The sequence below is a fragment of the Castor canadensis genome, chromosome 11, assembly GCF_047511655.1.
Source record: "Castor canadensis chromosome 11, mCasCan1.hap1v2, whole genome shotgun sequence".
In the NCBI taxonomy this organism is placed as follows: domain Eukaryota; kingdom Metazoa; phylum Chordata; class Mammalia; order Rodentia; family Castoridae; genus Castor; species Castor canadensis.
In genome coordinates, this window is record NC_133396.1 from 78,376,960 (window position 1) to 78,449,048 (window position 72,089).

At 40.1% G+C, this 72,089-nt stretch overlaps 1 long non-coding RNA gene and 1 pseudogene across 1 annotated transcript in view; one reads left to right on the plus strand and one right to left on the minus strand.

The window, feature by feature from the left end:
- Positions 1 to 18,140: 18,140 nt before the first annotated feature.
- Positions 18,141 to 39,310, minus strand: LOC109694879 (glyceraldehyde-3-phosphate dehydrogenase-like; annotated as a pseudogene).
- Positions 39,311 to 70,781: 31,471 nt separating this feature from the next.
- Positions 70,782 to 72,089, plus strand: part of LOC141413848 (uncharacterized) — a 15,114-nt gene continuing 13,806 nt past the window's right edge. Inside the window, exon 1 of the long non-coding RNA XR_012438791.1 lies at positions 70,782 to 71,012. This is a non-coding gene — a long non-coding RNA (uncharacterized lncRNA). The remainder of the gene's footprint in view (positions 71,013 to 72,089) is intronic.

Here is a 72,089-nt window from a genome sequence, read left to right on the forward strand (position 1 = left end):
CTGTACATCTGATAAAGGGTTGATATGCAGAATATGATACCCAAGAACCTAATAGCAACCCTCCAATACCTGATTTAAAATGGTCCTACACCTAAATAGACATTTCTCAAGAAAAGACATACACATGCCCAACGGGTATATGAAAAAACGCTCAACATCATTATTCATCAGGGAAATGCAAATCAAAATCACAATCAGATGTCACAGCACCCAGTGAGAAGGACTATTATCAAAAAGATTAAAGATGACTAGTGCTGGCGAGGATGTAGAGGGCAACATTTCACGCTGTTGGTGGGAATGAAAATTAATACAGACATTATGGAAAACATTACGAGGTTCTCCAAGAAATTAAAAATAAAGCCAGATGTGGTGGAACACACCTGTAATCCCAACACTCAGGAGGCTGAGGCAGGAGGATCACGAGTTCAAGGACAGATTAGGCTACACAGCCTAGTATCAAAACAAAAGAGAAAGAAAGAGAAGTGGGTGAGAGAGAGAGAGAGAGAGAGAAATTAAAAATGGAACCATATGGTCCAGCTATCCCACTTACTGAGACTATATCCAAATGAAATCAGCATGGCCAAGAGACACCTGCACTTGATTGCATCACAATAGCCCAACCATGGAAGCAACCTAAATGTCCTTCAACAGGTGAAGGATAGAGAATATATGATACATAGACACAATGGAATACTATTCAGCCACAAAAAGAATAGAATCTTGTCATTTGAGACAACATGACTGGAACTAAGCCAGGCACAGACAAGTACCACATGATCTTACTCTCTGTGGCATATTAAAAAGTTGATCTCATAGAAGTTAAGAGTAGAATGGTGGTGAGCAGAAGCCAGGGAGAGTTGGGGGAGAGAGCAGACAGGGAAAGGGTAATCTGTGGGTGCTGAGTTCGAGTTGGACAGGAGCACAAAGTTCTGGTGAGCTCTGGCACAGAAGAGTGACGGTAGATAAAACTAACTCGTGATACATTTCAAAAAGCTACAAGAGAGAATTTTGGCCATAAAGAAATCACAAATGCTTGATGAGACAGATTAGTTTAACTCAATTTAAGCATCACAGAATATCTGCTTGTATGGAAACATTACATAGTATCCCATTAATATGTACAATTTTATGCCTTTGTGTATCAGTTAAAATAAAAATTTAAAAGCAAGTGCTTAAACTCAACATCAGCAACAAAAACAAACAGCTTGATTTAAACGTAGACAAAGGACTTGAACAGACATTTCTTCAAAGAGATAGAAATGCCATAAGCATATAGAAAGATACTCACATCATTCATCATTAGGGAAATGCCAACTGAAGCCACAGTGAAATACTGCCTCACATCCACTAGGATGGCAACCAGCAAAAAAACCCACAAAAAACCCAGAAATCAAGGGAGAAACAGGAACCCTTGTGCACCGTAAGAGGGACGGTAAATGGTAAAACTGCTTTGGAAAACAGTTTCTATCTCTTCAATTCCTCAAGAGGTAGAGAATGAAATCCCTTAGGACCAAAAGTTCCACTTGTGAGTATATATACAAAGGAACTGAAAGAAAGGACACCTGTGCTCGTAGCAGCACGAGACACAGCAGCAAACAGGTGAATGTCATTCGAGCATCCTTCAACAGATTTGCTGTTGATGGTGTAACTACACAATGAATATTATTCAACTTTAAAAGGAAGGAAATTGAGATGAATGCTACAACACGGATGAACCTGGAGAACATGAAGCTGAGTAAATAAGCCAGTCACAAAAGGACAAATAGCGTCTGATCACCCTTCCATAAGTACCTAGCACAGTCACATTCATAAAGACAGAAAACAGCTGGGCACCAGTGGCTAAACCTGTAATCCTAGCTACTCAGGAGGCAGTGATCAGGAGGATCTCGGTTCAAAGCTAGCCTGGGCAAATAGTTCTCGTGACCCTATCTTGAAAATACCCAACACCTAGAGGGCTGGTGGTAGCCTAGCAAGTGCGAAGCCCTGAGTTCAAGCCCCAGTACCATAAAATAAAAGACAGAAAACAGAATGGTGATTGGCAGCTGCTGAGGGGACAAGAGAGTCCTAGAGATGGATGGTAGTGACAATTGCACACAATGTGGAGGTGCACGATGCCACTGAACTGTGCACCTAGTAACAGTAAAGATGTTAAGAAGACATTGTAATTGGCAGTTTCTTGATGGTTAGTGAGGTCATGGATACTTGTAATACGCATTTTGACCTTCCTTACGCCACTCTGCTGTGCCCCAGCTCACCAGAACTTCGTGTTCCTGTCTAACTCGACCTAACTCTAACTCAGCACCTGCTGATTGACTTTCCCTCACCCCATTCTTCCTGGTCTCTGGCCACCATTCTACTCAACTCCTGTGAGATCGGCTTTTTAAGACTCCACCTGTGAGTAAGATCTCATTTCTTCAATTGGAGTTGCCATTTTGTTATTAATTTGCAAAATGCATTTAATTAATAAAGATAAAGATGACATTTTTAAAAAGCAAGTACTTAATTTAGATGCTGTTGTAAGCAGAGAGGTTGCTAAGGGAATGGATTGTTTCTCTTAATTCTAGTAGATTTTTCTACAAGTGAAAAGTTCAGAATAACCTTCATTTAAAATTCAGAAATCCATATCAGCTTCTAGCCTGTGCAAGTCATTTAGCACGATTTTATAAAATACTGGTTGATCTGGAGAGAGTCATACTTTATATCTTTCCTAACAGACTGAGGAGAAGTACTACACTGGGTACACCAGCACAGATCATTTTAAGAGGGCTTGTCTTTTATCTTTTGTCTCACTTTCTGGTTCTGTAGCTAAGGTCCACCTTCACTCTTTTTAAAAATTTTCTCTTTTGCCTTTTTCTCCATGTATGAAACATTTATTTATTTGGTTTCCCAAAGAAAAAAGAAGTTATAAAAGTTATTCTTTCCAAAATGGCTGAAGTATTAAATTTAATAAAGAACATAAGACATTTATAGTGAGGACTGGAAGTTATTGGCAGTACACTAAGAGGGTAAGATAAGGTTAGGAATTGCTGGCAAAGTAGATGTGAGACTCAGGCAAACAGTAGTGATTCCATGTTCCTGAAATAAATTGTAGCCAAACCAGACTCTTGACCAGGTCGTCAGAGCCAAGAGAATAAGCAACGTGTACCAAATGTCCTAAACCTTGTGTGGACCTCTCTTGAGGCCAGGGCTTAGTGCCTTTCTCCAAATGATCTTTAGATTCACAGTGGCAACACATGTGACCTCTGTCAACAAACAGAGCAGTGAGAACAGCACTGGCCTTTGTGTCCACTGGCCCATGTCCTCCAAAAAGTCAGCCTGGAGCTGAAAGCAAACAAGCACTTGGCCAAAACATTAAGTAACAGGCTCTTCGTGACTTTCCATATTTTCCATGCTTTTAAAAGAGCCATCTGCACTTGGTCACCAAACATTATTCATAGTTTTCTAGCAATAAAACATAAATTCTTTAAAATATGGTATGTTCATTTAATGGAGTAGTTACAATCCTTAAAATATGTAATGACTTGGAAAGATTTTTGATATATTGTCAAGTAATAAAAACCTGTTCCATGCCAGTGGAAATTGTCAAATGATGCTTTTAAAAGGGTGAAGTTTTTAAAAGTCTCATGCGGATATAAAATAAACACATGTCAAAAGTTTTACTTAACTCATTAGTTATTAGCTGAGGAAAACAAGCAGATATTACAACCAATTCAAAGAGAAATCAAAGAACCACAAATTTGCATGGAACAAATGGAGGTTGAAATAAGTTTACACATGAACACAAGACTGGGGACAGGGAGGAGTCACCCATCAATGGACAGAGGCATTTGCAAGTCTGGAGGAGAGAGCTGCTTGGCGTTTGCATCGGTTTGTCAGTTATCTACAAAGTTTAGAGTTGAAATAATAGTGTAATCAAAGACGAAGGGCCATCGTCTTACAGCTGTCTTCCTCAGAGTTTTCATTATTGTCTTCCTAAGGACAATTTTAGACATTTTACCTAATCCAAATTCAATATGCAAGTGAGATTTTGTTGGATAGAGTTGAACTTTAGAGAAAGGCACAAACCACTAAAACAACTAAAGAATTTTTCTACCCTCAAGAGCCAATCTTTGCCCTCTCTTGGGCAGTTTGTATGTGCGTCTTAAAGTATGGGTCACCTGGGCTGGAGGTGTGGCTCAGGTGGTAGAGTGCCAGCCCAGCAAGTTCAAGGCCCTGAGTTCAAATCCAAGTAGTGCCTGCTTTTGTAAATACACTTGGACTTGGGCACAGTCAGTCACAGACTGTGCATTGTCTCCTGCTCTGGGGCTACTTTGTGTCTCAACAGAGCTGGGTGGATGTATCTGTTTACAGAAAAGGTTTGTCAACTTCTGGATTATACTAAACTGTTGATAGAAATTATTTCTGGATAATAGGTTAATGAATTATCTTTCTCTAAAACATATTTTATATAAATCTTTTACTTATCAATGCAACAAGTATTTTTCAAATTATTTATTACACGTCAGTTATGTACAAAGCACTTGAGATAGAAGTATACAACATAGTTGCTTGCTTCTAAAAGGCTTCTACTGCCAGGTGGAGGGGCACACTCTGTAATTCCAGCTACTTGAGAGGCAGGGATCAGGAGGACAGTGGTTCTAGGCCAGCCTGGGCAAAAGAGTTTGCAAGACCCCATCTCAACCAATAAAGGCCAGTTATAGTGGCACACACCTGCCACCCCAACAGGCCAGCCTAGCTTCAAATTACTATAAAAACAATCAGAAAAATAGCCAGTAGTTCATGCTGGTGGTTCATGCCTGTAATCCTAGCTACTCAGGAGAAAGTGATCAGAAGGATAGTGGTTTGAAGCTAGCCTGGGGCAAATAGTTCATGAGACCCTATCTTGAAAATACCCACCACAAAAAAGGGCTGATGGAGTGGCTCAAGCAGTAAGAGTGCCTGCCTAGCAAGTGAGAGGCTCTGAGCCTGGGTTCAAACTCCAGTGCAGAAAAAAAAAAAGAAAATCAGAAAAATATGCACTTGTTCTTTGCCCCCAGAGAACACTATACCATCTTTTCATTCAGACTTCATACTCACTGATATTGCAAAATGCCAAGTTACCTTAAAAGCCTCCATGAGGTGATGGCTTCCAGATATGTAACATTTCAGGACGTGACATTGGTTCACATAAATCTCTAATCTTTTTCCTATACAAGTTCCAAGATAGTGTAACTCAACAGAGCAACTCAGGTAGTGCATGTCATTCTGTTCAGTTCATTGTATCCAGTTGCCAGAAACCTACTTTTCTTTTTCCTGGAAGGGTCTCCTTAATACCTGTATGATAGTATCTTTCGGATAGTATCTGAAAGGGTCTTGCACTTTTTCCCTGGGACCAGCCCTGGACCCTTCCACCTTTGCCTCCTAAGTAGGTGGGAATGTAGGCATGCACCACCCCATTGGCAGAAGCCATTTATAATATGGGAATATTGGTCAGGCGCTGATGTCTCACTCCTGTAATCCTAGCTACTTAGGAGGCTGAGATTGAGAGGATCGAGGTTCAAAGGGAAATAGTTCACAAGACCCCATCTCCAAATATAACCAGAGCAAAAAGTGGACTGGAGATGTGACTCAAGTGGTAGAGTGTCTGATTTGCAAGTTCAAAGCCCCGAGTTCACACTCCAGTTTCACCCAAGATAAATGTATATACTCTTTGATATTTAAAACCATCAAGGACCAGACAAATAATTTTTCTCATTGCTTAATTCTAGGAATTTGAGAACAAGGTCCCACCAATCTAAGATATTTACAGAATAAGAATTTTAACTATTTGTTAGATAAGTAGGTAGATAAATAAATGAATCATTTGAAGGATTAAAAAGTTAAATTTTTGGTTCAAAGTACTCTAAGAAATAACAAGACACTCACATTAAATCCAAAGCAACTCAACAAGCCTTCTAGGACCTAACGTATCAGCCTAGTGTATCATGTTATGGTGATACACTAATCACCAATCAATTACAAGGTGTGTCTCTAGTAATCTGTCATTAATAAGAGTTAAAGTACTGAAGCTCCAATTTACTTGATTTTTTTTTCAGAATTAGGACTGATTCAAGGTGATCCCTACAATAAGCATTTTTAGTCACTTGCCTTGTAATACCTGTCCCTGGATGAGCTAGAAAGAAAACATGAAGGTCAAGGACAAAGACATTCCTATAGGAGTCGCCTGACATAGAACATTAGCTGTCATTGCACCATGGTGTAGAAATGAAATTCAACCTTGTAGCCAAATGGAAAGAATCGAGAGGAGAGAGGGAAAGGGATGGGGGCAAGGGGAAGGCAAAGGGGAAGATGGAGGTGTGGAAGGAGGAAAAGAACAGCAAAGACAGTTTGTGGGATGAGGTGAAAGAGGAGTGGCCAAAGGAAAGAAAAAAAGGAAGGGAGGAAGGGAAAGAGGGAGGAGGAGAAAAGAAGGAAGGAAGGAAGGAGGAGGAAGGAGAAGGAAGGAAGGGAGGAAGAAGGAAGAGAGAAGGGAGGAAGGGAGGAAGGAGAAGGGAGGAAGGGAGGAAGGAGAAGGGAGGAAGGGAGGAAGGAGAAGGAAGGAAGGAAGAAAGGAAGGAAGATCACAAAGCAGGAGAGAGAGGCATAAGGGAAACCAAGGGAGCAGATGGAGGGCGGTGCCCACTACTGCTGAGAAGTGTGGTGATAAGGCTGCTATGGGCAGTCCTGTGCCCATAGTCTGAAATTAAAGCTAAAGTGAAGAAAGGGTTAAAGAAAAGGACATGGAAGAGCATCTGTAGCCTCATTTATGAGCTGTGGCCTTGGTAAATGAGAGAAAGGTAATATGGTAGTTAAGTGGACACTGCAGAGAGGCATGCCTTTGTAATGGCTGGAGACAACTGAGTATAGGCACTGGTTCCAAACAAACAAACAAACAAACAAAACCAAACAAAAAGGAGAGGTTGAAAATGCCAGGTAGAGAGGAGCTAACAGTAGAGCTAGGTTCTATTCTCAGAAAGGCAGAGAGGAGAGGATTGTCTTGAAGGTGAAAAGTACACCTCTTTCCCAAAAACTGAAGGGAGGACATGAGACGGTATCCATCTGGAGGTCAGTTTTTTGTGGACGGAAAGCCAAGATCCGCAGTCATAGCCCTGCAGGAGGATACAGTCATCAACAAGGAGGGGGTCCAGGGTGGGACATGATGGGTAACGGAGAAAGTTGGGGGGGAGGAAGAACAGAAGCAAATGAGATTATTGAAGAAGGAAGGTCAGAAATAAAAGAAAAAAGGACCATAGGCATAGTCTTAGGGAATGTATATATTTTCCAGAAGAAAGGAAAGAGGAAACGGCAAAGATATCCGAAGGAATGATCAGAGCAGAGGGAAGGAAACAGAGTAGTCATGGAAAGCACCAGGAGGAAGACTTCGGAGAAAGACTAAATGGAAGCAAGATAGAGCTGGTCAGCAGAAACGAAAACCACAGAGAGCGTTCGATGATCAAGATGGGGAAATCTACTCTGGTTAGCAGCAAGGAAGTCATTAATAATAGGTTTCCGTGATGCTAGACTGTGCCTGATTTCATGGAGTTAAGACAGTTGTGGGAATTCTTCACCTTTTTAAGAACTTTAGCTTATGAAGACAGCCTTATGAAACTCACCAAACACTGTTTGAAAAAAGGAAGGAAGAAGAAGGGGGGATAAAGGGGAATGATGGAGGGGGTGAATTCAACTGTGATATATTGTAAGAACTTCTGTAAATGTCACAATGCACCCCCAGCACAGTAATAGTAATAAAAAAAAGAAAGAGGGAGGAAGTGGGGTAGCTCATTCAAGGTACACTGTGCATATACGGAATTCTCACGATGAAATCTCCTAACATTGTTAATGTGTGATAAGTCAAAAACAAAGCATTAAAAAAAAATTTTAGAAACAAACAAAATGTGAGAGACATAAAGAGGTGGTAGGGTTGGGTATTTTTTGCAGGAGGGAAAACTGAACATGTGCAAGTACGTTTATGTGTCTTTATGTGTGCATGTATGTGTATGCATGTGTGTATGCGTGTGTGTGTGTGTGTGTGTGTGAGTGTGTGCTGGTATCTCCATAACTCAACAATTCAGCCACGTGACAGGATTACTCCATGAATTAAATGAAAGCACGTTATGAACATAAAGGTTCCACACTAATATTAAGTATTATTAATTTCATTAGAAGGAAATTCTCATTTATTGAGTGTATAAAACATTATTATGTCTGCTGCCATTTAAAATTCCAGGTATTGTTTTATGTGAAGGCAGTTATAAATCAGTAAACTTTATCTTCAGATTCTGTCCTCAGAGCCACAAAAATTCTTGACAGTTCTGAGAGATGAAATCCCCAGACAAATTGAAACCAGCAGTTTTCATCTCAGAACTCAAACAGAGAAAAAAAGAAAATTATGGTAAGCTCATCTTTTGGTGCTTACACATCTGCACCACACTACTGACCTTAGGGATTTCTTTGCTTTTTCTTTCTGACTTTGGGATTGGCTGAAAGTTAATGAAACACATGTTTCAGCTGGGCAAGACCCAGGTAAGTCTTAGGTCAAGTTTTTAAACTCAAGCCTTTTATCACACTCTGACAGCAGGAAAACCAGCTTCCGGAAAATGCCATTATTGGGGGAAAAAAGTGTGTTTTCCTTTGGCTCTTTGGCTTGAGATTTTCTTTACATTTTAAAATCCACTAAGGAGCCAGGTGTGGTGATTCACCTCTATAATCCCAGCATTAGGGAGGCAGAGGCAGGAAGATCAGGAGGAGGAAGCCAGCCTGAGTTACATAAGGAGACCTTGTCTCAAAACAAACAAAAAACAATAGCAACAACAGACCATTAAATACCTAAAAAAAATTGTAACTAATAGCTACTAAAGTGATTAAATTGTGAATTGGCCAAAACAAAGAAAATCCGTAAGGCTAGGAGTGTAGCACATTGGTATGGGACTTGCCTGGAATACACAAGGTCCTGCATTTGATCCCCAGAGCTACAAAATAAATATATAAATAACCCCATTAATTAGTAGGCTTGCATTATGTTCTAAAATTTTTCATAAGAGTAGATTCTCAAATTATCAACTCTCGACATTAAATCACTGGGCCTTTGGGGAGAGGTTTTTTTTGCCTTTTCTTTTTTGGTGCTGGGATCCAACCCAGGGCCTCATGCATGCTAGGCAAGCGCTGTACCACCGAGCTACATCCCAGCCCTCACTGGGCCTTTGGAACAGGACAGGTTTGCGACTGTTTTCTAGATTTGAGGACCAGCAATTCAGCCTAGCTGAATGTCAGTTTCTTCATATAAAGCAGAGATGATAAGAATTATCTCAGAGACGACATTTGCACCTTTTTGGGGCACGGTAAGCTTCAGACATATGATCCTTGAGTTCATGAAGCTGTTTAGGAGGTAATTTCACTAAAATACCATTTCCACCTCCTAAGCATGAAAAACTGGCACTTAAAGACTGGCCAAGGATTTGAAACAGAATCTGTGGAAAGTGTGGAGTAAGAATCCAGGCCAAAAAATGGGGAGATGAGAGACAACAGATGTTTTTAACTCCAGTACTGGGATTTGAACTCAGGACCTCATGTTTGCTAAGCAGGTGCTCTACCACTTGAGCCACACCTCCCAGTCCAAGAGGCAACAGATTCTTAAGGTAGGTCCCTTTGGGAGAAGGTGAGAACAGGATGGCAGTTGGATTATTTGAATAGTATTTTAATTCATCTGTCATCGTCCTCAAAATGAATTGTGTTTTGTAAATTTTGAAAGCCTTTTTACATACACATTTTAATTAAATTCAAGTCCGAATCTATTTATTCCTTCTCATACAAATGAATAAAATGTTGTTAAAGCTGCATTTTAGTAAACGTAAGTAAAGGTGACTTTATTTGGGCCTCTATTAGTTTAAACATGGCAGCTTTAAATTGTATGCCTCATATAAAACTATCAAATGTCATATTTGGCTATTACAGATTTTACCACATCTAGTGAATTTCCTGGACTGTCACCAAAAAAAAAAAAAAAAAAAAATCCAGTTTAAGTGAAAAGAATTTAGTAAGGAACAAAGACAAGCCTTTCTGCCAGCCTTATGTAAGAGTCATACTCGAAGCAAATCTTCAAGCCACTCCTGTCATAGTCTGCTAAAGACATGAACCTAGCAGCCAACTGCCAGGAGAGGAATGAGTCACGGGCAAGTGTTATCCTCAAGGTAGACGCATGTCAAGAGGCAAGGACACATACTCCCGAAATAGTCTGAGCCTGCCACCCAGCACCCAAAATAATTGCTCAAGAAATAACTCTTTGTAAAGGGACAAATTACCTCGTCAGCATGAAATGACACTGTCATGAGATTGTCGGATAATGATTTTTTAAACAATTTCCTAGTAATCATTCTGACATGAAAATTATAGATTAAAATTATATCACCTAAAAGGAGTCAAGAATTGTTTTCTGAAATCTTTTCTCAGTTCCAACCTAGGTTTGAAATAACTCCCACAGAGGGACTGTGGTAGGAGCCAGTCAAGAGAATCCAAGCTTAGGCTGGCAGAGTGGCTCCAGTGGTAGACAGCCTACCAGCAGGCCAAAGAGAGAGAGAAAGGGAGAGAGAAAGAGATAGAGAGAGAGAGAGCCAGGAGAAGTCCCACAGTCCAGAGCCCTTGCACACGCCTGCTGGAGACATGTGTCTTACTGCAGGGCACATGAAAACTACACTGAACATTGCCAGATGTATTGGTTTCTTTGAGCTGCATTAACAAATTCCTACAAACTGGGTGACTTAAAACAGCATAAATTTATCATTCCAAAGTTCTGGAAGCTGAAAATCCAAAATCAAGGTGTTCAGATGGCTGTTTCCTTCTGGAGATTCTGAGAGATCTGTTCTGTGTCTCTCTTGTAGCTTCTGGCAGTTGTTGCTGGTTCTTAACTTTCTTTGGTTTCTGGGTACATCACTCCAATCTCTGTCTCTGTTGTCGCATGGTATTCTCTCTCTCTCTCCCCTCCCTCTTTTTACATGGACACCAGTGTGACCTCATCTTAACTTGATTTACATCTGAATAACACTATTTCTAACTATTATTTTCTCATATACCAGGGATAAAGGGATAAGGATTTGACTCTACATTGAGTGGGGTTCAATTCAACTCCCACACCTCGTTCCCTCAGATGTGCTAAAGCCTTTCATTACCAGTTTAATCTGGCACCTTGTGACACTGTGTGAAAACATACAATCTTTTTTTTTTTCATATGTGCATACAATGTTTGGGTCATTTCTCCCCCATTCCCCCACCCCCCCTCTTTACCCTCTAACTCCCTCCCTCTCCCCCCCCACCCGATACAGCAGAAACTATTTTGCCCTTATCTCTAATTTTGTTGAAGAGAGAGTATAAGCAATAATAGGAAAGAACAAGGGTTTTTGCTGGTTGAGATAAGGATAGCTATACTGGGCATTGACTCGAATTAATTTCCTGTGCGTGTGTGTTACCTTCTAGGTTAATTTTTTGATCTAACCTTTTCTCTAGTTTCTGGTCTCCTTCTCCTATTGGCCTCAGTTGCTTTTAAGTATCTGCTTTAGTTTCCCTGCATTGAAGGCAACAAATGCCATCTAGTTTCTTAGGTGTTTTACCTATCCTCACCTCTCCCTTGTGTGCTCTTGCTTTTATCATGTGCTCAAAGTCCAATCCCCTTGTGTTTGCCCTTGATCTAATGTCTGGAAAACATACAATCTTAAAGCTGAAAGCAGCCTTAGAAATCACAAACCTAACTGTCTTACTTCATAGGGGATTAACATCTCTCCAAAGCAGCAACATGCAATCGACCCCAAGGTGCAGTTAGTTGTGAGGGATGAGGCAAGTAAACTAATGACATGTGGTGTGAAGGTAAATGGCTGCAATTGGAGGACATCATGTTGAGTGAAGTCAGCCAGGATTAGAAACACAAAAGCCGCATGTTTCCTCTCATACATGGAAGACAGATCAAAGATAAACATATGCACAAAAACATGAATGATCATATACAAACTCAGATGTAAACATGTTTGTGACAGTGGAACTACTCCATAGAACTGGGAAAAAGAGGGAAAGGAAAAGAAAATGATAGAGCATCAGTAATATTGTATAACAAAAGATGTGAAGGTGGAGGATATAAGGATGTGTATTGAAAGCTGTTGAAAAATGGGGGGTGGGAGGTAAAGGGGTAAGGGAGAGTAATGGAAGGGGTTGAAGGGACCAAAGTAAAGCTCACCCACAGTGGGCGTACATTGAGACACCCCTTTGGACATCAACTTAAATATCAATAATGAAAACCAGGACTGTAAAATAGGTACAGTGTGTATGGGGGGGGGGGTAACTAGTAGGAGGGAGGAGGGGAAGGAAGGAGATTAAGATGTTGGTATGTGGTAGATGGACGTCATATACCTGTATGAAACAAAACTAAGAAACCTCTTGCAATTGCTTTAAGTGGAGTGGGGAAGTGGCTGAGGGGGAAAGACAGGGGCAATGTAACTAATGTACAATGTAAGTCTCATTGTAATTGTCACTACGAATCCCCCCATAATGAATATATCCTAACAAAAATAAATAAATAAAGTAGCAAGGAGTCAGGATGATTCACGTTCCTTGTACACAAGATGGATTGAAGGCTATGACCAGAATCACCTCACTCAAACTCACTTGCATTTCTCACAAAGAAGAGAAGGAGGAAGAAATACAGCTAGAGGTGCTGAATTGTCCCTAACCCACAATGCACCTCACCTCTGCTGCAAGGAGGTGTGCAAAGCATAACAGGGTCATCCAGCTGTGTGTGCCTATTAGGAAACCTTCGTTTTGAAGGTAGGCAAAGATGGCGTGACTCCCCCAGGCACTTCCAGGTCCTAGACAGGCACAGACTTGTAGGACAGGGATAACTTTTGCTCCCACCTCTTTCACTGTCACTATTTATTGTTTTGCCTTTTCTAGATGTAGCGATCCTTGAGCCTGATCTAAACAATGGAGAAATGGGGGAATCAAAAAAAAAAAAAAAAGGATTTGGAAGAATGTGCAAATGTCCCAGAAAAGCACGACTTCAAGCTGGATGACCTAGCCAGGGGATCAAAGAAGAAGAGTCAGATGCAAAGGAAAATTATCCCATGCTCCACAGAGGACCTCACACAGACATGAAATGATTGTCCTCATCCTGCACCCTGCAGCAGGAGGGGAAAAGAGATTGTAAAGAGACAGAAAGGACAAGAAATACAAACGTAATTGGGCTTGGTGGCTCACATCTGTCTGTAATCCTAGCTACTCAAGAGGCAGAGATCAGAAGGATGAAGGTTTGAGGTCAGCCTCAGCAGAAAGGTAAGCAACTCCATCTCTACCAATAAAATCCGGGGGTGGTGGTACACACCTGTAATCGCAGTTAAACTGGAAGTTTAAATAAAAGGATCAAGGGCCAGGCTGGCCAGGGAATAAACATGAGACCCTAGTCAATAAATACCTAAAGCAAAAGGGGCTGGGGTGTGGCTCAAGTGGTAGACATCCGCTTGGCAAGCACAAAGCCCTCAGTCAAACCCCAGTACCATCCCCTCCAAAAACAGAGGGAGATACAAACATGTACCAGATGCCTATCTTACCCAGGGAACATGCTAGACTTGGAAAAGACATCACATTTCACAGATGGAAATTGAGAATCAAGTGTCTGAATAATTTCCCTATCATCACCTTGCTAGCCCCTGATGGAGCTACAATGAAACCCAGGACTCTGACCCAAGACAGTTCTCACCAAAAAAGAGAAGCAAGAAGAAAGGAAGTAAAAACCTTGTTTTGGGTTGTTTCTTAGAAACAGAAAAAGCCACACACTTTCAGATATAAAGTCTTCTTAAAGAAACCTCCCTCCCTCATTCATTGCCCTTCTCACTCTTACCTGCTCTGTACTTGGCATTAGGAATTACAGCTATTTCCTATTCACCTCCCTCCACCCCAGAACTCATGCCAAGGCTTCTTGCTCATAACTTCCCTAAGCCTCAGTTTCCCCATCTGTAGACCAGGAAGGACATATCTGGCCCACTCTACAGATCCTGACAAGTCTAAACCCATCTTATCCTTGGCATCCAGTACCAGTGCTTACTCCTCCAGGAAGTCTTTGGAGTTCCCCAGTTGGAGACAAACTCTTGTTCTTTCTTTCACATTGGCAGGTGGCCATCCAACTGTGTTATCTAATATAAAAATTCTTAAAGGGAATAAAAAATAGAAAAGAGGGAAAATATGCCTTTGGTCTGTTTTTGATTATTTGTATAAATTGATCATAGAAGAAGAATAAGGAAATGAAGAAAACACTATGAATTAGTTTAATGAGGGTGGGGGAAGGGACTGAAAAGCTATGTAGGCTTCACTGAAATTCAAGACCCAATATTTTGAAGTTGCAGAACATAACCAGATACATTCTTCATTTTTTTTGCATTTAATTTCATCCCTTTTAAGATCAAGGCAACAGAGCTTTTTTTTTTTTCTTCCATTTTTCTTTTATTATTCATATGTGCATACAAGGCTTGGTTCATTTCTCCCCCCTGCCCCCACCCCCCTCCCTTACCACCCACTCCGCCCCCTCCCTCTCCCCCTCCCCAATACCCAGCAGAAACTATTTTGCCCTTATTTCTAATTTTGTTGTAGAGAGAGTATAAGCAATAATAGGAAGGAACAAGGGGTTTTGCTGGTTGAGATAAGGATAGCTATACAGGGCATTGACTCACATTGATTTCCTGTGCGTGGGTGTTACCTTCTAGGTTAATTCTTTTTTATCTCACCTTTTCTCTAGTACCTGTTCCCCTTTTCCTATTGGCCTCAGTTGCTTTAAGGTATCTGCTTTAGTTTCTCTGCGTTAAGGGCAACAAATGCTAGCTAGTTTTTTAGGTGTCTTACCTATCCTCACCCCTCCCTTGTGTGCTCTCGCTTTTATCATGTGCTCATAGTCCAATCCCCTTGTTGTGTTTGCCCTTGATCTAATGTCCACATATGAGGGAGAACATACGATTTTTGGTCTTTTGAGCCAGGCTAACCTCACTCAGAATGATGTTCTCCAATTCCATCCATTTACCAGCGAATGATAACATTTCGTTCTTCTTCATGGCTGCATAAAATTCCATTGTGTATAGATACCACATTTTCTTAATCCATTCGTCAGTGGTGGGGCATCTTGGCTGTTTCCATAAGTTGGCTATTGTGAATAGTGCCGCAATAAACATGGATGTGCAGGTGCCTCTGGAGTGACAGTCTTTTGGGTATATCCCCAAGAGTGGTATTGCTGGATCAAATGGTAGATCGATGTCCAGCTTTTTAAGTAGCCTCCAAATTTTTTTCCAGAGTGGTTGTACTAGTCTACATTCCCACCAACAGTGTAAGAGGGTTTCTTTTTCCCCGCATCCTCGCCAACACCGCAACAGAGCTTTTGATACCAGCCGGGGGGAGGGAGTAGAGTGTGTGCTTTCAGGAAGCCATGATTGCGATGTTGCATTTTCTGCACAGCACTAGTGTGCAGTGAGTGCTTGTCCCCCTTCAAACTGCAAATGCTATTGTCCCCAGATGACAGGAGATATCGTGAAGTCAATGTATACAAAGCAGCTGCCATGTATGCACAACTGTGCACAGGAAAGAGAAACAATCTTATCTGTTATACTAGTGAACGTCATCTGACCCGAGACAGATCGCTTTATAGGTACAGTCTAAGTTTATTGGGTATGATGAAATCCTTCTAAATAGGTTGGTTTGCCAGTTATTATACTTAACCATAAAAACCTTATTAGAGCGAAAGTCTTTTCAGAATTAGTTTTCCTCAGTGGAGTGGCTTGTCGAGCATATTCTGGACTATTTTCTTATGTCATATATATCTATATATATCTATATTTCTTTTTTTTTTTTTTGAGGAAGGGTCTCGCTATTTAGCCCAGGTTGATCTTGAATTTGAGATCTTCCTGCTTCAGCTACCTGAACTCTGGGATTATAGCCACGTGCCACAGCACCCAGCTTCATGTCATATATCTTAATGGATGATTAAAGCTGATGACTCATCTTGTTTATTCTTGAAAGGTCTAAGACTGTAAATCTAACAGAGTAGTCTCATGACTGTAGACATGGCAGCAATAAACCCATCTATAACAGGTGACTAATACTTTCCTGGTCCTGAATACCAATGTCACAGCTGTTCCTTGCCTTGTTCTGTCATGATTTGTATATTTATGACCTAAATTCATACAAAGTGGCCAATTGTCTTTTTCTTTTCAGCTGATCCCCAACTCAAAGGCTACGTCCATACTACAGTTGCCTCCACCTTTGTGTCTAAGCTTGAATTTCAGACTTTTATTTTAAGCTACCTGGTAGACATTTTTACATGAAGGTTCCCCAGGGGCTTTGCAAACCAAATAGGAGGGTGATTAGGGGCAGTGCCCAGGTAGAGCCAGGTCCAAGTCCAAGGTCTGCCTCTGCTGGCTGTGAGACTGGTTTCTGACTCCTCCCCAAGCTTCAGTTTCGCATCTATTGAAGGGAACTAATATGATATCTGCTTCTTAAAGTTGTTCACAGAGTGCCTGGCACATGGTGGGAGCTCCCTAAACAGTAAACAATATAAAGTGTGACAGTGAACTTGCTATCTCCACCTGCAAGCAGGTGCCTCTGTCCTGTCCCTCACCCCACACTCCGTCCTTTCCATCCTCATTGCACCGTGAGATGGGTGTCATCTCTGTTCTTCTACTTTCCCATGCTTTTATCATATAGCAAAAGAACAATTATATGAAATTATAAGTATATATATTTTTCCGAGGCAAATTCTGGCAAATTGAATGGGGTAACAGAAGAAAAAACTATTTTTAATAGAAGCTGCTAAAGTAGGACTGGAAGTGTGGTTCAAGTGATAGAGTGGCCTGCTTTGCACGTGTGAAACCCTGAGTTCAAACCCTCGTCCCGTCCACCCCAAAAAAGTCATTGAAATAGAAAACAAGATGCACGGTCTAAATGCTTCATTGCTGAATTTGAAGGCTCAATAGTCACGAAATGATCACTGAAGATGTTAGTTCATTTTACTTAAAAGAAAATTTATCTTGACTTTGCCTAATACCTTGAGAAATGTTCTCTTTAACAGCTTAGATATGGCCAGTGCTGAATTGCAAAATACGTCACATGGCCTTGAAGGGGGTTCTTGGGTAAAGAAGTCTGGTAAATATAGTGCTGGAAAATAACAAAAGATAAAGAACAACCTCCACCTTCACCCTGCCCACGCCCTGCCCGCCAAGGAGGCATTGCTGCAAAGATAACTAACCCAGAGGGCAGTGCCCCAGACCCGCCTCTGCAGGCTGCGTGACCTTGAGCAAGTTGCTTTAACTCTCTGTGCCTTGGTTTCCTCATCTATAAAACATGAATAATAATGTAATTAGGGTGTGTTAAAGATAAAATTAATAGCTATAAAGCACTTGATAAATATTGGCTATTATTTTTATATAATTTGAGGATTAAGTGAAACATTTGTAATCTGTGAAAGCTATAAAAATTGAGATTGTTACATCAGTAATAAAGAGGACAAAATGTCTATCATAGAGACAAATGATAGATTCTTAAGTCAGATTATTTTGTATTTGACAAGGATTTATAGGGCTCTTTTGACATATTTGCTTGAATTTAAACTCAGCTATAAAAGACAAACACTACTGTTTGAAATTCATGTGGCAGCATTTAAAAAATGGTTTAAAATCATTTAATATCTTATATTGACTAAAGTATATGTGCAGACACATTATTTTGGAATCTTGCAGTCCTTCTAAATGTTTTTTAAATATTTAAGTAAAAAGTCACATTAGACTGATAACAATAGCCTAGGGTTTGCATTCCAGCACTGCAGTCACAGGCCGAATGTCTGTAGGAAAGTCATCGTGCTTCTTGAAGTCTCAGCCTCCTGAGACATGAAAGGCTGGAGCAGATAACCTGCAGGAATGCACCCCGCTGTAAAATTCCATGAGCTGGACGTTAGGATGAACCTTATCTGTATTTGCTTCTGGACAGATTTTAATGGCTTGATTGAAGTCATACATTTAGAACTTCAAACATACAGAAAGTGCCATTCCCCTGGCTCCCAACCTGAGGACTTTCAGCTCAGTGACTCTCCAACCTTTCAAATCAAGATGCTGGTGACTTGCTGAGACCACAGGAGCCACTGGAGGAAACCAGGACACCCAGAAGCTAGAAATGAATCTTGCTGCAATAAAATTCCACAGTAGTGAAGAAGTTAAGCGTTTTCTCTCGTGTTTAGCGTGTAAGAGTTTGATTTTCTTGCTTGGAACCTCAGAAAGATGAGGCCTGGAGAAGCAAAGAGAATTCTTGAAATTGTTTCATGCTAAGGTTAAGTAAGAATATGAGTACCCTAGAGTCACCATCAAGGAAAATAACTAGATTGTCATCATTTCTGGACTCAGTGACCTTTGAGGATGTGGCTGTGAAATTGCCCATGGCAGAATGAGGTTTGCTGGATCCTTCCCAGAAGAATCTCTTCAGAGATGTGATGTGGGAAACCTTCAAGAACCTGTGTTTTAGAGGAATAAAATGGAAACACTAGAACAGAAAAAATTCTGGAGAGAAATCTCAGAATCAAGATGGCTGCACTGATCACTCTGGTAACAAATATCATTTTAAAAAAAAGGCTGCACTTCACACTGGAGTCCCAGCAATCATGAGGAAGAGGAAGTAAGATCACAAGTTCCAGGTTAGCCTGGGCTACACTGCAAATTCAAGACCAGCTTTGACTAAACAGCAAGAACTTGCCTTAAAAAAAGTTATTTAAAAAAAAATGAAAGAAAATTGAACAATGTCACCTGTAATTCTAGCAGTTGTTACTGTCAATATAATAAAATCCTCCAAAACAAAACAAGCAAACAATCAAGATATTGTAGAATTCCTCTACTGTGTAAGAATAATGAAAATAAAGATTTTTTTGTGTGTGTGTGGTACAGACTGGTATTTGAACTCAAGGCTTACAGTAGGTAGGCAGATACTCTACCACTTGAGCCATGCCTCCAGCCTAAAAGTAAAGACAACTAAAGAAAAATAAACTCCGCAATTCTTAGCAAGTTGACAATCACCCAAAACACTTGGGTTTTAATCTTCCTCAAGCAGAAGGATATCTCTACTAGTTTGGTGCAAGCAGAGATCAGAAATATTTCCAGAGGGAGATAAGGCCACTCACCCTATTCATATCACCTAAAACAAACAAGTGAGTCCTGCTTCTGCCCTCCCTGCATTGCTCTCCATACTGCTCAATCTTGAGAAAATGGCAATGACCATGCACCACACCAGTGAACTTAACACCGCCTGACAAAGCAAGAGGACAGATTGGCATACAAGGTAAATGGACTGACTGCAGTTTAGAGTCAACCATTTTCTTAGTGGCTATATTACTATCAGACAAGGATTATTGCCAGAGATGAATGTAATTCACCTTAAAGGTATTTCATTAAAACAATAAAAAGAAAGGCTGGACTCAGGGCTTAAGCCTGTAATCCTAGCTACGCAGTTTGAGGCCTGGGCAAAATGTTCATGAGACTTTATTTCAACCTGTGGCTGGGTGTGGTGCAGTGTGCCTGTCACCCCAGCTGCACAGGGAAGCACAAATAGGAGGATCATGATTCAGGTTGGCCCCGGGTATGAAGAGAGGCCCTGTCTCAAGAAAACAACCAATGCAAAAGGGCTGGTGGACTGGATCAAGTGGTAGAGCACCTGCCTAGCAAGTGCGAGGCTCTGAGTTCAAACCCCAGTGCTGCAGAAAAACCCACCAAAACCAACATGGCAGCTAGAGGTCTATTAATTTGGAAAACTAGGAATGGAAAGGGAACATCTTTAATATGATAAAAGACTTTTGTGAAAAGAACAATGACAAAAGCAGTACTAACATTATATTTAGTAGAGGAAGACTATGACATTTCTTCGAAGATCGGGAACAAAGTAAGAATGGCTTTTATTTAACTTTGAACAAGAAGTCTTCATTAGTGCAATATAAGATGGGAAAAAAGACATAAAAATTAGAAAAGTTTAATTGTTTTCATTTGTAAATAACATTATTTGATACATAGAAAATCCTAAGGAATCTATGAAGAGGCTAATATCACTAATAAATAATTTTGCAGGGTTTCCAACTAAAAAGTCCATATAACAAAATCAATTACATTTCTATATTCTAGCAGAAAGCAATTTAAACATAAAAAATTTTAAATAACATTTATAATATCATAAAGACTGTAAAAATTTTTAAATAAGTTTAACAAATATGTTAAAGACATCTACAGTGACAACTTTAAATAAAGACTGTAAAAATTTTTAAATAAGTTTAACAAATATGTTTAAGACATCTACAGTGACAACTTTAAAATATTGCTGGGTGTTTTCCCTCATAGGTAGAAGCTAGACCTATAAGTTAAATGTATATGATCATATATATACATATATATGCACATATATATAGTGAGAGAGAACAAAATTATATTAGTGAGTCAGTCTGAGGGGACTATGGGGAAGAAAATGTTAGAGAGTGAAAAATAATAAAACATCCCACTGTATATGAATATAATACAATGCACTGTGCTGTAAATGATTGAATTTTAGGGAGCATGGTGATAGAGAATGAGTAAATAATGCAGGGGAAGGGGATTGGTTTGATTAAAGTACCTTGTATACAGGCCTGAAACCAAGGCGAAACCCTCTTGGACTATCCATATACACTTAATACCAAAATAATGAAGGGCAGGAGGGTAAAGCAGGTCTTTTCCAGGAGTGAGTACCAGAGGGAAGGGGATGGGCATAAGGGAAAGGGGAGTGAGGGTGAGTGTGGTGGGTGTATTCTGTATTCATATGCAAAAATAGAAGAATGAAACCTGCTGAAATTGTTCTAAGTGCAGGGGGGGGGAGGGGGGGCGGGGGGAGAACAATAGAAGGGTGAATCTAACTAAGATATACTGTAAGAACTTATGTAAATGTCACAGTGTATCCCTCTGAACAGCTATTATATGCTAATAAAATAAATTTTAAAATATTGCTGAGAGAATGGAAAGGAGTAATAAATGGAAAGATGCAATGTTTCATGTGAGACTTAAGTTTCAGTCTATTTTAATTACCAACTATAACATGGCAATTTTCCCCTAAATCTATGTACTTAGTGAAATCATATTCAAAACCCTACCAACATTTCTACAAATAGGAATTAACAATCTGTTCTAAAAACATATGAAAATGAAAATAGCCAAAATAATCTTTAAAAAGCACACAATTAAAATTGTACTACCTGATTTCAAAGCAGTAAACAACAGTAATTAAGATAATATAATATTAGTGTACAAATAGTCAAACAAATCAGTAGAATTGCATAGAGACTCTAAAACTAGATCCTTATTTAATGAAAAACTGATTATTGACAAAGGTGTAAGGTAACTGAATGGGGTAAGTGTCTGTTCAGCAAATAGTACTAGAAAAACTGAATATCCATATGGGAAAAAAAAAAGCCCAAACATTTTTTGCTCACACCATACAAAATTGAGATTGATAATAAAAGCTAAAACTACAAAGTCTCTAGAAGAAAATTTAAGAGACTATCTCTCTACGATCTTAGGGTAAGTGAAGATTTTGTAGGCAAGAGAAAAACGTTTCCAACCATGATGAATGTTATCATCTCGACTTCATTAAAATTAAAAATTATTATTCATAAAACCACATCAATGCAATAAATAAATAATTTACAAACTGAGAAAATATCTGTGACACATATGTCTGATAAAGGGCTTGTGTTCAGAATACAGTAGTTCTCCCCACTTGTCCATATGAAATATGTTCCAAGACCCCCACTGGATGGCTGAAACATTGCATAGGACCAAATCCTATCCAGTATACTCTGTTTTTGTCTGTGTATACATACCTATTATACAGTTTAATTTATAAATTAAGCACAGTAAGATATTAACAGTAATAATAAAAAAGAACAATTGGAACAGTGTACTGTAATAAAAGTGCCAGCATCACTACCCTTGTGCTTTGGGTCATCAAGTGAAATAAGGGTTACTTGAACAGGTGCACAGTGATGTCACGCAGTGGATCTGATAACCAGGATGGCTGCCAAGGGGCCACACATCTAGCATGGGTGAGCTGGACAAAGGGCTGATTAGCACCCAAGACAGAAGGATTAGAATGGCACAAGATTTCAGGATGATACTCAGAACAGCACACAATTTAAAATGTATGGATTACTTATTTCTGAAATTTTCCATTTAATATTTTTGGTCTGAGGTTCACCATTGGTAACTGAAATCATGAAAAATAAAACCAAAGACAAGGGTGGACTACTATAATAAGGAACTATGTGAAAAGATAACTCAGTTTTTTAAGTGGAAAAAAAAAAACCTTGAAAATATACTGAGAAAAAATAAGACACACAAGTCAACCAAATGACCAAAAAGCACATGAAAAGCTGCTCACATCATTAGTCATTAGGAAAATGCAAATAGAGCACATTGAGGTGTTACTATCTACGGTATAAATATATACTATATTGTCACTGGGAGAAAAAATGCAGCTCAAAATGGAAAACCATTGTTTAGTTCTTTATAAATTATAAATACACCTATTCCATGAACCAGTAATTCTACTCCTTGGAATTTACCTAGGACAAATGAATATTCATAGCAGCTTTATTCATAATAAGCCAAAACTGGAAACAACCAAAGGAGAGTGGTTTGACAAATTGTGACATAATCTACAGTAAGATACTGTAGAGCAATCAGAAAGAATGAACATAGAAAGATGCTACAACATGAAGAAAGATGCCATAACAACATGAAGAAATCCAAAACACTTTGTTGAGAAAAAAGAATCCAGACATAAGAGAGTATTAAATTTACACAAATTTCAAGAGTCAGATAACCTATAAAAGAAATCTGTGCCCTGGTTGACAGGTAGGGAGATGATTAATTGCAGACACATAGGAAACTTTATAGGTTGATGGAAGGTTTCTACATTTTTATTGGGTTTCTCACAGAGGTTACATACATTTGCAAAGCCCATCAAACTGTACAATTAAGATCTGTGCACTTTATGCATTAATAAATAAGAACCTAGGACTAGAGGCGTGGCTCAAGTGGTAGGGCGCCTGACTAGCAAGTGTGAGGCCCTGAGTTCAAACCCCAGTACCACCAAAAAAAAAAAAATCTAGTATTTTTAATATCTTAAGTGAAATATAAAGCAGCATGTCCTGCCCTTAAGAAAAAACATACATGAAAATAGCTAAATTGATTCATGAGCGTCAGGATGATTTTTGCTTAGGATATGTGTTTGGGAGTTCCTCTAAATAAGAAGAACTTTTAGTATGCTGAAAATATGATTGGATTACAAATACACACTTAAAAGAGTTTTAAAGAACCATCTTCTGCATAAAGCACCAAGACGAAAATTGAGAAATATCTCAGCCATCTTGGTTCTGAAGAATGTCAAGCATCTCTTAGTCCCAGAAGAAGTAGATGACTTGAAGTCATTTTCCAAGGAAGCAGTCTTCATAATGGATAAGCAGGCACAACTGCTGAGCTGCCTATGTGAGTTTCTGATCACACAGGGGGAAATGTGTTGCAGTAGGTTCTTAAGAGCTGCAAGGAAAAGCTCTTGCATTTACAAGCCAACCTGGAACCATGTGACATTTCCCTGAACTGGCAAGCATCTTCAATTTTATCTTCACATAGCTACTGCTACCTTTCTAAAAACTTCTTTTGAACATAAAAAATTTGCCATTTCACACAAAGAAAAACACAAAATCTATCTCACACATACAAAAAAAAAGTGGGTGTTTTTTTTTTCATTATTGAGGACTGGCAAAATTAAATTTACATAAGTTTATATGAGCCTGATGTATTATCTTATTAACAAACCATTGTAAATATGATCTAGCAGAATACATACAGTATAGCCAAGCTACTTCTAATTACCTGCTTTCTCTCTCTCTTTTCTTCCAGGTTCTTTTCTTCTAATTAAAAATTGTTAGTTGCTTTCTTAATGACTTTATTACAAACTGTTTAAAATCTAATTGTACCATTATTTCTTAGAAAAAAGAAAACAGAAGATCAAAAAGGCATAGAGAGCACTGTTACTTGGTTGGAATAACACATTTTTCTCCCCAGTGACAAACACCAATCCTGCACAAAGCAGTGGGCTAAGTGGCATTTCCACTGATTCAGTGGAATTCATCCTGGTCATTGACACTGCCTCTGCTGCCGTGGCCCCCTGTCAGAGCTATGGCCAGGATTGAGGGAGAAGGAGGAGGAAATCCATAGAGCTGTGAACCTGCTGATAGTGCTGGCCTGGGGACGGTCAAGCAAAAAGCCATGCAGAGCTACCTCCACTCACTTGTTCCTAGATCATAGTGGGTGGGGGAGAGAGGAGGCAGATCAATCTCATTGAAGTGGGATACTCCACCGAAAATTGACTGTTAAGAGGTAGATTTGGTGTGCCTGGTCCATCTTGAGCTATATAGTTTATTTACTGAAGAACCTGGGTGCTTGGTAGAAATTTTCATGATTAAAAGCAATGTCCCCTATTTAACCTAAACTCTAGGTCAAATTTTAGGACACTAGGTAATTCCTAGCACATAGTAGGCTATTGATATAAATTTGCTGAGTGATTAGATTACTAAGAAAATCTAATACCTATGCATAAAGTTAAGCATAATTCATCAGTGTCATTTAATCAAACATGTTTACATAAATAAGACCATTAGCTACCACTTGTGGAGTACCTGCTACACAGATGATAGAATGCTGATAATATTTTGAACATACATGACTAGTATACTTACCTTGCTACTCCTTACCCAGTAAAATCAAGAACATTTAACACTTTGGGAGATGGATAAAGGTCAAAGAAGATATTGTTCAGTCTTAACTTGCATATATTTGTTAGTTCCATTTCAGTTTTTTGGTTTTGGTTGGTTGGTTGATTGGTTGGTTGGTTTTTTAAAGCAGGGTCTTGCTATGTAGCCCAGGTTGGTCTTGAGCTCACGATTCTCCTGATCACACCTCCCAAGTGCTGGAATTACCATACCTGGTCAATTTTCAGTTTTGATAACATTTTGTTGAGAGGGAATGGAATTTTTCAGACTGAAAATACTTAGAAATATTTGAAATACTTAGAATTGGAGTGTCGAAGATGAACCATGGAAATAAGTTTGAGAAAATGCAGCATATAACTCCCAGTTCAAGAAAAATATAAAAAAACTTTCTGTTTTTGTGAACAATAATGGAATACATCAAATCTGTATAAGTACAAGACTCAACAAAACACACTGAAAACTGTTCAACAACATAGGAGGGAAAAGGACCAGGAAGAGTAGTGGAGGGGGGCTAGACTGACTTGAGCACAATATATTTACAAGTAAAATACCAAGGCAAAATTCAAACTAAACAACAGACACTTAAACAACGAAGGACAGGAATGTTGAAACAGGTCATGTTAAGGGGAGGGCACTGGTGGGAGGGGGAGGGTAAATGAAGAAAGGAAAGAAGGAGAATATCGTTGAGGTACTTTCTATACAAGTATGAATATGGAACTTTGAAACCTGCTGAAGTCACCATAAGGAGGAGACTTGGTGAGGAGGGAGAATAATGGAGAGGATGAACCAACTCAGGCTATAATATATGAATAATATACGTATATGACATCTCACAATGAAAGCCCTTGTATAACTATCATAAACTAACAAAAATGGTCTTTTTTAATAAATGAAGGTCAAGAAGGTAAAACAGGTCCTGTCCGGGGGTGGGTACCAGTGGGAGGGGCGAGGGCATAAGGAAAGGTGAAGGGAGACAATTATGGCAGAAGTATTTTGTATTCATGTATGAAAATAGAACGATGAAACCTGTTGAAATTGTTCTAAGATGGGGGAAGGGGGATAAAGGAGAAAGATGGAAGGGGTGAATCTAACTAAGATATATTGTAAGCACTTTTGTAAATGTCACAATGTGTCCTTCCTGTACAACTATTATATGCTAATAAAAAGTCTGTGGGTCACTGAGAAAGACAAGGAAAGAGAATCAGATAAGAAAAAGAAGCTTAGGCTCAGGCATCAGCTGTCATCTTAGGATCAGAACCCTGGCTGGGGATACACATGGGGAGATCTGGTGTAATCTATGTGCAGAGGGTCTTATTCCTTATTCTTCAAGAGAATAACCTAAAATATCAGACTCCCTAAAGAACACTAGTATTTGACATGCCATTTTCAGCATGGTGCAGGATTAGTAGCATAGAAATGACCAAGGGTGGTCACACCACAAGACTGAAATCTTGAGCATCCCAGGAAGATGGGCCTTTCAGAAGGAAAGGCCACAATGATTAGGGACTTTATGTTTAGTCCATGGCAGAATCTAAAGTCTTCAGGGAAGATACCAGTTTGATCCGCAAAACAAGGCAGAACTACTCCAAAAAGGGGAAAGATTTACACGATCTGAAGAGAAAGCAGAGTATAGAAATAACCATACTTCGCTGGCAGAGAGGCTCAAGTAGTGGAGCACCTGCCTATCAAGTGAAAAGCCCTGAGTTCAAACTCCACTACCACTACCAACAAAACAAAAACATAAGCTAGCAAAATTCAAACGGCCACCAGCAAGATACCCAGGGACAAGTTCTAACCAACCACTCTAAGCAGACACCCAAGGAGACAGAAGACAGTGCACGGCCCAAGTCCCATCCTGTCACCAAAGTGCTCTAAACTTCTCCCTGCACCCCATTCATATTAGTGAAGGAAATGGTGGGGATGGGACCCCATGAAAGAGAGCAAGCAGCTTCAAAAGAAGTTAGCATTTTAATCTAATTGAATGTATATCTTCAAAAGCTAAATGGTTTTCTACTTGCATTCTTAGTCCTTTTCCCACAACCCCCACTGCACCACCATTAGCAAAAAGAAGACTTTAGAAACTAAATTCGAAGGTTAGTTAAGTTCTTTGTGTGTCTGAGTTAAATTAAAATAATAGTAAGTAGTAATTACTTTTCATGCCATTATTTTGTGCCAGGTACTATTCTAAGATCATTACGGTTATTACTTATATATTAGTCATAACTATTCTACGAAATAGGAACTATTCTTACACCCATTTTATAAAAGAGGAATTGAAACTAACAAACAAACAAAATCACACAACTAGCAAATGATAGAATCTGGACACACAGTAGGCAACCCAGCACCAGAACCAGTATTCTTAACTCTGAGTGAATTTGACTTTGCCAAATAGCAAACAGTATAGTTGGGACTTAACCACACTCATGCATGTAGCTGAGATCAGGAGCTCTTTTTGTGACTTTTCACCTGACCCTTGTTTTCCTTTTCCCTTTCCTCTTCCTCTAATAACAGAACAATTTTTCCTTTGGTACTGGTACCTTTCCATAAAGGACTGTCAGTCAAGGATCCTCACCAAAGCCAATCAGTGAACCCCTGGTCATGGAAGCAGTAATTAGTTCCAGGGGCCACAAGAAGGACCCAATCAGAGTCCCTTTTAGAGATAGAAACATACCCCAAGAGACAATCTCTTCTACTGGAGCTGCAGACGTTGTGGTGGACAGTAGTCACTCATGTCAGGAACCTAGCATACCTTCTTATGTGGAGGCAGAGCAGGAGTTCCATTAGAGAAGCCAAATGTACTAGATCCTCACCTTTTCAACCTCCCTTGCAGCTATGGAACAAGCATAAAACTCAAGCCAAGACAATCAGACACACAGACTCCAGGTTTTGATTAGAAGTTAATGACCCTTAATATCTTCCAGACTCATCTGTGTTGTGCAAATGACAGATTGTCCTTGTTTTCTAAGGCTACTCAGATAGTACCCCTCTGGAGATCTATCCACCACATTTTTTTTTTTCATTCATTTCTTGATGGGCACTTAGGTTGCTTCTATATCTGTGCTATTCTGATTGGCACCTACCATGACTGTGAGTGCAGATGTCTCTTTGACACACTGATTTCATTTCCTTTGGCTATATACCCAGTAGTAGGACAGCTGGGTCGTAAGGTAGTTCTAGTTTTAGTTTTTTGAAGAATCTTCCTGTGGTTTTCCATAATGGCTGTATTAATTCATATTCCCATTAACAATATAAACATACATGAAAACACATTGTATCCCATAAATCTATATATTACTCATCCATTAAAAATAAAACCATTCTTCTAGAAAGAGCACCAGAGAAAGCTGAAAAAAAGAAAAAAACAGGTTAATTACTCAAAGAAGGGAAGATTGCAAAAAATCTATTTCTGGAGAGGGTGATTCATGGCAGCATCTATATCCAGTTTTCAGAAAGAATAGAGCTCTTTGTACAGTGTTTGGTGTCCACTGTCCAGTGTTGTTACCACCAGGGTGAGATACAGCGGCCACTTCACTTGCGTGGGTTGCCACATTCAGCGAGCCATACCTGCAGGAAGACTGTCTTGTGGCTCCATACCCTCCAGGGCTTGTCCTCCAGCCCTCCCAGAGATCCTGTGAGCTACCTGAAAAATCTTTAATTATTCTCTTCAACTTAAAATATCTATTTAGTTTCTTGTGTTTGAAACTAAGAACATGCTTTAATTTTCTAATGCTGCTATAACAATAAACTAGCTCAAATATTGTGGCATAAAATAACACAAGTATTCTCTTACAGTTCTGGGAATGAAAGTCCTGAAGTCAAGGTGTCAGCACAGGGCTGCAATTGTTTTTGGAAGCTCTGGAGGAGAAAATGTTTCCTTGTCTTTTTCTGGTTTTACAGGCTCTTTTCCTCCATCTTGAAACCAGTAATGTAATCACAGTAATAGCAATACCTTTCTTTCTCAGCTGGGCCACCCCACACAGGGCCCTCCTGCTGTCTCCTATCCTCCCCGTGGATCCTCCACTGAAAGCCTGCATGTCTGTTAATTCCCAAGCATCCCTTCCTGTGAAAACACACTGTGTTTGGGCAAACTCTCTTAGGGTTCTGGTTAAGGCTCTCTTTAAGAAATTTTTGTTGTTGTTGTTTGAGAATGGGTCTTGCTGTGTTGCTGGGGTGGAGTTGGGGATAACGCCAGCATCATTTTCTCTCTCTGACCATTCTTCCTTTGTCACATCTTCCTCTGACTCTTTTCTTCTACCTTCCTCTTCCTCTTCCACTGTTAAAGACTCTTGGGATTACTTGAGTCCACCTGGATATTCCAAGATAATCTACCGATTTTAAGATAAACTAATTAGCAACCTTAATTTCAGCTACAATTCTAACTCTTCTTTGCTATGCAATCTAACACATTCAGAGATTATGGCAATTCATATGTGGACGTCTGTGGCAGCATCATTCTGCCTACCCCAGAATCCACATGATGCAGATGCCTGTATCAGGTATGCATGTGTGTGAGCAACAGATACTTAAGGAAACAGGGCAACCTGGAAACCAGCATCTAGCCCCATTGTGGCTGAATGGACTAAAAGCCCAGTTGGTGTTCATGGAGGAAATTCCTGTGGTCACCTAAATGAAAAGTTCCTTGGAGCAAGACTATGGAAGACCTAACATCCTATAACTGTATAAAAGGAGTGAAGTAATACAAGGACAGTGAAAATGGGGGTGATTATTGTTAATGGAACTTGACAACCCAAAGGAAGAGAAGGGAATGCTCAAAGCCCATGATTCTTTGCTAGAAACACAAGCCATCAGTCAGGGTCTTTCTATAGAACTGTTTTATCTCCTAAAAACCTATGATAGCCCAAACTAAGCCCACAGACTGTCGACATTGCCAGTTTACAATGTGAGTTAAATTTAAAGGCTAGCAAAATCTCTTAGATAAGACGAACGACACTGATACTAAAACACTAGGACCCCCAAGATTTGGAATAAGGACATGTGGGAGGATTCAGATGACTTTGACTGTATTAAGATCTGTCATCACTGAGTCAAAGGCTAGTAGAAGCCTCCAGTCCTCTCTTTAATAAAACTGTGCCCACCATAGTTAGAGGTCTTCTAAGACCTCACCTAACTATTTTCTGCAAGCCAGAGATTGCTGCTAGAAATAGGATCCCCTGACTTCATTGAAATTATCAGCATTTTGGGATCACAGAGTCTGAATTTTAGCATTTAAGGATCAAATACAAGGTGGACAGCTGCAAAATAACATCACTAGCAGAATCATCTGGCTTTCCAAGATTATTAGTAATGGCTAATTAACCATGAGGTCCCTCAGGTCTAAACAGTGATAGCCCAGTACGGTCCTCCTGTTTGATTTTTGTAATTTAAAAACTCTAGATGTAGGAAGCAAAGGGTAGATTGGAGACACTATGGTAGGAAGCCACTCTCCTCATTCAGTCCTCTGATCTGAGTCACTTTTTTTCATAGGCCTGGAAGGGAAAAGCCTGCAATAACATGAAAGCTGGCTTTCCCAATAGAAACCATGGGATTGGAACCATGGTCATTTGTCAATAACTATGCATTAGAGAAAGGAAAATACAATATCCCATCATTTGAGCCTTTATTGGCAATAATTCTAAACTACTAATTCCTGGAGACCACCTTCTAAAGATTATAGTATCAGATAAATTCACCTACTCATATGCTGAGGGTCATCCTAAACCTATCACGTGTTTATATCACCAGGACTGAGTGTATAGTTGGACTATAGTGTATAGTGTATCTGGGATTTGGCAGAATCTCACATCAGCTCCCTCAACAGTGGAGAATTATGATAGAAATGGACAAGTAAAATTGCTTGGACTCCCTCTGCTAAGACAAACACTCGTGCCATCAAAGACCTGGAGGATGCAGAGGTGGTGCATCTTTCATCCCTACCCTCCTAACTCTTTGATCAGTGTAGCAGGTAGGTGAGTCTTCCAGAACAGAAGTGGATTATCATAAGCCTGTTCAGATAGCCTCTCCAGCTGTATCTGCTATTCTAGATGTAGCCATTTCATTTGAGCAAACCAATGTGGTCCTTAGTAGCTGACAGATAGCTATTAACCAAGGAAAAAAAGTTTTTAATGTTCACTACCATGACACCAAAATTCCTGCTTCCTCCCAGCAAAGATAATATGTCTTCATCAGCTTTCTCAGATGTGTTAACTTCCTGGATCTGTGCTAAAATTGAGTCCATGGACCCCTTGATAACATACTGTATGGTGTCATTATATTGCACTGATCCAAACATGACAAAAAGAATACTATTATAGATGTCTTGGTAAGACGATGTATGTAAGAAGAGGAAAAAAATTCCAAATTATTATCAGGATACGTAATTTCAGAAGGTCTAGTAGTCTGGACAATTTGAGGTAGCACCTCCAAAATGGAGTTAAAATTGCTATCCTAACACTTCCTTTAACTGGAAAAGAAGCCAAAATCTTTATGTATCTCTTTGTATTTGGTAGGCAACATTTCTATACATGTGCTCACTTCTCTGGCCATTTATGGGATGACCTAAAAGACTGCCAGCTTTGAGTAGAGCACCCACTAACCAAGAGGACTTTCTATCTGGTATGAGCCATAGCTCAAGCAGCTCTGTTAATTGGCCTATATGACGCATTGGAACAAATAGCACTTAAAATGTCAAATGAAGCAAATACAGATGCTAAATACAGTCATGGCAAGTCACAATCAAGAGTCATGTGGCGGTCCCTACGGTTTTGGGTACAAGCCATGACCTTTTCAGCAAGTCATTATTCTCCTCATGAGAAACACCTTTCTCCGGGACTTTGACAGAGACTAATGGTCAGATCATGGGACACCAGCTGACCATAGTGACTGGGTTATCTCGCCTGCCACACCATTAATTAATTGAGTGCGCTCTGATGTGTATTAGTTTCTAAGGGAAGTGTTTTTCTACAGGCCAAAGTATACACATATTCTGAAAGCATAAGTCTCATGAGTAAGTGGATCTTAGTTCCACCTGCCCTACTTCTGACCTAATACCATGCTTCCTTGGGCCAAATTTATGACTTCAGGATGGTGGCCTGTGAATAACTGATACAAAGGAATAGCTTGAACCAGGCTTAGAGAAAGCGCTGCAGGGTACTCTAGCACCAGCTGAAAGGTTTGCTAATGTTCCAGAGTCCCTTAGGAGCCCTGGTGTGACAAACAAAGCAGGGAACCATTCATTATAACTAGAACTTGAGATCTCTGTCCAATTTGCTTGTAAACAGTGATGGCTAAGAGATTAAATCCATACAGATTCTATATGTGGAGTGCCATGATCAGATGTTTGAATATTTGGAAGGAATGAGACTAAAAGATTGAGGTGAGGTTTGGAAATAGGGTACAACTCTATGAGTGGGACCAGACTGTGAGAACAACCATGGGCTACATGAAAGCTCACCAAAAGTCCCCACTAAGGAAGTGGACAAGATGACAGGCCACCTTCTCCCACTGTCTCCCCAGTGTTTGCTGAGTAAGTGCATGAGCAACGAAGCAATGTTGGCAGAAGTGAAAGCTGTACATGGACTCAACTTGAACTTACACTAACCAAGGTCACCTGGCAACTGACTGAACCAGTACCTGATCGGTGAAGCAGAAAACAGCTCTCAGCACCTTCCTTCCTAGAGTACCTCCCAGATACCAGGGAGCAGGTTAATTCCACAGATACCTTCCCTCACAGAGAAGGCAGTGACATGGCCATTGGAATGCATTCTGATCTTTATTCTCTTGCCTACCTCTCCTGCATCTACAATCAAATAGGCTAGCCTAATGTTTTGGTCACTATCTCTAAGCCCTCACAACGTTGCTTCTACGTTGTGACTTCTTCAGGAAGTCACTATACAGTAAAATCACGTGCATGCTGATGTACATCACTGTCTTACTGTTTACCTTATCCCCGGAAAGATGTGGTCTTATTCTGAGTACTCAGTTATGGTGTCAGCGACACATTGCAAATTTGGGATTCAGTCTAAGAGGACTTCCAAATATGATGAAACAATGATAGCATTTCTCCTGCAGCTAGAACACATGAGCCCAGGACCTGAGCTGTGAAATAAAGATACTTCATGAGATTATACTCATGACCCTTTGCAACACTTTGCCTTTCCACCTCCACAGCTGTGGGCTCCTCTGTTTTCGTGATCTTACTCCCTCTATCCAACAGTGAAATGCTTCCTTCAGGGTGGAAGCTGACACTGACGCTTCTGGCTGCTCAAGGGATGGATCAACACCACCAACAACCACAAAGAATGTAATTGTGTGGCTTAGTCAGATTAATCCTAAATAGAGCTGCTGCCACAGAGAGAAAACCAGGAAATTGCCAATGGTGCTACCTAATATTGTGTGGCCAGCCATCTTGGATGTTGATGTAGATACCAGAATGTCTGAGATGGCAGGATAACTGCTCATGGAGAGGAGGATCACTTCATTAGGTTAGGCAGAAATGGCTACTTTCACATACACATGGACACTATATTAGAAAGAAAAAAAAGGTGGGATGTGGTGATGCTGGGCAGCCACAAAGGAGGCCTGTAGTGGACATTTGCTATTCTCTTTGGCTGCCGGGGATCTGGACTCCTTTATGTTTTCACTATCTCTTAGCTTAAGGATGAGGTCACCTCCTGTTATAGGTCATTTCTTCCCCAAAGCAGGTACCAAGAAATTCTGGAAGTCATATTTTCTGAAGACAAATACTTTTCTGTCTTCTTAGAAGTCACATGACCCTGACTATGATGATCAGACATGTTCACTGCAGAGAGAAGACTCCTAAAATATTCCCTCCCTCCCTCCCTCCTTCCCTCCCCTCTTCCCTCTCTCTTTCTTTTTGAGATAGTGTCTCCCTATGTAGCCCAGGTTGACTTTGAATTTTCTAAATCTTCCTGCCTTAGTTTCCTGAGTACTGGGATTACTCTACACCTCCTATTTTTTTTTTATTTTAGGGAAAAAATATATATATAACATGAAGTTTATAGTTTTAACCATTTTTATAGTTAAAATAAGTAAAGTCTTTATTGTTAATAATTAGCTTGATAGAATGAATTCTTTTTGTTGTAGTGTTGTTGATTGCTTTGTTTCCTTTTTTTTAGGTGAAGTCTCACTACACTGCCCAGACTTGTCTTGAACTCCCGAACTCAAGCAATCCTGCCTTGGGCTCTGGAGTAGCCAGAACTAGAGGTACTTGCCACAATGCCTGCCTAATAAATTCTCTCTCTTTCTCTCTCTCTCTCTCTCTCTCTCTCTCTCTCAAACTGAAGACTGCAGACTTTGGAAGCAATTGATGTAGAGAAGCAGGGACAACAGAGTTCATCCTATCAAGGGTGATGGCAGATGGCAATAACAATATGACATTCATTTCCAGAGGCACAAGTGGCCACATTCCTAATGGCACTCTAGTGTCCAGTGTAGGTGGCATTTGGGCTCAGAGATATTGGGTGTCATTTCTGTCTGACTCCACAGTAATCTTAGAAGTTATGAGCTGTCCAATTATCTTTTAGTACTTTCCTGTTCTGCTTAATAATAGTAACCAAGAATCTTAACCAGTCCAAGTACTAAGACCATGTGCTGGGAGCCATATTTCTTCTTGTATGGAGACAACTTGCCTGTGAGTGGAGTCATCAAAGAGGAGAATGACTGGAAGTTGTGGAGAACAAAAAAAGCCAGGGTGCTTGAATCCCTGGATCCAACTATGTCTCAACTCTGGATTTTTCAGGAAAGGGTCAATAAAGTCTCTTTAGATTTCACTGGCTAACTTGATTTCCTGAAACATACCTCTAACAAGCACTCTTTTATCCAGTAATGGAACAGGATTATCTACTCAGTGAATTTATGGAAGAGAGGTATGACGAAGATGCTGCTGTCTCCTACATGTCACAAGGACCTCACTGAAGTCTTCCTCTCTCCCAGGAACCATGAGCAATAGCACTTAGCAGGTGCTAACATTTGTGCAACTAATCTTTACCTGACTTATCATCATAATTATTTCTTTAGGGTACATTTTTACTACATACAAATACTGGCTGAAAGAGAAGGCAGATCTTAAAGGCTTAATATTTTACTTCCAAATTGACCAAATAGAATCAATTTATAACCTCACTGGCCAGTAGGCTTTTTACAAAGGGATGCCTCTTTCTCCGTATCGCTGGCAAAATTGGATATTCCATTGAAAAATATTTGTTAGTTTTATAGATTTTAAGAGACTATCGTTATTATATAATTTCTTCTTTGGGGGGGTTGATTTTTTGAGACAGGGTCTTACCTGAACTTAAGAGTTCAGGTGATCCTTGAACTCTTTATTCTCCTGCTTTAGCTTCTCCCAAGTGCTGGAATTACAGGCCTGTACCACCACACTTGGCTCAGTTGTTATTTAATTTCTTTGATTATTATTAAGGTTGATCACTTTTGTGTTTTTGTTTTTATGTGTAATCCTTGAGCAATTATTTATTACTCAAATTTTAAGTGATTTTTCTATTAATCAAATAGACTATGGTAACGTTCAGTCCTTTCAACATTTATGCAACATTCAGTGCAACATCCAGCTTAGAGGGATATCTGGGGGTTTTTTAACCATCACTTTTCTACTGTCATGTTTAAATCAGCTCGAAGCCAGAGGGTTGCTTTACTACTCCAAAGCATGGACAGTATATTCAAAGGATCTAGCAGGCTGGTAGAATCAAATGAGCAAAGAGACAAGGAAGAGAACTATAATTAAACACGGTTTTCACAGGTCAAAAGTGTAAGCTCATTAATGTTTTACTGAGCAGATGGCACTAATGAGTAGCCAAAGACACATGATCATCATTACTGTTCCCTTTGTTATTCCTTTGGTCCAAATGGCTCGTGGATATGAGACCCTTACCCAGATGAGGAGATCCAATAATTAACATGGTGCCTGGTCTCTTTTCCTTCTAAATCACTCAATGAGGCCAATAAAGGAAAATGCATAAGGTTAGAGAATAAGAAACATTTCTACCTTATAGAAGAGATAGTTTACTTCAGCATTATTTATAATTTTGAAAGTATTAGAAAATTCTAATAATTTAGTAAATGGCTTACTAAATTATAGTATTAATTACAAGAATAAGCTGCTATTACAATAAGATTTTTTCAAAAAAATTGTTAACTTCATGAAAAAATGTTCATGGCATGGTGTTAATTTTTTTAAAATGGCCATTATGTATAGATTAGAATCTCAATTATGTAAAATATGCATGATCATAAAAATATGTATAGATTAAGGACTAATATAAAGTACAATAAAATATTAACTTCATCTCCATATAGTATAATAATCAGTATTTGATTTTTTTTCCTTCTTCTTACTCTTTTTTTTCTTTTTTGAACTCAGGGCTTTGTGCTTACAAAGCAGACACTCTTCCACTTGAGCCACACCTCTAGCCCTTCTTGCTCTGTAATGACCACATACTACTTTTCCAACCAAATAGAAAACATTGCCTACTTTTTAAAAGAGAGAGATACATACCAAACTCATAGCAGTGGGGTGGTGAGACTGGAAACTTGCTTTGTCTCTGCTGTCAGCATTCTTTAAAACAACAATATATTCTCTATTCTTATACAATGAAGATAATTTATTTCTTAACAAGAGGGCAAATAAGGGAGAATGGGAGAATGATGGAATATATTTGAATTTTAAAAATTTATTCCTTTGACTTTTATATTCAAGTGCAAGTCTCCATTCTATTTTATATAGTGAAAGGCATTCATCTTGATAGGAGAGAAAAGGCCTGGATTCACTATGTGGCCTTATGCCAATTGCTTCACCTCTCTGTGTTGCCAAATTGTCATATGTTAAAAATTAAATTGATACTTTCTTTCCCATCAGCATAAAACAATTTATTAAAAAATACTTGTGAACCATAAAATACTCTTCCAAAGCAAGATAACATTGGGCAATAACAAAAATATACTGCACAGAACAGAAAGGAAAAGTTTCAAGAGTTATTTAACTCTTTTGTGTTCCCAAAAAGGAGACATTTTAAAAGTGAGGAGATAGAATGCAGAAATAGAATGAAGCCAGGTGCAGTGATTCAGGCTTGTAATCCCAGCTATTCAGAAGGCAAAGATCAGGAGGACTGAGGTTATAGGCCAGCCAGGCAAAAAGTTAGCATAACTCCATCTCATCAAATCAACTGGGGTGGTGGCACACACCTGTGATCCCAGCTACATGGGAGGCATATATAGAATTGTGGTCTGAGTCCAGCCCTTGGGAAAAACTTGAAACCCTATCCAAAAAATAGTTAATGCCAAAAAGGGAAGGGGAGTGGTTCAAGTGGTAAAGTACCTGTCCAGCAAGCATGAGGCACTGAGTTCAAACTCCAGTACCACACACACACACACACACAAAGTAGAATGAGGGAAACATTGAATTGGAAAGTAGTAAACTCCCCTCTCAAAAAAATGGGGGATGGGGAGCAAACATTTCCTGTCTAACACATGACCTGGCATTCTGATTTCACCTCTAGATATGACCTCGTCTGGGTCACAAGTCGTATATGATTTACAGCCTGCATGTTCTGTCCAGTCCATAAGCAGGAGTGGGGACCACTCACTGTCACTGGCATGGAGCACTAAGGACAATGAGACTTGGGTCAGTATTTGACAGCTCCCTTCAGCTGCCAGGGAAGCAGTGCACTCTGGGAATGAATAGGAAGTGCCCCAGTGGAGAAGTCTCAATGGCTTTGGACCAGTGTTTCACATTAGGGTTTCCACACCTACCTCTCTTCCCAGCTAGGTGCACACAGTGACTCCCCAACTCAACCACTGCCTCACTCTCAGCCCCTCTCCTTCACTTCTATTACCTGATGGACATCATGAGGCAGATTTGCTGCTGATATCTTGTTAAGCTTAAAAGTCAAACATCACCTTGCCCTAAAATGAGCTCTCTCTGTAGTCTTCCTCAGCCCTACAAACAAAGCCATTTCTCACCTGGTCTCAGACTGCAGAGTTGTCTCTTTGCTGTACCTCAGACACTCCTCCTCATCCAGCTGTGAAGGTGGGCAGACGCCAAAGCACTTTAGAACCATGTCACTAGGAGACACTAATAACCTCTGCTGCGTTGGGTCAGTGCAGAAGCTGTAGATGAAAAACCTTCCACAGAGCTGCTGTACCTGCCCCACACCCTTCTCCTCAGCAAGCATCCTCCAGGGTCCAGCCCAACCATGCCTCTTCAGAGATGCCTTCCTGGTGTCCTACTAGAAGGCATCGCATCTTGCCTGTGGATAACTATCCTGTTCGCTCTGTATTCTTACCATCTGGCACCACCTCTTCTCTTAATTGAAGTGTGAGGTCTTGAGGGTCAGGGCCCCTTCTCAGACATGGAGGGAGGGTAGTAGGTGCAGTGGAATTTACTGATGATACAAGAAAAGGCAGGGCTCCCTAAGCCCCACTCCTTCAGGAGGTCTGGGAAGGAAACTGTAAGGAGTGGAAATGCTCAGTGTGGTAGGCAACTGAGCAGGGGTGAGGACTACCTAGTCGCTGAGGGCCTCTCTCTTCCTCTGGCGTTCTTGCTGGGGCAGGTGGTCCAGGGGACTCTTACTCCTTGGAGGCCATGTGGACCAGAATGTCTACCAACCTGTTGTTGCAGACAAATTTATTGTCATCCCAGGACATGAGCTTGACAAAATGGTCACTGAGGACAATGCCAGCCCCAGCACTGAAAGTGGAAGGAGGAGTGTCACTATCAAAGTCACAGAGAACAACCTGGTCCTAGGGAGAGCCCAGGATGCCCTAGGGGGCCCTCCAGTGCCCACTTCGCCACCTTCCTGACATCATTACATTTGGCAGCTCTCTCCAGAAGGCAGGTTGGATCCATGGCCAGCACAACAGGCTCAGGCACATGGAGGGCCATGGAGGTGAATTTCCCATTTGCCTCAGGGATGAGCTGGCACACAGCACTGCCAGTGGCAGGAGATGAAGGGATTATGTTCTCAGAAGCCCATGGCCACAACACTACAACTTCCCACAAAGGCCATCCTAGTCTTCTACATGGTGGTGGTGGCACAGACTGTGGTCATGAGTCCCTCCATGATGCCAAAGTTGTCATGGATGACCTTGGCCAGGGAGGCTCAGCAGTTGGTGGTACAGAGGCATTGCTGATGATCCCCAGGGAGTTGTACTTCTCTGGTTCACACTCAGCACAAACATGGGGGCATCAGCAAAAGGGGCAGAGATGATGACCTTTCTGGCTCCACCCATCAATGAATCCCAGTCTTTTATGTGGCAGCGAAGACACCAATGAAGTCCACATGTATTCAGTCCCAGCATCACGCCATTTTTTTCCTAGCAGTACTGGGATTTGAACTGAGAGCTTCATGCTTGCTGAGGGCATTTGAGCACTCCACCAGCCCTTTTTTTGTGATGTTTTTTTTTGTGATAGGGTCTTGCAAACTATTTGCCAAGGCTGGCTTCAAAATGCAATCCTCCCTATCTCAGCCTCCTGAGTAGCTAGGATTACAAGTGTGAGCCACCGATCTTGATGGTGGCAAGGTCACAATCCTGAAGACAGAGATGGGTTTTCCAGTGATGACAAGCTTCCCATTCTCAGCCTTGACTGTGCCTTTGAACTTGTCCTGGTGGAATCATACTGGAACATGTAGACCATGCAGTTCAGAACAACAAAAGGGGCACTGACGGCAACAATATCCACTTGACCAGAGTTGAAAGCTGCCTTGGTGACCAGGTGCCCAATATGGCCAAATCTGTTTATCTTCACCACTGAATCTCAAGAATGCAACTGGAACTGCCTAAGAAGGTGCAAATAGGGAGCTTCTGTCTGTCAGAAGGCCAAATAGGTCAAATAGGGACCTATTTGTCTGTCAAATAGGGAGGAGCAGAGAGTTTCCGACATTTTTTATCTCCCCCAGTTCTAGTACAATACTTGAAGCTAAATATCTTCCCTCTGTTGGCAAGAAAGCTGAAGCATAACTGAATTAGATGATGTATTCAGTGAAAGCACTTCTGTGACAAAATACAAATGAGGTCTAGGCTTTTGAGAGCAGTCATCCTTAAAGTGGCTATAGAAATATCCAATATGGGGCCAGGTATGGTGGTACACATCTATAATCCCAGATACTCAGGCAGTGGAGATAGGAGTATTGTAGTTCAAGACCATCCAGAGAAAAGTGTGAGACCCTATCTGAAAAACAAACTAGAAGCAAAAACAACTTGGAGGCATGGTTCAAGTGGTAGAGCACTTACTTAGCAAGCATGAGGCCCAGAGTTCAACCCCCAGCACTGCCAAAGAAATATCCAATACATTAGTCATATACTCTAATACTGTCTCATCAAAACCCCTCAGAAGGAAAGATTCTGGGGGCTGGAGGAGTGGCTCAAGCAGTAAGAGTGTCTGCCCAGCAAGCATGAGGCCCTGAGTTCAAAAAAAAAGAGAAAGGAAATATTCTTTTCAATCATTATGTCTGAACAAATAGTTTCCAAGATGAAAATATCTGAATTCATTTTCTGTAGACAACTTGGCTGAACTTTGGTGTTCTTGAGCATATTTTTAATTTACGTATATTTTCATTTTGGAAATATTGTCTTGATTTTTTTTCTTAAAGAACAAATGCAGATACACTGATTGAAAGAAAGAAATTTATCTTTTAGACAACCAATATACCCACAAAGTACTGTGTCACTTAACTCCTCTATTTCTTTGCAATAGTTCTTCAGAAAGCATTTTGGTAAATCAGGAAGAGAACTCACCTGGGAAGGATCTGGCCACTGAATATGCAAATTCTCATCTTTCTGTTGGGCACTCATCACTACCAAATGCTTTTATTCTTCAAGCATTTGTGTTTTGCTTTTTCCATGTCTGTGAGTATATATATCATCCATGGAGAGAAGCTGGGAGTGTGTATAGCTTCTGAAAGACATGTGTTAGAATAGTTATGGCAACTTTATTCAAAAAATGGCCTAAAACATGGATAATTTAGACTACAGTGGTATAAGCTATATAATGGAATATTATATAGTGATTTAAAAAAGAGAGAGCTTCTGTCTCACTCAACAGTATGATGGACCTCACAGATACAAATGTGAAAACCTGAATGGCTTAATTGCATATCTATGAAGTTCAAAACAGATAAAAATTAATCTACGTTGATAGAAGTCAGAATAATGTTTACATTTGGGGAGGTGTTGACTGTGAGGTGGCATTAGAACATCTTCTGGGGTGCTGGAAAAATTCCTTGTTTTCTGGCTAGGTGAAGGTTAAATGAGTGCTTATAAATGTAAGAATCACTGAGCCATTTACATTTCTGATCAGTGGCTGTTGTATGTGTAAATTATTTCTCATCAAGATTTATATAAGAGGCCAGCTGAGGTGGTGCATGTCTGTAATCCCAGATACTCAGGAGGCAGAGATTGGGAGGATTGCAGTTCAACAATTTAGAAAGATCTGCATCTCACCCAACAAACCAGGACTGGTTATATGTGTCTGTAATCCAGCTATGTGGGAGGTGTAGGCAGGAGGACCACTATCTGAGGCTAGCCTCAAGCAAAAACCTATCTGTAAAAATAACTGAGGCAAAAAAGGGTTGGGGGTATGGCTCAAGCGGTAGAATGCCAGCCTAGTAAACATAAGGCTCTGAGTTCAAACCCCAGCACTGCCAAAAATAATTATATAGTATATGTATATATGAAAAATGAAGACAAGAACTTAGGTTCAAATAAGCAATTGTATAGCTAGAGCAGAATCCAAACTGCCACACAAGTGAAAACACTAATGGGCAGTTGTCCCCACACACAATGTGGGTAGACGCAGGTTTAAAAGCTAATTCGCTCTTAGTGCTCATGACAGCGATGGCAAGAATGAACAGCCCTACTAGACTTCTCAGCAGCGTCTGCACCATGCTCAGGGCGTTGTAGACATTTCCTTCTGCACAGCTTTCACGTCACAAATTGGGTGTGAACACCTGAGGGAAGTCTGAAAGAGAAAACAGATTTCTCTTACGTATAGTCTAAAGCTGAAGTGGAAATGAAGATGCAAGTAGGTTGATTTTATTCTAACATGAGAACCTTCTAAATTGAACCTTCCACCAAATTGCCCTGGGAGGTAATGAGTTGATCCAATAATGGGACCAGACATCTCTTCACACGTAGGAAGGTGCCTGCTTCAGCCAGTAGATTAAGCAAGGTGTCCTCCCAAGATCCTTTAGCCTATGACTTTGTTGTCTGCCCACTCAAAAGTACTTTATATATCAGGAGAATTTGGCAGGAATAAAGGAAATCCATAAACTACTCTTGCAAAAGTCACTGATTCTACCTTTCAGCACACACAAGGGACTTCTCAGTGACAACTCAATCTCCATTCTCCACACTCAGTACTTACAAGAGTTCCCCAGCTGCTAGAACCACATTTCTGATGGTGACAAAACAGAAAGGAGTGACTTTTCTGATTCCCCATAATTTAAACTATAGCTATCTTTCAATAAATTGTTTTCCTTTTCAATTTTTTCCTCCATCAATATGCCACAGTGTGGGTGACACCAGTAAAAGGCACAAAATCAGTTTTATTGCCTAGAATGCACTCAGAGTCACTGCAGAAATTTAGACGTCACTGGTAACATATGAGCCTCTGTTTTCTCACACCTTCATTACCACTGGGTTTTGTCATTATAGTTTTTTGTTACTGTGCTGGGTGGAGGAACATTGTGGCATTTACAAAAATTCTTACAATGTATCAAATATATTACACTTGAATTCACCCCCCCCTTGTCATTACAGTTAAGTTTTTGCTAATTTAATTAATAGCAGAGCTCAGAGTTGTTTCGAGTAATATTTCTTTAATTAGTAATGAGGTTAGACACTTGCAGAATTGAAAGACTAGGAAAAGAGCCTAAACAATCCCAAGTAAGCCCTTACTATTTGGTCTGCATTTGTCTGAGCCAAACTGTGTACTGCCCTGATGGAGACTTCTTCTGTCCTCACAAGTCAAGTGGTTCCACACAACCGCAGTCATGCAACCAATAGCATCTTTTTCAGTATTAGATTATATGTCACTCTGGTATTAATCTTCTCTCACCTTGTTTCAGAAAGTGTTTGGGTATCCACGGTTATAGGAATGACAAAGTTTATATATAGACCCTCAGTGACCAGCACTCCTCTGGAGAGTGCACAGAACACTGGTGTGCCAATGTGTGCCAGTGAGACTTGCCACAATCCAAACTGTTCACAGGGCTCACCTCCACCTCTTAGTATTTAGGCTGGTTTTTGTTTGTTTGTTTTACCAATCTGTATTTTTTAAAAATTTTTTTAGTTTGCAACATGGAATAACTGTAGAAATAAATATTATCATGATGGAAATAATGACAGTGGGAGAAATATGAATACAGAGAAAGAAAAAAGTTTCTCTCTGTGAAGTATATTCCCTTTATTCTTTTGTTGTTTTTTGGTGGTACTAGAGTTTGAACTCAGGGCTTTGTGCTTGCTAGGTGGGTACCCTATCACTTGAGCTGTGCCTCCAGCCCTTTTGGCTCTGATTATTTTGGAGATGGTCTTGCTTTATGCCCAGGCCAGCCTGCAGTGCAATCCTCCAATTTAAGCTTCCTGGAATCGCTGGGATGACAGGCACATGCCACTAGCTATTGTTGAGACAGGATCTCATCAACTCCCTGCACAGGTTGACTTTGAACCCTGATCCTCCCAATCTCAGCCTTCAAAGTGGTTAGGATTACAGGTGTGAGCCACCAACACCTAGCTTCCCTTTGTTCTTCATTAACACACACACACACGCACACACACACACACACACACACACACACACGGAGAGAGAGAGACCCAAAATGGACTCCATTAATGTAAAAACTGTTACAATCCATACACAAGGTGAGGCAAAAAGCACAAACAGGAATTCCACAAGCAGTTGTGTCACTGTAAAGGCACTTCCTCCTCTAAGTCAGGAGAGAGGAGGAAAGGGGGAGCATGTGTGTGTGTAGGGCCCACTTTAAAGGCAATGAAGATTGGATTTTATGCAAATCTTTTTCTGTTTGAGTCCTGAGAGGTCCTGAACACCTGGTTCTTTGTTCATTACCAGGAATACCACTGTGTCACCCAACAAAAGGCAGGTGGAGAATCCACAGGCACTTTGACCTCATTATGGGCTGCTCAATGGTCCTTCTGTGTTTACATTCTCATATGTAAGTAAACTTCAAGGGAAGTTGTAGTTGGAAAAAACTGATTCACAGATGGACAGCAGGTTACCATCCCTAATGTCTGACAAGTCCCGCCCCACCTCCTTCATCCTTCCTTACGCTCCTGCAATTCCTCAAGCTCCAGGATGCTACAGGGAGAGGCAATTTCAGGGAGCCTTTGTTCTTTTGTTCTACAATAGCAGAAATGTCACTTTAGGGACATAATTGTTAGGGTGTACCTCTAGAGTTAAAATTACTTTTAACAGTAATTACTGTAGTAAAAAAAATGACACTTCAATCGAAAGTTCAAAATGTACATTTAAAAATATTCTGAGTGCTTTGCATAAAACTATTTAACATTGGATGTAGCACAAGTTATTCTCCAAAGAAAACATTAGATACATATATATATATATATATATACATATATATATTAAATATACATATATATACATATATAAAATCAGAGAGGGAGAGCCAGATACCTTAGAAAATTATGCATACAGGCTATAAATTATGAAATCAAAATACTAACTTACTGAAAAACTTCAAAATAATTCTAATTAAAGAAGGTTCAGAGATGACTTTAAAAAATAAGTTGAATGTTCAAAATCTATTGAAGTTATAAAGCTTATCGCCTAATGGCTCTAGAATATGACTTAAGAACCACAGGCAGGTCCCAGGGATCAAGGTGGAAAGGATGAAAGGAAGGGACATGCTGACCTGTGTCTGGAAGCTCAGGTGGTGAGGTCTTGTATAAAGAGAGGGGGTTCGACAGAGAAAGATGGACTAGACAGCCAGAGGAGATAGTGTGTGGTAGAGACATAGCCTCAGCTGAGCATAGTAGTGTTAGGGATGTGACAAAGACATAGTGAGTGCAGCAGAGTGCAAGGGTAAAAATGCAGACACCCAACTGCCAGGTGTTTAGGCAGCTCCAAGTAAAAACCACCGAGCTTGCAGTCCACACCTAAATGACTTTGATTCTCTGGAGACCTCAGAAGCAAAGGGAGAAAGACACAAGTCAGCATACCAGTCCTGTCCAGCACTGGAGTGTGAAGATGGGCTGCAACAGGAAGGAAGAGCTCAGATTTGCATAGTTGTAGGGCTTACCGGACTGAACCCTGGCCTCCTTCAGCCAAGGGAGAGGAACAAAATCAGGGGCTGCTTAATCACTAAATGACTCCAAAAAAGGAAGATAAAAATGATTGCATGTAATCTGGTTGTTGTTATTTTTTTTTTTTTTGACGCGGGGTGGGGTGGTTGGCAGCACTGGAGTTTGAACAAAGGGCCTCATGCTTGCTAGGGAGGTGCTCTACCACTTGAGCCATTCCACTAGCCTGGATTACATGCAACCTGCACTCTGAAATCTCCTCTTGTTAATAAAGGAGGTTTTGTGGTAAAATTCTCTGACAAAGATGAGCTGCGTGTCTTTCCCCTGCACTGCATGAGGACACAGAAGCCCTGACTAGGAGGAAAGCAGGTGCTGACCTGCAGAATAGGGGAGAGCAGCCCAGAAGTGAAGCCAGTCTGGTCTAAGTCCAAGTCCAAGTCCAAGGGGTGGACTTCAAGTCCCCTTGGACGCCTCTCAAGGGGTGGGGGGAGTTGCCCTACAGAAGCAGTTTTGGGCATCCTTTAATGAGACTTCTCAGGTCACCTTCTGATATGTGCCAGTCCCTGAAACCAGCAGACATGTTTTTTGTCACATTTTCAAGGTTTTCAAACATACTTTTAAATATGGCTTCTCTTTAGACAAAACTACAAAGAAGCCCTTTATGTTATACATTTCCTTTGATTCTGACTGCATTAGCAAGCTAGCAAGGAATGCAGCCAGTGGAAACCCTTCCTATAGGGCAGTCTGCTCTTTTCATGTCTCTGTGTGTCACTCTGTTTGCTGCACCCTCATTTGGGACTCAAATCCTGCACCAGGTACATGACCAGAAATAGAAAGGGAAATTCACTTCCTCCTTGGTCTCAATATGGCCAGGCCCCAGTAGCGTCAACGGAAGCTTATAAAAAACACTAATCAGACCTTGTAAACACTCCTGTGTAAAACGTGTCTCTTATCACTCTTTTAATAAAATCTAAACTCCTTGTCATGACCTCCAAAGACATGAATGATCCACCCAGCTTCCAACCTCCTCTCTCTCCCTCTTCATCCAAGCAAGGCCTGTAATATTCTGTTATCCACAAGGATGGCTAACAACCACCAATCTGTGCATATTTCTTTTAATTTACTAGTTTCTTAAAAGTCTGTCTGTTCCATAAGATCTAACACAGCCCTTAATCACTGCCTAATAGACATAATCAATAAATACAGACAGGTAGTTATTTTGACAAGCCTAAATTAAAAATTCCTCTTCTAGTCTTATGCCATCATATGCACTGCTGTCTCTTAATATCCATGCATTGATCACTCTTAACCCCTAATGACTACAGGGAAGGAATTGTCAGAGCGAAGGAGCTAGACAGTAGACATAAACATTTTATAAACATCACTGAGCAATATCTCTGTCCTTGAAAATGAGGTATATCTCACGGCAGGATATTAGCATATTATTTGAACATAGCATAGCCTTTGTCCTGCCAAAAGGCCTCCTGTCTGTAGGGGTGGTTTTTGCTTTGAATTGCAGTATCTGCATTCAGGGCCCAGCTCACAATGGGTCTTCAAACAGGCTGGCTTCCCACCTTACCAAGCCAACACTTCGCTGTTTCAGCATTCCAGGTGAGAGTGTGGAAAACACAAAGTCCAAAGTTTTCAAATCATAATCTCAGCAGGGACACAGCAAGCTTTAAATGCATCATGAGAGAGTTCAAGCTTTAAAATATGTGATCACTGAAGGAAATGCAGTCAGCATACCAAAGAGAAACCTGCATTTTCGTGCTTATTGTGGCACTAGTCACAGTAACTAAGATACAGAATTGGCCTAGATATCTACCTACCAACAGATGAATGGATAAAGAAAGTGCAGTAGATATACTGTGTAAGTTACTTTATTTTTGGTCACTATGCCCAAATTCTTGAGAACAACAATTTAAAGCAGGAAAAGTTATTTGGGCTCATGGTTTCAGCCCATCACAGCAAGTAGAGCAGAGTAGCTCACCTCATGGCAGCTTCTCTGAGAATACCCATGCTAGCTGGCTTTCACTTTTTTCTCCTCTTATTCCATTGGGTGCCCAGCCTATGAGATGGTGCTGCCTACATTCAAAGAGGGTCTTTCAGCTTTTAGTTAATTCTCTCTGGAAGTGCCTCCGCAGAACACCTGTGCTTTACTAGTCTAGACATCTCTCAGTCCTGTCAAGTTGATGATCAATGGTAGAGCCTTTGTCTAGCAAGTGCAAGGTCCTAGATTTAATCCCAGTACTGAAAAAGACAAAAAGATTAACCTATCATGTGTTATAGAATATTAGTCAGCAATGAAGAATGAAATCTTATCATTTGTAGCAACATAGCTGGAAGTGGAAGACACTATGTCAATTAAAATAAATCAGACACAGGAAAGACAAATCTACACATTCTCTCTCATATTGGAAGTCAAAAGAAAAGTTGATCTGAATATAGAATAGTGATTACTAAAGGCTGAGAAGAGTTGTGAGTATGAGGGAGGATAAGGAAAACTGGATAACAGGCACCAAAACACAGCTAAATATAAGGAGCAGGTTCAAGTATTGCACAGCACAGAAAAGTGACTATAGTCCACAATAACTTTTTGTATATTTCAGGAAGAGCTAGACCATTAGAGCTCAAAGCTGACAGGCTCCAAGCAGAAGGAGAGGGAAATTCTAATTACCTTGATTAGATTAGTTCACAATGTATACATTGCTGAAATATCACACTGTATCCCCCACAAACATGTACAATTATTATATGTTAATACAAAAAAATTATGGTTGTTGATCAGAGACCTACCACTGATCTAAGGATGCCTGCCTTTCTCTTGGTGGCCTCACCTTTTGAAACATGGCTGTCAGTCCTCATCGTCTCTTTGTGACTCGCTAAGAGTAGTGGATACCTTGCTTGCCAGATGGTAAGGAGAGGTAGCAGTTGGACCTGCTACCTTCAGTGCCCAGACACATGTCACGGTCCCTTGAGGGATGGACCTATTTTTCAGGGCCTCTTTTGTCTCTGGGTCATTTCGTCTGAAACCACAAGTGTGTAGAAGAATAGTCATGCCATTGCCTAACCACAATGATATGTTCTGAGAACTGTGTCACTTGCCAATTTTGTCATCATATCATACAGTAGACTTATACAAACCTAATTGGTACAGAGTGGGATACACCCTGTCTATATTATACATCAGTGTATATATACACAATATATTCCATTGTTGACAGAAACATAATTATATATATATTATATGTCAGTATATATATATATAGTCTGCTGTTGACAGAAACATCCCTACGCAGTACATAACTATAATGACAGAACAACATTGTTCAATGCACCTGCTGAACCCTTCATCTTTATTTTAATCCCAGTCACCCACCAACCACCATGCTGCTGGCAGCAAGCTAAAGAAAGCCACTGAATACTCACCAATCACTTTTGACCTGCTGACTTTGATTCCCTGTATTCATTTTTCCACCTCTCTCACTCTTTTGCCCCTTTGACTGTTCCATTCCTTTTCCCTGTTGACCCAAGACCTCATCTTGGTCTTCTCTAAAACATAGTTATGCTCATCCTCTATCCCTTCCCCTCCTGACTTGAGGGGACCAGCTATCCCACTCCCAGCCCACCCCACTGAGGTCTCCAGCTCATCTAAACAGTGCTCCTTGACGAGAAGTTCAGGTAGCAGGACTTCAACAAAAGGGGTAACTAACTTGCTGACTCCGACAGCCCTGAGTCTCCAGTCCTTCCTCACTCGCTCTCATTTTCTAGTCCATGTCTCTGTCTTTTGTACCTGACGACAACATCTCAATGTCAAAATTCTTTTTCCTCTAAAAGCAGATTTCTTCTGTATGTGATTTTTCTTTCTGTTCTTAGAACCATCATTCTTCTAGCCCCTCACAGAATGCAGCTCTCACTTGCACTTGTTTATCTACTCAAACGCTTCACCCATGCTATTCCTTTACCTAGAATATTCTTACCCTCCTTCAGAGTTGGTTTACTCCAACCCATCCCTCAAGTCCAGACATTAGCATTCCCCAAATCCCTTCCCAATTGCTGACTAAGCCAAGTTTCCATTCTCTTTATAACCCTCATTACCATTAAATCCTAAATATTTAGTTGTGCGATTATATAAGTGTTGACAAACCTACATCACCCAGAGCTGTAGCCACTGGCCTTGAGAACTTAACCTGTGGTTGAGCCAATTCGAGATTTGTTATAAGTGTAAAATACACACTAAAGCTGGGGAAGTGGCTCAAGTGGTAAGAGTACATTCCTAGCAAGCATGAGGCCCCGAGTTCAAACCCCCGTACTGTCAAAAAAAAAAACACACATCAAAATTTGATGACAGTACAGTAAAAAGAATTTAAAACGTCTTAATAATTTTGGTATTGATTATGTTGACATAATATTCTAGCTGAATGGAGCCAAATGAAATAGGTTATTAAAATTAATTTTATCTGCTTCTTTTTAGGTTTTTTTTTTTTTTTAGATAGATAGCTACTAGAAAAATTTAAGTTACAATATGGGCTCACATTCTTTTTTGTTTTTGTTGTTTTGAGACAGAGTCTTGCTATGTAACTCAAGCTGGCCTCAAACTCCCCATCCTCCTGTCTCAGCCTCCGATTTCAGGTTTGAGCTACCATGCCCTGCCCCCATTCTATTTCTGTTGGACAGCTTTGCTGTAGACCTTATGTTCCATAGGTCAAGGCCATTTTGCCCATGACTCTATTCCTGGCTACATAAGCACAAAGCCTACCACACAGTAAATGGATTAGTGAATATATTTTGAAAAAATACATTTTCTGGATAATTGGGATTTAAATCTAGGATTCCCATTTTTAGAAAAAAGAGGAAGTAAAGATAAATAGCTATAGCAAAGGAGGTTTAGAAACTCAGCACCCAGCACTCTTTGCTCCCTGTCTGCCATGAGCATCAGTGCTTTCCTTAGCCTTCAGGATTTCCTTGTGATTGAGATCTCAACTGTCAGGCTGGCACTAGTGTCATCTGATAGCATGTCCATCTAAAATACCCAACGACTAGATTTAGCTTTCAAATTATAGAAAGACTACTGAAGGAGAAAATAATAAAAGACTCTATATAGCAAGAAAGGATTTAAAGGCTATTTATTTGCTATAAGATACTTCCACACAGGTAATCTCATGGGAAATATCTCATTTACTTATCTCAATCCTTGGTATCAGAAACTTTTTGACTTAACCTGAATTCACCATGTGGCAAAAGACTTTAACACAAACGTGGAAAAGCTAGAGTGTCTCAAAAGTCTGGTAATGTCCTGAAAGACCATTTTACTTCCACATTGATTGGCCTAGGGCCAGATCACTCACATTCATGAGCACCTTTGTGAAGTGACTCAGCCATTCCAAGTTTCTGTATTGCATGACACCAAGTTCCTCCAAGGTTCACATTAATAGCACATTGCCTGAATAAGGATGAGGTCAAGCTGTCCTGTGATCCCTAGAGACTAATCTGGCAAGAGAAGTGCTGAAGTTGTTCAGCCAGAGGTATCAGGTGACAGCTGGAAGGGGCAGCTGAGAGAGAGCTGGAGTGCCTTGAAGGCAATCCAGCCCCAAGACTCAACACAAGACACCATTTTGCCAGGCAGCAAGTACTCATTACTTGCCAATCACACTTGCCTTCCCCAATAACAATAAGAATGAATAATTCCACTTTAATAAACTTTACACAGGCCAAGATGTCACAGCTCTCTTTCTTTCTTTCCTTGTGCTTCAAAATTCAGAGTTGAGAGATGACCAGATGGCACAGCCTCAGAAGTGTCACAGTCAGCCTTAAGCTTTCTCCAGAACACAAAAATAGTACTGGACTGGAAATGAGAAGTTGGGATTCCTATCTCTTCTCTCAGTTATTAATTTCAGAATCATTGAGATGACATGGTTAGGCCCATTGTTGTCTTGGGACCCTGCTCAGCAGTAACAAGCACATGACTCAGAGGACTCAGCTCCCCTGGGATCAAGGCTCCTTCCATTCCAGAGAGTCAGAAACCTACAAAACCATACCTTACCAACCCTAATCTATCTCTCCCCACCTCCCCAACAGGGACAGACACACTTTTAGATAAACAGAGAGGAAGGAAAAGAACTCAAATAAATTTTTCTTAAAAGAAAAGACACATGAGTCAATGGTCCTGACTGGAATAGTTTGAAAAATAAAACAGATAAAGAAGGATTGGATTGTAATCAATAAAATAAAATATGATGAATCCATACTAAAATAAATAAATGAATAAATTAAAGAGAAGATAAAACCCTTCCTTGCAGAAGAATTACAACTAATGAAAATAGAAGAAACAAGGAAAAGCCACCATTAAAACATAATGATAATAATTACATCAGGCAAGATACACAGATGGATTCTAAAACAATGGGCACAAGTTGGAGGAGAAAGAGGATATTTTCAAGATCTCAAAAACAGCTCTCCCAAGAAGTCTGTACATTTCAAAGGGGAAAATAATAGCTTTACAGCATAGAAACCCAGCTGATACTACCTTAACCTATCAAGATATCATAGCTAACACCACCAGAAAGAAGACAAATTGATGTCGGGAATCTGAGATTAGATGCTGAGAAGGGAACTGATATTATTTCTACTATATTTGTGTGAAAAATATGTATCCTTGACCTACTCATAAGAAAAATCAAAGAATCCAAATAGAGGCACATTCTATGAAATATATGGTGAGCACTCTGTGGAAGTGTCAAGGCCAGGAAAGACAGGAGAGACTGAGGACCTGTAGCTCCGAAGAGACTAAGTAGACACCACAACTAAGTAAAATGTGGCCTCCCAAATTGAATCAAGGAGCAGAAACTGAACAGTAGTGGGAAACTGGTGAAATCCAAACAGAGTGAATAGTTTGGTAAATAACATTGCACTCAGTTGAGTTTTTAGTTCTGGCAGGTGTGTTATGGTTATTCGGGATATTAGCACGTGGGGAAATGCAATAATGAGTATACAGGAATTCTATGGAATTGTAACTTCTATGTAAATCAAAAATCATTTCAGGTTTAAACATTTAAGAATGGAAATTAAAAGTCTAAAAGAAGGTTGAATTCTAAACCCAAATGTGAGCCAAGATACTAAAAATATAAAAGATCAACATATTCAACTACATGAAATTTCAAAACTTCAAATATGTAATCATAAAGGCAATAAAACCAAAAGCTTAATATCCTTATATAATATAAAGATATTATTTATATAAATTAATATAAGTTGCTAATTACTCCACAAAACACAACAAAAATCAAGTAAGGCCCAAAAAGTATGGAACTAACACATTCTTTTTTGAGGTGTACACTGGGAATTGAAGTCAGGGCCTTGCTCTTGCTAGGCAAGCTCTCTACCACTTGAACCACTCCCCCACTCTTTTGCTTTTAGCTCTTTCTTTCTTTTCTTTTTTCTTCTTTCCTTCCTTACTCCCTCCCTCCCTCCCTCCTTTCTTTCTTCCTTCCTTCTTTCTTTCTTTTTTTTTTCCAGATAGAGTCTCATGCTTTTGCCTGAGTCAGCCTCTGACCTTGATCCTCCTACCTCTATTTCCAGAGTACCGGGGATTATAGATGTGCACCACCATTCCTGGTCAATAGAAATTCTCAATAATAAAGAAAAACAACTAAAACAGTAAGGTGGTATCATTTTCACCTAACAATTTTTTAAATGGCAGCAAAAATAATACCAAGCAATGATAGGCACCCAGAAAAAAACTTGTGTTCTTAAATTTCAGAGTCAATACTGCGTATTCGACCAAGCGTTTGACTTGTATAAGTGCCAATCTGCAAGGAGATGGAGCTAGAATGTAAATCAATGTGCCACTTCCTTCACTGAGAAAGTCTTGCATGAGCAAAATGTCAAAACTAGACAACACATTCAGTAACAGAACTGGTTTACAGAAAACAAATAACACAGCTGTATGCCCTTATAAGGTAGGGAGTCCAGTGGAGAGTTTGGGGCTAAACAAAGATTGGAACTAACATATTTTAACAGAATCATTCTGACTTCTGCATTGAAAAACACTGACAATGGACCATAGTCAGGGACAGGAGAGATTTTTTGAAGAAGTTGGATTCTAGACATATTTTTAAGCTACAGTCAATAGAATTTCCTGACTGATTCAGTGGGTGAGAGAATAAGAAAAACCAAGGAGGACAAGAAGGTTTTTGGCCATTACAAGTGGCAGGATGGATAGGGTTGCCATTATTTGAAATGGTAAGGCCTGGAGCAGGTTTGGGGTACAGATTGGAGGCTGGTTCCAAATACACTAAATCTGAAAGATTCAAGTACATAGCTGGACTTTCAGGAACTCAGCCTAACACCTTTCTTTCTCCCCTCTCCTCTAGCCCTTTGCATTGGACAGGTAATTTGCCAAGGGTTTTTTTATAATAATTTATGCCATGGAAAAAATTCAAAACTGTTCTTGGGCAGAAATTACTCCAAGTCACTTTACATTGGTTGTTCTTTTCAATCCTAACAGTATGGCCAAAGGTGGCTTTTATCCCCATTGTTCTAAGTTAAGGAAGTCAAGACTTAGGGAAGCCAAGTAACTTGCTCAAGGTCACATAGCCAGGAAGTGGTAGAATGATGATTTAGAAACAACTTCAGCCAGGCATGGTAGTACACCCCTATAATCCCAGCAGTTCAGAGGATGAGTTAGGAGAATCATGAGTGTGAGGCCAACCTGGGCTACATAGTAAGATCCTGTCTCAAAAACCAGCAACAAAAAAATTATTAATTTTTTTGTAATGGCTTTTGGAAGTTTTCACCTTTTTCCTTCAAAAGAGCTCAGTAAGAAGGAATCAGTTTCCAGTTCAGGAAAGGGATTAGGTGCTTCAAAATTCCTATGAGTAGCCAACAGTTCCCTTTATTCACTCCAGATCCAATCCAAGGGCTTTTAAGATGAATGTAAAAAATCCAATGCTATTATCACAAGTAAACACACGTGCTCACTAATCTCATGATAAAGGCAAAGGCTCACAAACGAAGACAGCACACATTTGAATAAAAATCACAAAATTCCCTTGGGCACATTCACTAATTCCATTGTTCTCTTATTCTCTCCTTTGCCCCCTCCCCTTACCCCCACCCGACAAGCATTCCCTAATGACAGTTTGACTGTTCTTCCCACCAGAATGGCTTTCAAGTCTAGGAAAGTATCAGAAGGTCTCTGCTGAGCTGTCAGCTGGGGAAGTGTCACAGGCCACTGAACTCTAAAATGAGCTGTCTCTGTAACAAAAAGTCCTTTCCCTTTGGAACAGCTTCAAGGGATGGCACACTGGGTGGAATAAGAGTCCCCATGGCTCCTCCTGTATTCTGATTTGATTAAACTGGGAATTGTTCTGTGCTCAGGCTGTTGAGAACACCAGGTGGTGGATCCTAGAGACAAAAGATTAGATAGATCTTTTGTTAGGAACAGTCATCTCCATTGTATGACTTACAATATTTGAGCGTGCATGCTAGGAGCTTCCCAGACAGCCTTACCCACAAGAGAGAGACAATCAATAAAGCCTATTCCTAACTCTCTCATGGCCAGCAGTTGCTGCTGGTGGTTAAACAGTCTAGCTACTGGCTAAAAATGAAGGAAATAAAAAATAAGCATTTATAATAAGTGAACCAAAGCAAGGAAGAAAAGAAGAAAAGCACAGAAGATGTAACAACCATTGATCTGCATAGACCCTGAATGTCACAAAAATTAAATGATTTATTCTCTTGACTATAAGCTCATTAAGGGCTGACAGCATGACTTGGTCAAGTTGTTTCCACAGTCCTTCACAAGTCCATCGTTTGCTTAAGAGGTCTAACAATAAATGTGACAATGATAGTGATTATAGTACTTCTTTGTGATTATATTAGCTTTTATTGCCACATAACCACTTATCTGTATTAACTCATACTTCTGTAGTTCAGAAATACAGGCAGGCCTGACTGGGTTCTTTCCTTTAATGGGGCTCCTGTGATTAGATAGGACCCACCTAGACAATTCCCCTACTGTAAGGTCAACTCCCTAAGTAGTATAATCGTGGGAGTGATACCTCATCCTACACAGCTTCTAGGGATTGGAGCAGTACATCTTTGGGGGTAATTTGATGGCTCCAAGCATTTTTACATTTAATAATTTATCAATCCTTACAATAACATTAAGAACCTATATTTAAAGTAGGTTCTGTGATCTCTATTTTATCCATGAAGCATGAGAATATTCATCCTACCTGTAAAGTAGAAAGAATGAAATTCACCTCACAGATTTTGGGGAAGAATTAGACAATATACTGAATTGTAGAATGCAATATAATCTCACATGCTGTAATTAGTAACCAACCAACTGATGGGAGGAAGGGAGAGGACTCACACAGCCACCTTACAAAGAGGTTACTTATGCCATTGCTTAGAAAGACAGAGATCAAGAAGCTATGTAGCATTTGTTAGGACTCTGCTGAGCAAGCATTTTGCAAAAGAAATACACATAAGGAGTAAAACGAAACGGTACAGCAGACCCTTAGTTTCCATGGGTATCTGGTTCTAAGCAGAAGCCATGGAGAAAAAGCCCCCGTGCTCAGGGTGCATAGAGTTCAGCACTGCATCACGGATGCTTGGTCCATTTTTCCCATAATGCCATCCAACTTCCACTAAAGTCAGCTCACTTTCCAACAAACCTCAAATTTTCACTTTATTGTTTCAATTAAGCACATTCACTTTTATTTTGGCTTTTGGGCACCATTTGATTTGGGGGGGACAGATTGTCACAAAAGTAAGGGCAGGGAAACCGCAGATCACGCAACAACTTAAACACAACTGATGATGCTGACAGCCAGCATCCACTGAGCTCCGGAATGTGCACACAGACATTTAGAATCTTTGTTTTTGAAATCTGAATATTTTTCAAAATGTGGTAGGTCTAAAACAGCATGTAGTAAATCCACAAATAAAGGGGGTTTCAATAGTATCAATATCACTTTCGAGGGGGAAATGGCAGCAAAGAAAAACCATTTGGGTATTCCTACTCTCGGTACAATGCTTTAAGCCAAACTAACATACAACCATACTGCACGTTAATTGCCAGGGAAAAGACAGCCAGCTGCGTGGGAAAAAGAAGAGATTGAGTTCTTGAATAAATACCGAGACTTATTGTGTCAAATTAGGTGGAATGCCAAAACGTTCATCTTCTCCAACCTCTGTAGCTTAACTGTCAGATGTGAGCCTCAAGTCACATGGTACAGGTTATCCTTAAAACAAACGTGTAATCAAAAGTTAAGAGAAAAGAAAATGTTTCTCCAGTCCGAATCTCTCATGATGCCTTGACTTTGGCCTTGTGAGAGCCTGAGCGGAGACCCCGGTCAAGCCTGCTCAGGTTTCTGAATTCCAGAACTGTGAGGGAACGCATGGGTGTTGTGCTAAGCCAGTGAAACTTGGGGTAATTTGTTACAGAGTTTGTCTCACACATTTTTTCCCCCACACGGTAATCAAAAGGTCACCTCTAGAGTACATTCACATAAAAGTAATGACTGTAATCTACCAGCTTCTGGGACACTGACTACAACAACCAGAAAATCCTGGAAAACCCAACATGTCTTAAAGGTTGGTAATGGGAGTTCTCCAGCAACTCCCTCACCAATGACATGAACGTGATATAATAACTGCCTTACAGCTCAGCTGATCAGACATGCAGAGATTTGAGTCCATGGATCGTTTGATTATATAATACAATCACTTAACCCGTAATCACAGAATAATCTGGACAAAGCAGGGGGGCTGCTCCAGTAGCCATGTTCCATAGAGCTTCAGGAGAAGTGGAGCCTACGTTTGTGCACACGCATGTAGCACACACAAGATCACCTCAGGAATAGAGAGGGTGCCTGGACACCTTATAATACAGTGAGACCAAATGTCATTGATGTGAACAAAGTTGAATGATGTTAGCATCACATTCAGAGTCCCTCGGAATGTTTAGGTCAAATTATCTAATCAGCATCCTTAATTCATTTAGTTGTTTTTACACAGCATTTTAGACAGCCATAATTGCTACAAAAGTTAAAGCAGCTTCAAAGAAAAGCTAAACTGGAGTGGTTAAAAAAGAGAGGGATTAAGGGAACTATCAAAAGCTGAGTCATGGATTGGATTATTTAAGGGTATGGAGTGCTGACATGCAGAAAGGCTTGAGGCTAGCTAGGAGGAAGAGAAGCCGATGGAGCAAAAAGTGTGCACCCTGGAATATTCTGGGTTCAGATGGCCCTGAGTTGAGAGTCTGTCCTCACAGCTCAAAAGCAGCGCAGCCTGAGGGCAAATCTTTCCCTCCCTGAGATTTGGTTTCCTCCCCTGTAACACGATGCTACCAAAAAATGAGTGTGTAGTGAGATTTCCTATGAGAGTGTTCTTGGAAGGCCTCACACGAGGCCAGGCACACAGAGGGTGCTCACATAGCTAAGGAAGTTCTTTTCATCACCCTCACTTACTGAGAATCCATCGTTCACTTTTCTGTGCTCACCGCCTTCAACAGCAATGAGGAATTCAACCCTCCAAACAGTCAGAATGGTATATTGAGATTATTCATTGGAAGAGAAAAAAAGCTACTTCCCTGTACTTTCAAGTGCTATGACAATGGCAATAAAAGTTGGTTTAAAGCCCAGCTTCACCATTTACTAGCTGGGTAACCTTGGACAAATTACTGAACCTCTTTGTGCCTTTTGTGCCTTCTCTGTGCTCCCACTGTGTGTAAGAAACAGAAAGTGAAGCATATGTCAAGGGAACCCAGAGCGGGGACAGACTAGCAAATGATCCACTCCTGCAGTGCTCTCCCAACTGGTTTCCTGCCCGCAGACTCACTGCACTTGTCCTCCACTGCCTCCAGGCGCACTTCTAAACCACACATCTGATTCTTTTCTTCCTCCTCCAAAATCCTCCAAATATGTGCCATGTCCTAGGAAATGAGTGAAAATCTTCAGCATGGGCTATCCACCCTTCACACACAACCTCCTTGGAAAAAGCACATCTTTTCCCCTCCAGGAGGTGAAGCACTATGTGACATTCTGGAAGGGATGCTCACTGCATCCACAAATTCCTTTGACTCACAGATTGTGAAGTCTCTGAATCGGTCTCCCAGCCTCAATTTAGAGAGGGCTTGATATAAGAACTCAAAAGATTCAACTGGAGGGTTCACTAAGCAGGGAAAAAGGAAGAAGGCAATGAATTAGATCATAAAATACACATTTGTGAAAGGTCTTCTCAACAGTTCCTACATAAGTACTTATAAATCCTCTTGCAAACACTTATTATAGATTAAGGAATGCATTTTTTAATACATAAATATTTTAACTCTCTTCTTTTTAAGTTTAGGCCTTTAAAAAGCTGACATCAAGGAGGTATACATAATACAGGAATGTTTGGTTACAACAACTACCCCTTGTCAATGTGGGAATATGCTCAAGACCCTTCATGGATATCTGAGACTCTAGATAGTGTCAAATCAGCTGGATGAGTGCCTCAGTGGTAGAGTGTGGCATGTGTGAAGCCCTAAGTTCAAACCCCAGTGCTGCAAAAAAAAAGGAATAGTGTCAAACCCTATATATGTACTGATGTACTGCGACTATGATAGTCACAATAACAGATTAGCAATAATTTACTATAGATCTTAGCAACCTCAGCATACAGTTTCTTTTCTTTCCATGCTAAGTTAAGAACTTTGACCCTTTACAGTTTATTTGGCCTGCCTGAATTGTCAGCATCACTACTCTTGCACTTCAGGATGCTTGTGTAAAATAAGGATTACCTAAACACAAATGCTGCAATCCTGCAGCAGTCAATATGGTAACCAAGAAAGCACTAAGTGACTAGCAAGTGGGTAGTATATACAGTGTGAATACGCTGGACAAAGGGACAATTCATGTCTTGGGCATGACAGAGCGGTCTGGCCTGAGATCTTATTGTGCTACTCAGAATGTTACACAATTTAAACTTACGAACTGTTTATTTTCTGGAATTTCCCACTTGCTATTTCTAGATCAGTCTTGAACTGAAACTATAGAAAACAAAACTTCAGATAAGGGTTCTGTATCTTATTTAGAAAGCCTGTATTTTCCCTGATTAAGTCAATCAGGAAAAATTTCCTCACTAAAAATGTACTGTTTTTTCCCTATACAGTCATAAGAAATGTATACCTTATTGATGAGATGAAAAGAAGACTAGCCTGCTATTAAACTTCTTTGTTAACAATAAAAACTTGGCTGAAAAAGAAAAAACAAAAACCTTGCTTAGCATAATGTAAATAGGGTTTAGGATGGAAACTGAATGACCCAGTCTAGGAATTATCATTGATATTTAACAGATTAAAATATTTCATCAAAACTAATTATTTGTATTATTTAATAGGAACTTCACTGAGCAAAAAGAATTGCTGCAGGTTGTTCTAAGTTACCAACTCCCTGAAACTTTAGATGCTGCTAATTCCATTTTACAGACTATTAACTATGCTGTAATATTGTGAGGACTCTATTTAGTGCAGTATTGAGACCACAGACACTTTTCACTAACACTAAGCATTTCCCTTCAACTTGTCAGCATGGCAGCCCAGAGAGCTTCAGCAGACAGACCTCTCGCTCCATCTGAAAAATCAATCCAGAAATTTTAGCACAGAAGTGACATTTTGCTCTTTTTCCACACAGCACAGAGCCATTTCACACCTGCTGGAGAAAATAGTGTGATTTATAGACCCTAACAATACAAATGTGAGCAAAGTAAAGTGAAAAAGGGAAGCAAAATGGGTTACTATAATGAAGTCTCTCTCTCTGTGGGTGCTAATCTTATTCCTTTTTTTTTTTTTTTTTTGTTACTAGGGCTTGAACTCAGGGTCTACACCTTAGGCCACTCCACCAGCCCTTTTTTGTGAAGGGTTTTTTCAAGAGAGGGTCTTGTGAACTATTTATCTGGGTTGGCTTTGAACCTCTATCCTCCTGATCTCTGCCTCCTGAGTAGCTAGGATTACAGGTGTGAGCCACTGGCACCCAGCCTATTCTTATTCTTAATCCTGCAAGGGAATTCAATTTTTTAAAGAGAGCAATCTTTTTTCATTAGCATACATTAGTAAATTGTACAAAATAATGAGTTTCATTTAACAGTTCCTTCTTTTTTTTTTGAGACAGATTATTGCTATGTAGCTCAGATTGGCCTCAGACTCATACTCCTCCTGCCACACAGCTTCCTGAGTGCTGGGATTACAAGTGTGCACCACTGCACCCAGTTTTCCATTCTTAATTAATACTTTCAAGGATTTTTTAAGACACAGAGAAAAAGTAAAATAAACACTTCAGTAAATATCCAGTTTTTTGTTTGTTTGTTTGTTTGTTTGGCGGTACTGGGGCTTAAACTCAGGGCCTTCACCTTGAGCCACTTCACCAGCCCAGTTTTTTTGTGATAGGGTTTTTCAAGATAGAGTCTTGCAAACTATTTGCCTGAGCTGACTTCAAAGTGCAACCCTCCTAATCTCTGTCTCTTGAGTAACTAGGATTACAGACGTGAGCCACCGGTGCCCGGCTTTGTATAAACATTTTATTCATTCATTCATTCTAAGTTCCAGGAAGGTAGAAATTATTGTTTAGGGGGTGCAGTACTGGGACTTGAACTCAGGGCTTTGCACTTGCTAGGCAGGTGCTCAACCACTTGAGCCTTACCTACAGCCTGGAAGGTAGGAATTTTAGCTATGTTCTTCATTATTCTATACCCAACTCCTAGAGAACTGCCTGGCACAAGACAGGATCTCCATAAATATTTGCTGATTAATTCATTCATCAAGTATGTACTGAGTGCCTACTACGAACCAGGCCATGGGATAGGACACGGACACATCAAAAGTTGCTCACTATCTCTAAAGGATACTTCTTCTCAGCTCCAAATTCATTTATCTGGATGCTTTCTTGAAATACCTGATAGGCTTCTCCTGACATGACCAAAACAGAACTTTTTTTTTTTCTCTGAAACTGCCTACTCACCTCTTGCACCAAATAATTTCCACCCTGAAAAGGGCAACTGATCTTCTGATCACTTGATACAAATAAATTCCACTCTCTCTCTCTCTAGCCCTAAAGTTTGAACTCAGTGCCTCATGCTTACTAGGAAGGCGTTCTACCACTTGAACCACACTCCAGCCCTTTTTTGCTTTAGTTATTTTTCAGATAGGGTTTTCAGTTTTTGTTCAGGACTGGCCACAGACCATGATCCTTCTACTTATAGCCTCCCATGTAGCTGGGATCACAAGCACATGGCACCGTGCCCAGCTTGTTGGATGAGATGGGGACTCGCTAACTTTTTGCCCTGGCTGGCCTCAAACCACAAATCTCCGAAGTAGCTGTGATTACAGGTATGAGCCACACCCAATCTCCATAAGAATGCTGGAGGATTGTCTGTTATGCACACTAACATACCATTCAAAGGATGCACAGAAGAAGAAAGGAAATGAAGGAGACAACAAAAGAGTGTTGGTAACAAGAGTGTTGTCAAAGGGAGTAAGAGAAGCAGGGAAACAGATAGGAAGGTTAACCTGAGACAAGGGACCACCACCAAGTGGTCAAATAGGGTCAGAATACAAAAGAGACAACTTTTACACACATTTTATTTCAGACCTTCTTTCTCTTAAATATTATTTTTAGTGACATATTAATGATACAAAGTGAATAGTTTCCTAGTAACATTTCCATACATGCACATAGTGTACTTTGATCATACGTGCCCCCATTACTCTTTCTTATCTCCTCTCTCCCTAAGATCAATGCACTTAGATCATATTCTCCCCCATATCCTCTCTTTCCCCCTTCCACCTTCTGCTGGCTTCCCCTCCAGTAGTCCCCGTTTTTTGTCCATGTCTTTTTTTTTTATCTAGATTCCACATATGAGAGAAAACATGCAGTATTTGTCTTTTCTGAGTCTGGCTTATTTTGTTTAACATGATGAACTCCTTGAATGGATAGAGAAAACATAATATATATTCACAATGGAGTATTATTCAACCATAAAGAAGAATGAAATTATGTCATTTGTAGGCAAATGGATAGAACTGGAGATCATCATGTTCAAAGAGACAATTCTTCTTGTCAGTTAGATGGTCAGTTCCAAAAGGAGTAAACAGAAGAAAACTAGATTAACATTCATTATTGTACCTAAAGAGATATATGTATGGTTTAGTGACTATGAAATATGTATACACTCATAAAACATTTTTGTTTAATATTAGTTCAATGGCCAGAGAATTGTATATTAAACCATTACAGCTGTCCTGTCAAAGACCAGTGGAACCTGAGTTAACCTTTGAAAGGAGTGGCTAAAATTAATTGGCATGACTGCTCTCAGCAGTATCCCCCTAACCATAGCCAGGCTAATGTATTCTCACCAGTGATGAACAATTTCTATAAAGACAAGGAGAAAAAGAGGAAGCAGAGAGCAAAGGGTAGAGGGAGGAGGACTGGAGGAAGCAACACAATGCCATAAATGTAAAAACAGACTAAGCATATATACTTTCTCTTCAACAAAATTAGAGCCAAGGGCAAAATAGTTTCTGCCTGGTAGTGAGGGGGTTGGGGGGAGAGGGAGGAGGAGGAGGTAAGGGAGGGGGCGGGGGGGGGTTAGAAATGACCCAAATATTGTATGCACATATAAATAAAAGAAAAAAAAAGAAAGGGGCAGAATTAGGATAGGCAATGAAAGGAGATGAACACAACAGATACTTGAAGGACAGATCAAACTGGATGAAGCAAGAGCCAGGCAACTGAGCAGGAAAGCCTGGCATAGTCAGTGACCTTGAGAATGAGCCAGAGGCAACACACTGGAGGGACAGTGAAATCTATGTGAGTGGACAGAAGAGGAGTCCATTGCTCTTGACAAATGATGGAAGAGTTCAAGGTGGCTGTGAGGTGCCCGGCCTAGGAAATGGCTACAGAGGTGATGATGGCAGTAGGAGCAGCGATCACAGAAGTGGGGGACATAGGAACCAGACAGGTCACCAAATGATCAGAAACATAAAAACGATGGTGGAGTGTGGAGAAAATGCAAACAAGGACATTTTCAGTAGTCTGCCTCTAAGCACATACTGGATAAATTCAAATATGCTGGATCCTTCAGCTTAATTTATTCTCCTGAATTGTCCTCACTCACAGAGGCTGTTAGGTTGGCCTCTGTTCCAACGGTCGGCATTTATTTCAGCCTTGACAATACCCAAGACACTTAACAATTAGTGTAAACTATGAGGACATAAAAAACAAGAGAAAGATTTTTTTTTTCCCCCTGAGCATTGCCTACATCCACAACTGAGCTCTTTCCTGTCTCTGGGTTATAAACATCTCCTTTCCTCTGCCTGGACTACTTTTTCTCATTCTGCTCAGGACTGTGTTACTCAGCCTTCAGCTCTCAGTCTGAATTTCATTTCCTTGACGATCCTTCATTTGAAATCTCCATTGTTATTCTAATTAATAGCAACTAGTTCTTTTTTCATACAAGTTATCAGGATTTGTAATTTTACGTTGATTTTATGTTTGTTGATGTGCTTGTTTACTAACTCTTCCACATGACTGTAAGCTCCAAAAAAAAAAAAAAAAACAGACCAAGCATAAAGAGCAGTGGACACACACATGAGAGCCAGGGGAGACTTCCTAGCAACTTATTCATAAACTGAGATCAAGGAAGAAGAATTAACCAGGAGAGAACGAGAGGGAGTGTTTCCAGCTACATCAGCAGGACCAGAGGAAATACAGCAAACGTCTTAATCGTTTTAAACATCTCTCTGAAAATCCCTTTCCATCAGTGTGCCCATTGTTAACAGTTAACCATTATTCTCAAATGCACCAGTTCCACTTGCCTGGTAATTTGAAACACTGGCCATCATTCAACAGTCACTAACTGGATTTTGCCAGTGGCTATCTGGCTCCAAATAATAGCTTACTTTCCAGAGCAAGACCCATTACTATTTTTTTTTGGTGGTTCTGGGATTTGGACTTAGGGCAGGGCCTCACACTTGCTAGGCAGGCACTTTACCACTTGAGCCACTCTGCTAGCCCAAGGTCCTTTGCTATTATAACACTCAGTACCATTTCTGGAGGACTTCCAGAGAACACAGACTACAGAAAGCTCTATAATCATCTGAATCATTTATTTGCATATGGATCTTCAGCCCTGCATATATCTCCAAACTCAGATCACAGTGGGGTTTTGTCACACTTATGCCAAGGGAAGCAACTCAGATGGCTTAGATTTAAGAGTAAAAGCTGTTGCTTGTGTCTGTCTGATAATCATGAAAAATGATGACAGTAAGGAAAAGTTCCTGTTTTCCACCTTGCCTTTAATCTTCTTGTTCAAAATTGTTAGAGATTAGTGCAGTGAGAAAGCGATCTTTTGTACTTTGAGTTCTTAGCCAGTTACTCCCTGCTAATAGCTTAAGGAGGTGGAGGTAGAGAAGAATTTGATCAAGATAAAAATATATATCACCCTGTAACTTAATATAGCAAACCTGAAAAGGCCTTGCTGAAATTACCATTACACAAGTATGCATGACAGCCAGTGCCTTGTCTAAATCTTTGTGCCTACAAATAAACCTCAGGGATGAAACCTCTTGCTTGGGCTTAAGTTGCAGAGAGAAAATTTAAGCATTTGGAGTAGGATTACTGTGTTTCACAGATGTATCCATTACTGAAGTTTTTATGAGGTTTGGATAGAGTTTGTCCTCGAATATTTGTGAAATGAGTTACCAGTGAATGGGAACCAATGGAGGAGAGGAAGGGCAGGAAGGAAAGTCAAGCATAAGAAGAGACAACGTATAAATGACTTGAGTATTAGACATTAAATACAATTTAAATCCAATCGGTATCCAAACAGCTGATGGGAGACACCTGATCCCAAGTGAGCTTTTTATTGTCTCAATGAAATTATCAAGAAAGCAAGTGACCTGAAAACAAGTTATCACACAATTTTCTTCCTCTTTTCTGTCCTCCTGTTCTTATCCTCTAATCATTTCTCCTCTGCTCCAAACCCCAGACTTCCCGAACCTCTAGCCCCAAAATATTTGCCAAGTTTCCTACAGAAGTGAAAGATCTTCATTCCCATTGTGTGAGAAATTCTCACACCTTAAATCGCCAAGTCTGTTTGGCTGTCCATTCATTGCTTAGTTTTTTCAACAGCAAGTTATTGAGACTCCACTGGGTACCAAGCACTGTGCTCGGGTGAGGGCCAACAGTAACCAAAAAAAAAAGATGCATGTGGCCCGTGCTCCAGGCTGCTGAATGTCTTGGGGGTGTAGTCACCATTACAGTACAAACAGAGACATGTATTTGGAGCTCTGGGAACACATGGTCTGGCCTAGCATTAGAACTTACAATCTAGTTGAAGAGAAAAGGCATTCAAAATTCAAAGAAAGTTGTTTACCAGTTCAACAAAGTTCAAAAGAACCACTCAGTGTAAGTGACTAGGAATGCTAGAAGTAGGTGATGTCAAAGACGGCCTATGTTGCTGACTCACCTACATAATATTCTCAAAACAAAAACAAAGAAGATTGAACTTTGTGAAAGATTCTTTTTCTAGAGGCAGCACCAGAGGACCTTGTGCTGGTTTAAAAGTTATGGATAAACATAATTCAAAATGAGTTCCAGTTTTCTGTGGGACATGCCCCGTGGCAAAACACCTATTCCATGGCTCACAGGTAAGTGGAAAATCCCACTACAAGTCATCTTATCACACCAGCAATAAGTGCTGATTAAGTGATAGAACTCAAATGCCCCTTCACATCTGGAGACTATCTAGCAGGATCAGTTCGTTGCAGGTGACAATTGGCACTTGCCTTAGGAAGCAATCTGAACAAGGAAGCTTGGGCTCCCCTCTACCATTCCCTAGTCTTGATAACCTATTTCTGAGGGTTTGTAGTTTTGGGTTTTTTTTTTTTTAATTAACTCAAACAACATGCTTTAAGCACCTACTGTATACCTAGCACTGAGCTGGGTCAGAGGTTATTAAACTCTAGCCTGGAGGTCCAGGAACTGGCATTCAATAATAATTTTGCTAAACTATGATAGATGCTAAGAAAAGAATAACATCAGTCATTTTGGCAAATGCTAGACTCCTAGAAGAAGCTGTTTGTAGTGCTAACAGCAAAGTAACTGAAGCTACAGCAATCCTTTTTTCAATTATTTTCTTTAAAAAGCCATTTTAAACCACTGAATTTTCTATCTGGAAATTTCACCTAGAGATTGATTTAAAAAAAAAAAAAACTTCATTGGTCATAAGACCTGAAAGATCAAAGAATAAGGAGAAGCACAAATATCACCATCCCCAGGTAACCCACCTATCTATAATTCAAAGTGGGGGTCAACTCCAGTTTGACTCAGATGGATCAAGCTCACCTCAAAATACCCCCAGAGAACTCAACTGACTTCTGGTCACCTTTAATCAAACAAGCAAGAGAAGGCCAAGTCAATTCCAAAGGCAGCCTAAAACTCAACTGGGGTTGTCTGTCCTCCCAAGGTCTTCCACACTTACATTCTTACCTACCTTCCCAGGCAATAGTTAACCTAAACCGCCACCCATCTCCTCATCAACCGCCCTCCAGCCACAGAGTCAGCATTCTCAAATGCGCTCTAAATGCTGACTCACAAAACTTTTATAGACAGTATCTTGCGTATGAGAGCTCCCTAAATATTTGTACAATCAATGAATAGATGGATAAGTTTTTCTATTTCTCTTCATTTAATCAGGCTTTTCTTTTATTCAAATGCTGTTTCCATGTCTCCCTTTCCCTCCTTCTTCTCTCCCACCACAAAGCTCCCAATACCCTCTGTGAAATATAATTTGAAATGTCTCCCTGTACGTCAAAGTCTCATCTTTGGCTGAGAGACAGGGTCCTCTCTCTGAGGCTACCAATAAAGATGTGATCTGGAGAGTAAGCAAAAAACACTTGTGTGAAGGGGGATGATTTAGTAGAAAAACAAGAATTCTGCAAAAAGACATCAGAAGAAAATTGCAATTGAGAAACTTTAGACATTATATAGAAAACAGGATTAAGAATCTGGGGCCATCAATAATTACACCTGAACTGACTTAAATTCAGCAAAATGAAATCATAACCCAACTCACTAAATAAAAACAGTGTCAATAATATTTGGGCCTCTTGCAATAGCAATGATGCCTACTGCAGTATTATTTTTCACTTCTTACTTCCTACTCATTAGAAACCATCTAAAGAGTTCTTGGTCTATAATTCACAAAGCTACTTGTAAATTCAACTGGCTTTGAGGCAAATAATTCACATACTGCTAGAAGGTGTGTTTTATCTATGTGTAAGTGTTAGACGCATATCTGATTTTATGGTTCTTAGTTGACACTTGCATCTCAAGTTCCAACATGGTCTCCAAAGCAAGCAAGCACACAGGGCTCATGGGAGATGGAGCGGAAACACGCCTTAGATGTGGTCTAACGCCTGTGTGGTGCTAAATTGCCATTTTTCTCTCCCACTCCACAGGGCTCTGCATGATTCACAGTTCACGATCTCATGCCCAAGGCCTTCTTCCAAACATCCAGGGTGAATTCCACAGTTGAAAATCGACCTTTTATCAGCCTCCTTATCTTTTTCTTTAGGCATCATGGACAAAATCCTAATCCTCTTCTGCTTTCCCTCAATCCTCATGCCTCTTTTACAGCAGTGAACTCTTGACTTCTCAACATCCAATGTCCATGCTCTTGGCTATTTCTTAAAAAAAAGAAAAAGAAAAAAAAAAAAAAGCCAAAATCTTATTTATGTACAAGACCCCATTCCGTTCTAAACACATCACATGTAAATTTACTTAACTTTCACGATAAAATGAGTAGCTACTATGATAATCTCTAAGTTACAAGAGAGGAAACCAAGGCTCACTTGATTTCCAGCAGTGACCACTAGTGGTTTCCTGGGTTCCTTGTTCAAACTGAAACCTCAGGTCAAATACAGTGTATATTTTTGGTTTCATAAAAAAGGAATGCTTTTGGCAAAATAGACTCTTGTAAAATCATGCCTATAAATTTTTTTTTCTTCTGTGCACTGCCTGGTGTCAAATAAATGCTGCTGATTGGAGCCCCACAGGTATCACTACACACAGGTAGCTTCAGAGAGAAATGTCTCCATGACCCCAAAGTCTCCACCTATCTTATCTTATCTTTGGTTGAGAGAGGTGGTCCTCTCTCTGAGACCACCAATAAAAATGTGATATAAACTGGGTATGATGGGTATCCATCTGTAATCCCAGCACTCAGAAAGCTAAGATTGGAGATTTGTGGGTTTCAAGATCATGAAAGCAATGTCTTTAGATGGGAACAAGACCAAGGAATGCCTGATTTTTAGAGAGAACACTGTGCATATGCTCTTCCCATCATCATAAGTGTTATGCACAAATCCTGTCGAGCCCTTTAATTTTCTGTCTCTCTACGTATTCAGAGAGTTGCACCTTCTTAACCTCTAAAAGGAGAAGGCTAACTTCATCTCAATTCTATGTCTTCTTACTCCAGATCTTATTGTTCAGTGTTACTTCCTGGTTCTGTTTTAATTCCTGCACCTGTCCCTTTTAATATTTGTTATGATTTTTAATTTCCTTGTGGCCTCACCTATCTATCCTGTCTCGCTATCAGACTCCACAGTGTCGCCCAGTAATACCTGTCGATGATTAACATCAACAGACCATGGAAAACAGACTTTGCAAGTCGATCAGCCATAAAATTCTTCCTAAGTAAAGGCTGCAGAAGAGTTAGCACAGTTGTTGGGGAGCTGGATCATTCATTCCTGCATAACTACCACCTTGTCAGGTCCCTCACCCCATCTCACCTTGTCCCCAAGGACCTGGTAGCTATGTTGAGTAATAACCCTCTTTATCTGTTGAAACCATTATTTAACAACGAAGGATTGTCTTCTACATTGCTTTCTGTTGAAACACTCCTAAAACACTTAAGCTTGTGTTTTAGGTGCCAGATAGGTCAGGTAGTAAAAGTGCTCAAACTTAACCTGACAGTTAATTTATGAAGAAGATAAGTTTTGCTAAGCATTCCTGATAAGCCTAAACCCTAGGCTTAAAAAGTATCATAAAGTTAGAAATAGATCATCCTCCAAACAAGTGATAAGTATATCCTCTCATTGTGAATGGATATACTTTCTCTGCACTCAGTGTGTTCATTCGTCACACACATGAACTCACTGGGCCTGAATTGGACTATTGCCTTAGACTACTGTCCCCTAACTCAGTCTAAATCTGCACATTCGCAAAGCTCTGGAAGCTGTCTCACTGGTATCAGCCTTTCTAACATTCGAGTGCGATATTTTCTCCCACTTGAATTTTTAATCATTGGTCCACACAGCTCTACAAGTAGATTCCTTCTACTTGCAAGAAACCAGCATGCTCCTTATTGAAGAAAAAAAATTAAATACCTGAAAGTCTGTACTTCCCTAAATTGATCCATCTTGTTTCCTTGGTCCTAGAGATTAGGGTAATGTTCATTCCTGGAGGCATTAGTTTCCTAATGGTAAGGATTTGTTTTTCTATAATATAATTAAGAATGCCAAATATGACCAAAAGGGTCTAAATTCCTGGTCTAGATTTATTTATTCACTCATCAAACGGTTACCATGTATTTGCTATGCACAAGACACTGCCCCACTAGTAGGCTTTTTTCACTTTGGGCAAATAACTAAATTACTTTATGCCTCAGCTTTCTTATCTGTATAAATCTCTATAAAGAGATCATTGTACTAGATAATTTCAAGTATTTTACAGTTCTAAGTATCTTTGCTTCTATGTCCAATTCTAAACTTGTTGTTTCTCAATCATACTCGCTTCCAAAATAAACTGAGTTGTCATAGGGAAGTTTTCCATTAAAATAAAGGTTGTGTCTGGGTGCTGGTGGCTCACATGTGTAATCCAAGCTACTTGGGAGGCTGAGATCAAGAGGATCAACCTGGGCAAATAGTTCGCAAGAGCCTGTGTCCAAAATAACCAGAGCAAAACAGATTGGATGTGTGGTTCAAGTTGTAAAGCTCCTGTTTTGCAAGTGTGAAGCCCTGAGTTCAAACCCTAGTCCTACCAAAATAATTTAAAATATAAATAAATAAAGGTTGGCCCTGGTTATAGCTCCTAAAGCATTAATATAGTTACACTGATTGAGAGGGAGAAAGCTTCTAACAATCAATACTTCTTGATTTTAGGTAATTATTTTGCAAGAATGATAGATAAAGAAATCATTATATATATATATATACACATACATATGTATTCACATATAAGAGTTGTAAAACAGTAATATGTTATAAAAGGCTTAGAATCAGTTTCCTTAAGAAGAACAAACAAGCATATGAACTCTAAGTCTATCAATAAAAATGTAAAATCCAACACTAAATAGACACTGTGGAAAACAGGTTTACATATACATTGCTGGAACATTGCATATTCTTTCTGAATAATAATTTGACCATATGTAACAAGGATCATAAAACTGGTTGTGTAAATGAATTATAACAATAGTCTTAATCCTTCATTTCCTCCCCCTCTTGGCTTGGGTCCACCCTTAGCAGTGGCTTTGACCAATGACCTTCCTCTCTTTGCATAACCCTGAGAACACGCCCTGCTGATTAGCCAGCCTGAGGGGTAGATAAGAGAAACACTGCAAGAAAGCTGAGCCCTTTTAGCTGGGTCTGTAGTTCCTCTGAGTGAAGGAGATGGAGCTGGGAGTCCAGGAAGGCTAAAGTTGCTCTGATTTGCATGGCAAAGTACCAGAGAGGAGAGATCTCTGGATATCAGAGAGAGAGAGAGTGGAGATCTGCCGAGAGTCCCTCTCACATCTTCAGGTAAGTAATAATCAGCACACATGTGAGCAAACTACCTTCTATGTGGGAGGATCTGAAGAAGAACCCCCAGAGCTCACACATAGCAAGAAACAGTTCCTGTCCCCACCAGCTGGAGGGAAAAACCTCATTTGTAAGGCCTCAGATAGGGTGACCAGAAGGGCAGGGTTTGTGTAGTGGGGCAAAATCAACTTAGACAAAATACCACTGTGCTCCCACCTAACAAAATAAGGCAAAACTGAAAGGCGCAAACTCTCTCAATTTTTTCTGAGTCCCAGAACAAATCTCAAGATATTTATAGATATACAGAAATATCCAGTTCCCATCAAGGTAAACATCACCATTTCTGCACCAAATCAAAACTTACCAGGATGTTAGTGTGCTAGGGTTACTATAAGGAACTGTCACTATGTAAACCACAGAAATTTACGTTCTCACAGTTCTGGACACTTCGCTCAGGCAAAGGTGCTGGTGGGTTAGTTCTTTCTGAGGAACAGAGGGAAGTAAAAGAAGGCTTGCCCCAGGCCTCTTGCCTTGCCTTCCACGTGACTGACTTCTCCCTGTGCTGCCTCACATGGAGTACTCTGTGTGTGCATCTGTCTCTAAATTTCCATTTATTTATTTATTCTTGAAACTGGGTCTCATTATGTAGCCCAAGTTGGTCTTCAGCTCATGATGTTCCTGCTTCAGCCTCCCAAGTGGTGGGATCAAAATTTCCCCTTTTTATAAAGGATAGTGCTCACATTGGGTTGGACCCCTCTAATAATCTCACTGTAGCTTAATTAACTGTATAAAAGCCCTGTCTTCAAGTAAGGTCACATTCTAAAGCACTGAAGGTTAGGACTTCAGCTTATGCTTTTCAGTGAAAGGGGACACAATTTGACCTAGAACACCAGGGATGAAAACAAACAGGACAATATGACCCAATATGGCAACTCAAAGTGATATGGATGAGAGAATTAGTAGACAAAGACATTAGAATAGCTATTAAAACCACATTTCACATGCTCAAGAAGTTAAATGGGTATGATGAATGATGAGACGTACTTGGATGTATAAAAAGATGCAAATAAAACTTTT